A 72,089-nucleotide genomic window follows, 5' to 3' on the forward strand; every position below is an offset into this window, starting at 1 on the left:
GAGTGAATTCAATGTTTTTATTACAATTGAAATAATTAATTACTTCATGTCTTTGTCAAATCACAAAACAAGTGCAGAAATTTCTACATGGACTCCTACTTTGATATTTCTTTTCAATAACATGTTACAACGTGGCACGATTTGATTAATTTGCTAAGACACACTTATATAAAATATAGCTTTGTCATTTCATAGTTAACTTGGGGTGATTAATTTTTTTGCAAAAATGTTGACATTTTGTGAACATAATGATGCTATAAGTTCCCTGGGGATGGCAGTGAACTGGACCGGGAGCGGGGGTGGAGACACCGCCCGGTTTCAAAATCCTGCCCTTCATCCCTGCACGGGTTTAGATTTTAACATCCATCCCCGCCTCATGTCCTCCATTCCCAGTCCAAACGAAGTGAAGTGGGGTGGTGCCCCGTTTCCCCTCGGCTCACTGCCATCCTTAAAGAAGGATCGGGGCGGGGAGTGAAGACGGAGATGGGGCGGGGAAAAACATAAGTCCATCTCCTCATGAGTTTTGATTTTAACTTCCACCCCCCTTTCATGTCCTCAATTCCCGGTCCAAACAGGGCAAGGCGGGGCAGGACAGGACGGGGCGGGGCTCCTTTTCCCCAGTCCAAGGACTGAGGTCTTTGATTTTGGGACGTGTAAATATAAAAAAAAAAAAATTATTGGAGGTTATTTAAGCATGATGAAGACAAGTAATGATTATATATATATATATATATATATATATATATATATAATAGAGAATTCGTAGCTGCTTGATCGATAGTTGCTTAACCCATGTTTAATCATGCATCGCATGCGCGTGATTCAGTCAATATACAAAAACCGCAAAAAAATGCAAAGAGCGTGAAAAAATGCATAAAAGCTTTGAAAAAGGGGCTTTTAGCGGCACATTTGAAGCGCATATGCGCTCAACATTTTACAAAAGGTCTTTTGGCGTCGTTTTGAAACGCCGCTAAATGTCACAGTGAAACTAAGACCTAAAGCGCATCTAAATCCCCCCCAAATGCATTTTTAGTATTTTTTTGCCTAAAAAAAGCACTGAGCGGCCATCGCATCAAGTTTCTCTCAAGCAGTCAATATACAAAAACGGCAAAAAAATGCATAAAAGCGTCAAAAAAGGGGCTTTTAGCAGCACATTTGATGCACCGCTAAAGGCTCTAAGAGGTTCGGGATATTTTACAAAAGGTTTTTAGCGGCGTTTTGAAGCGCTGCTAAATGTCACAGTGAAACTAAGGACTTAAAGTGCGGCTAAATCCCCAAAAAATGCATTTTCAGTATTTTTTCTTAAAAAAAAAAACACTGAGCGTCCATCTCGTCATGTTTCTCTCAAGTTTGTATGGATCGAGCAACTATCACTCACTCATAATATACATTAGAAATGAGAATATGTTAAATGGGCACGGTGCCATCCGATGTTATTTTTTTTTTTAATTTCAACCCTGAAGATGTGTTCAGCATATCAATACTTAGATCATGCATTTTGAATGAAAAAAATGATATTTAGAGTCTCAAAATTTATGAAAAGGGTAGGCCTTTGATTTTTAAAACCTTATAAAAACCTATTAATGCATAAAAATCAAATGCTCCAATTAGTGATTCTTATAAAAATAATTATATATATCACACATGTACGATCAATTTTTTTTATCGAACTGACATGGGTCCATTAACCACGACCCTTGAATTCTATCCAAGTTGGTCTAGGGAGGCAAATGGATCAGAGTAACAGCCCAGGTTTGGGTGGTTATCGGGCCAGCCCAAGCCTGTTTAGAGCTTGACCTGCTGGGCTTTAAGTGCGGTCCGACAATGAGATGACTCAACCCGTTTTACTAACGAACCAGGTTTTGGCCTGATTCTTAATGGGTTTAAGTTTAAAGAGCAGCTCATGACCCGGCTCATTGGCTCAATGGACCAATGTGAAGGGGGCCAGGTCGGGTCATTTATAGGTTATTTTTAATAAAATTAATAAATTAGCTTTTAGAATACCAAAAATTAAATTAAATAAAAAATATAAAATTCAAAATTCTACATATAATAATGTTAAAAGTATCTAAACGAAAAGTTCGTCCATGGCATATCATTTAGACTAATAAATCAACATCAATTTTCTAAAATAACATAAAACACAATCTTGAATTCTAGTTCTCATATTATCTTTCTAGTTTCTATAAAACTAATGCAACTAATTAGGTAAATAATAATAGTTACCAAGTTATTATGTGATTAATTATTATTTTTTATTTTTTTATATTATTAAAAAAAATAATAAATAGCTGAGGCCCATCAAGCCCGTCGAGCTGTTTTAATTTTATTTTAATAAAAAGATATTTTAATATTAAAATATAAAAATTAAAATTTTATTGATTAAAAATTAAAATTTCTGTCTTTGTATCCCATTTTTTATAAATTTTTTGATCCCTTGTCCTCGAGTCACCGACTCATGGTGACATAGATTGACACAGTAGACAGTACTATAGAAGCTTGGATCCTAACCAGATCGAAGAACTCTCTTATGAGATCCGAATCAAATTGAATCCAGATCCATGTTTTGAAACCATATACGCAATACGATCCGTCTTCTTCCCAACTGGCAAGTAAGCACAATAAGACCGAAACCGGGTCAATGCAAATCCATAAATCCATGAAAGAGTAGACCCAGGAGTCAGAGATCCATCATTCACGGTCGGGTCAGAGATCGGGGACACGCATCAGGCGGCCCTCCCGAGCACGTGCAGGTGGCACGTGCGGACTTCATCGTCTCGGTATAAATACAGAACCATGGTGATTCTCAGAAATGCAACCACCAAAATTTTCCTTTATACCGGAGATCCTAAAAAACCGTAAATTTCGAGTTCTTGCCTTCCAAAATCCCGATTATCAGTGATATCTCGCCGAGAGTTCCCGCGAAATTCATGAAAACCAGGTGATTTCCGTGTCCGTGATGTCTTTTTAGTTTATTCCGTTAACTTCGCTTTTCCTATTCTTTTGTTATTTCCCTGAGCTCATTTCTAGGTCAGATTTCGATCTCGATTTCTTGATAATTGCAATAGTTCGATCTCGTTTTTCTTTAAGAGTGTTTTTCTTTGTTCCTCTTTTCCCTTTTGTTTCTTGTTCGGCGTTTGGTTATTGTTGAGGAGAAAACTGCATACGAGATTTGATGGTTCACATTCATGAGATAATAGGGATTTCGCGCTTGTTCTTTTATATGATTTCTTTCGTGTTCTGGTTTTAGTGAGTTATAATTTGTAGTTGTTGGGGATTTAATCTTATTGTTTTTTCTTTTCCCGGAGATATTTGAATTGATTGAGCAATTGACGTATTTCGTTGGTTGTTATTGAGTTTCTCGATCAGATTCGAAGAAAGACAGTTGGCATGTGAAATGATTGAGAGCGATGATCTTTCGAGTGGCCGATGCACTGGAGTTCTGTTGTTGATTGACATGATAAATTTGGTGTGAGTCGTTTGGATTCACCCCGAATTGGTAGAGCCTGTTATAAGCTCATCACTCGGTCCGTGACCTGGGTTCACTGGGGGTCTCTGGTCGGACTTCAGCCAAGCTGGATGGTGTGCCCTAACCTCTTCAAATAATGGGTTGCAAAGTGACCGGCTTGGGCTGAGTTACTAGCTGAAGCTATATTGTGATGTACTTTCGCCGAGTCATCAATGGACTCGAGTGGATTCTCTGACAAGCCCGTAATGACGTAGTTCAGAAGTTAGCTTCAGATTGAGTTGGCTTGAATTGCGTGTGCTGCATATGCAGTTTTCATGTTCTTGCTCTTAATCTATTTCCCTCAAGATATGTTCTTTACTGCAAATCTAAGCGTTTTGAATGATTTGGTGACTTTTGAATAGAATTTTGTTATGCACAACATCTAGGTATTCTGCTAAAGCTTTCTGATTAGCCTAGTTGAGAAAAAAGAAAAAAAACTGCACTTTCCCTGGCTAAATATTTTTCTCTTTTTCCCCTTGCAGGATCTTTATTTTCATTTAAATGGTCATCTGTATTGACCTTTTTGGTAATGTCTGGTGCAGTAGATTATTGATCGAGAAAGCTTTTCAATGCAGTTGACATCAAATGATGATCATGAAGACTTTTCAAACATGGCCTCACTGTTGCACAGGCCTAACTCTATGTGCACCTCCATTGAACCTCTCTCCTGTAGTGAAATTAGACCTACAGAGACTGTCATTCTTGTGGGAGATGATGATGATGGAGAAACTTTTGACGAACACAGCAATCTGATTGATGCAGACCAACCACAATGTCGGATTTGTCTTGATACTGGAGGTTCGTACTAACTTTTTTTACTTCTACTGTAAATTTTATTCCTGTTACCCAGTGGAAGTCCTTTTAGCCATAAACAATGTGTTCTGAATATTAATCCCTTCCACAACATGTGTTCTTTGTTAAAAAGATATTGATTCTATTTGTAGGTGAAGATCTGATTGCCCCCTGCCATTGCAGAGGTACGCAAAAGTATGTCCACAGATGCTGTCTTGATTATTGGAGAAAAACCAAGGTATTTGAGTTTAATCTTTCCTTAAAACAAGTGTGGTTTTTTTTTTTTTCTGTTGATCCAGGCTGCTATTTAAAATTTAAGGGAAATAGATACTGTCGTTTGCCAAATGGTTTAAATGTTATTGGACTGCTTACAGATAGCTTGAGGAATAAGAAATTTAGCTATGAACTATCCATTTAGTATTTAGAACTCCTTACCAGATAACTCCATTTGGATTGATGATCACTTGCTATTTTGTGGACTTACTCTCTCTTTGTTGGATTATTTCCAGGAGGGGTTTGCTTTTGCACATTGCACAGAATGTAAGGCAGCTTTTCATTTACGTGCAAATGTGCCTTCACGACGCTGGTGGTTGAGGTTGAAGTTTCAGTTCCTTATTGCCAGAGATCACGTTTTGATTTTTATCATTGTTCAGTTGGTAAGTCTATTGCATTCATCTGAAATCAAAAGAATGATTCAATAAATCATACTTCATGTTCATATATTAACAATAATGCACACACACATTAGTGCTTACATGCCATTAAATAGTTGTCTTTCAAGTTTGATGGAATAGAAAAAGAAATCTGTGGCATTGACTGCACCTCAATTTAATTCTACAATAATATTTACATGGTAAGAAATGAAGATCTTGTGTCAATGGTCTAGGAAAACTATAATGATACACTTAGTGTCTGGTAAAGGAAAAAGACATAAGAGTAATGCTGAGCAAAAAGTGAAAAAGAAATGTGTAAATTAGGGGTTATCTTAGGGCATTGGGATAGGGTATGGCCAGAGACAGAAGGACAAGATGAAGGTTCAGGCAAACTGAGCTACAGTCATTCTTGGCCTTGTGAACTAATACCATTGGTATCAAAGTTGTGTAAACAAGATGGGAGACTCAATAGCCACAAAGTAAGCTTGACACATAAAACTCTAAATCAAGATTCTGAACTTGATTGTGTGAATCCTTGAGTTTAGTTGTTAAGGCAGCTTTTCTTCAGACATGGTAAATATCTGTCAAGACTTCTGTTATTGGACAGGGGCTTAGGTGGAAGCTTCCATATAGCAACTATCTAGAAGATACATGAATGACTATTCACAAATTAATTAGGGTGATGTAGAGGTTAAGTCAATCTTGCAACTTGGTTTGAAGATATTCTTTGTATCAGTATCCAAAATGCTGCTAAACATCCTCATATGTGAAGCATGGACTTCATTCACAGGGAACATTGCTGTGACATGTTAATGATATCATCTTTACGTGTAGATGTGTGCAACTTGTAGCACAAATAGAAATTAATTGTTAGGGTTATGTGCTTGAAGTTGTTTTATAGAAATGACCCACCGGTTAACTGTTCTGACCTTTCCAGGTGTTAGATTGGCTGGTGCTTTCTGCAGTATGCGATTAACCATGGGTATTTGATATTTATGGGAATATTGCAGTGCTACAGAAAGCAGATGACCTGATTGCAGTGCTACAGAAAGCAGATGACCTGCTTAAGATTTGGTTTAGATGCTGTCATGCTGAATCTGGAAGCACAGCTGCGGCCATTGTTGAAATGTCATGGATAACCACACTTGCATTATTTGTTAAAAGCAGTAGTGGTGGTGGAGTTCTACTGTAAGTTAACAGTCGTTCATATGTCCAGGCTCTAGAAATTGAATCTGTTAGTAAAAGAATTAACTTTAGAATATTTATTGACAAAAAATCAAAAGATGAAGTAAATTTATAGATGAAACATGTTGACAAAATAGGCATCTAAATTCCAACATACAAGCTCATGAAATAAATAATTGAGGGATAGAGAGTAAACCTTTGATCTCCAACTCTTAAGCAACTTCTTGCAAGCTACAAACAACACTCAAAGCACTTCACTAAAATGCTAGTACTTTAAAATAAAGCTAAGTAAATATCCCATTAAATGCAATAAACCTTGTGTCACACGGGTGCTTCCCTTAGCATGTGTGTCTTGTGTCAACACAACATGATACCGGACATGACACTAGACACACCAAAACACTTTCTAGACATGGTCAACACTCTGTCCATCTTTTCTTTTTATGATTTTGATTGCTTATTTTTATTATTAGTGTGCTTTTTCTTGTAAAATTTGTTGCTTGGATTTATTATTTAATGTCTTAATTATAATGATTTAGAATTGTGTTCAAGATTTGCACTTAAGATGATATTTATGCTCTTGATCGATAATAAGAATGTGTGTAGTACATATTTACATACATATTTAAAATATCGGCTTTATAAAATTTAAAAAAAATGATTTAAAAGGTAAAATATCGTGATATTTTCAAAAAGTGTGATATTATTTCTTTTATTTTTTATATTTCAAAATTTTTATGCCTTACATTTCTACAAAAAATTTATTATCTAAACATATTGTTTTCTTATTTATGCTGTTTTTATATAATTTTAAAATTTTTAGGTGCCAAGATTTATAAAAATATATATTGTCACAACATTTTGCTTCCCAAGATATAGCTGAGATCGATATTTGTGCCTATGATATGCACATGGTCGTGTCACCATGTTTTAGTTTTACAAAACTCTGCTGTTCAGCACTTGTGTCCATGTCTATCAGTCTATATGTCATAGAATAAACTAAAAGAACACAGGGGGGTGGGTGCATGGAAAATGTTGGCTTTAAGGGGCAATAACTAAAATTTGGTTGTTGTTTGAAAGTTTACTTGAGAGAAGTTCATATAGGGGTGCACCTCTTAAGGGGCATAAGCAACATTTTTGTATGGTGAAAAAAATATAATGATTCAAAGAAAATACTTTGTGAAATATATAATTAAATTAACTAGATAGTAATTGAGTAAAATTTTAACATGCAGTAGGTTTACAAAATCTATGTCATACCATTTGGATAGGGGTATGGTTAGTCACTGTTTTTTGACAAGGGGTGCATGAGTAAAATTTTTGCACATAATGAAGGGTAAGATGAATTTAAAATTCTTTGTGATGTCCTTTGGAGCATCATGTCATTTTGAAAAAACGTTGAAGGGATTAATTCCTTGGAAACATTATTTATGGTGCCTTATTGGAAGTGGTGCAGATAGAGGTTTATCACTGTAATAGCTTGGAGAAGCATGTTTTGGACCAAAAGCAATTGGTAAATTAACACATGGATGTCCTTACCACGAAAAGACTTAATAATTGAAAAACAACCATTTCAGCTTGTGAACCTGTCTACTTTTTGAAGGGAGCAATGAATCTCATAATTTCTTACTTCTATTTGAATTACATAAAATGGGATCTGCTTCTGTGTCTAGCACATGAACTTATGAAAACATCAGGGAGATGTGTAATGTTATTGTTGATTCTGCCAAGCAAGAGCGACATTACTTGTTGGCACCTCTTTGTTTTGAATGGTGAAAATATGTTTTTTTTCTTCTTCTGGCTATTCTACTGACAACCCAAGAAAGCATTGCTTAATCGAAAGAAATTTCATTACCTGCAGCAGTTATTTTCACTTCATTTATTCTACTTGAATTGCATGAATTCAGCGCTTAAAATTTTACATATTCAGCCAACATGTATGCTGTCATGGAACTCAGAAAAATAACTATGTTTTCTTAACACAATGAACTCATAATAATTTGACTATGAAAACTGAAATATGATATGATCTCAAGGACAATATTCATGTTAGGATCGATTTAATTAACTGGTATAATTATGGAACTTGGGTTTCCCAGTCAGACAAAATTGTTTTCTTTTAAAGAGCTAGTCGCTTTCACTTTAGGACCAACTCAATTAGGGAACATCTCTGGTGAAGTTGCTGGACGTTGCGTACACCTGGATCTGGGATCATTAAAGCTCCAAGTCTCCAATCAGATCAATTATTTGGAGGTTATAAATAAAGGTCAAAGAGAGCTTTCGGTTGGTGGTCTTTTCCTTTTTGTTTTTCTGTTTCTTTCTTTCTCCTTTACCTCAGCGAGATTAGCTAGATAAGCAAGGCAAATTGCCAGATACATTTGGATCATGAGGTTGGGTACAGCCTGCTGTTTGAACTGACTCAGTCTTTCCGCTTTTAACAAAGAAAAGGAAAATAATTGAGAATAAAAAATATGTTTCAAAACTAGGGGATCTGAGCTTTTCACCATGTGCGGATAATTACACCATGCAAAAGTTCCATCATGTAGCAGTCTGAATACTTCACATGGGCAAACGTCGTTATGGCCGTTATGGGAAATCATGATCTACTTATGCTGAACATAACTTGTAGGAAAGAATCAGATCCGTTGAAATGCTGCTTTCTTCTACAAAGTTACTTGTGGATAGCGCATTTATACAAATGCTAGTAGATGTGAGGATACCATGACAAAACACTATTTTCATTTTATATTGCTTCATTTTGAGTAGCAGGCTTCTTGCTAGCTAGTCTACAAATCTTGTTCAATTCTCTTACTCGATTTTTCCTTATGCTAATTCTTTTGTTGATAAGATCAAAAGGATATGTTATGAAATGCTTGGCTATGTAAATGTGCAAACATAATATGTTATGATTGCCTTTTCAGAATTTTTTTGACATGTATGGCCTTTTCCCTTTTATTGTGCATGTATGTGTGTATTCAATTCTTTACCATTGCTTATGTGGCTGAATCAATGTTATGGCTATAGGTTGTGGTTTTCTTTAGCATGCTGGTGTACAGGTTCTGTGGCGAAAAACTACGTGAAATATTTGGTTATGAAGAGAACCATGTTGCCTTCTATATCCTGGCAGGTATGCTTAATGCAGCACTATCCAGCTGCTTCAAGAAATGCATGTGCACACTCACAGACTTGCATGAATGCGACCTGGCTGCAATTACTGGAAAACTTCAATATGCTCATGCCCATGTGCGTGGTCTTTATATTTATGCATAAATACGTGTATAGATGAAAATTAAAGTGCATTGTGACTTTTGTGGCACGAAAGTGGACACAGTGCTTTCTCCTTGGCACATGCAGCCACAATTCATAATGAGATTGTGCTTGATTTTGTACTGTTAATGTCCAAGAATTTATGTTTATTCTTTAAATGGATAGAGGGAACAATGAGTGATGAAGATAAATACCATTTCATAGGGATACTCCAACTTACCCATGTCATGTCCCCTTGTATACTATTATTAATGGCAATTTACATAAAGCTGGTGTAACGGATGTCCTTTTAGTTGTCCCTGTGAAAATTTTGAAGCAAATCAACTGGTGGACTGTCAAAAGTTTGGGTACCAGATGCTGAATCTAGGGACGTTCATATTTTTCAGGCACAAAATTATTGAATTATAGACTTTTTCTGTAGTGGATGGAACCTCAGATGCTGTTATTAAAAATTACGTGCATCTTGAAATGATGGCAATTTTTTATTCAAAGTAATTCTGATTAGTGAAGACTGCTATTATAGACAAATCAAGATGCCATTCTATTTACTTATTGTAATCTAGCCTTTCATAATTTAATCTTCTTACATATTATGTCTATCTACATCAATATGTGCAAGCACAAATCCTTACCCTGTTCACATGTCCGAGTTTTAGCATCCAATTTCTTCACGTCTTTATCTGATGTGAAACCCTTGATTTATCCATGTTCTTTTTCAAGTTATTATTCTTTCCAATCTCATTTTCCCTTCAAACATGTAGTTTTCCATTTGTTATTTCATGTTTCCCCTCCTATATGCCCAAGCTTTTATAAATGGCATTTACCTATACTTCCTTTAAAGTGCAGACTCTTGTTTCCATACATTTGCCTATATGTGCATCTTAGCATATGCATTTAACACTTCTTTTAACCTTTTGCTTATTCTTGGTTAGGTCAAATGCTATGTCACACAGATACTCCATTTAGACTGCTGTTCCGTATCCCTTGCATATAAGTTACATGGAAAACTTCATAAAATGGCTGTGTCCCCGTATCTTCAGCCATATCCATGTGACATAGGTCAAATGTCTTGCTTATGCACAAACTACTTTTCTCTTTAACCAACCTGCATCAGTCCTGCAGACAAAGCCCTTGAGAACCCTCTGTTTTATGATGCAAATGAATCTGCACAGGACATCCCTGACATTATTTTTTGGACCATTCTATCAGATTTAATCTAATGGTCTAAATTTAATTAAATTACAAATCTGCATGGAATTCAGTAATAATCCTTATTTAGGGTTTACTCCGATACATGGCAACCCACTGCAACCATCATTTTTCAGATTATAATTTTTAGTTAAATATAAAGTTAACCAAATATAAACCTTTAAATTGAATCTAATTGAATGGTTTAGATGGCATCGTAGATGTTTTATGTACAGATGGTTGCATCTTTTCCCTTTGTCTCTCTGCCCCCATATATATATATATATATATATATATATATATAAACATTTACAACCAGTCCAAATGCAGCCTTAGGCATGCTCTATTTGTAAATAGCATACTATCAGTTGTCATTTGTCTTAATGAGGTAAATTGCATGAACTGGCTTCAAAATGTTTAAAAAGTGATAAAATGACAGCTCTGTGCCTTGAGAAAAAAGTGGCTTGCTCGATGCTAGTTTTTTGGGTTTAATGTCATTGGGTTAATTGCTTTTCTTAATTACAGAAATCTAGAGAGTGCATGTCTAGGATTTTTTTTCTGTTGACAGTGTTGATGTCCAGAAAGTCTTATTATGACGAAGCAATCCTACATATGCACACACACACACATACACATACATGCATGCATATCGGAGCTGTTTTTGTTTTACTTATTTGCATTATCATTCTGTCTTTACTATTTTCTCTTTATTTGATTTGTTTAGCTTTGTCTATCATCATGGTGGGGTTGATTTACGGTTTCTTCATAGCTATGATATGTGGACATAAGATCGCTGAACGCCATTATCACGTTCTTGCTAAACAGGAACTAACAAAGGTTATGCCCAATTTTCCCGATTTGCAGATGACGTGTTGTCAAAAGCATACTATTGTGACATATTGCTTGTGTTTATTCATTTGTGACTCCTTGTTTTCAAGATGAACTCTGACACTACAATTGAAACATCAGGAATATGTGGTTGAAAACCGGGAAGACAATAAAGATCCTCCTGAGCTTGACCCTGATCAAGTGGCAGAGCTAAGGATGTTGGGCCTTTACTAAATGGTGTTGGAGCCTTGTCTGGGAAAATCTGGTAAGCGAGAATGTTTTAACTGACTCTGTCTCTCTCTTATCATGGTTGAAGCATTTGTGAGAAAGTTATATGTGTAAGATTTAGAATGGCTTTGGTAAATCTGAAGTATCTCAGATCTGTTCTTTTGGAAAATAGAAAAAATTAGTGGAAGGCTAGTTGAAAAAACAGAGGATTTTGTAGACTGGATTCTTTTTCTTAAAGGTTTGAAATTGATCGCTATAAATCTTTCAGATGTATACTCCTCCAATGTTGCTCAGATATTTTTGCACTTGTCTACAAAAAGTTATTCGTTGCACCAAGACGAGAACCACAGAATCAAGCTCTCTTTTGTTATATTTAAAGTTGTTGAAGGCCCGTAAAGACATCAAGACATGTACAGCTTCTGTGCAAATCCTGGTTGAGAGTTTGGTAAAGTTTACTGTTGCATTCTTTTATCTATGCATTAACAGATATGATGTGTAAATACCTATGTAAGCAAAGGGAAACATTACTTCGTTGATAGTCAATATATCCATGGTGCAATTTGTTCCTCTATACGATTGCAAACGTGTCTATATTCGGTTTCTCCTCCAATAAGCTTGCTTGAGTGCAGTAAAACTTTGTAAATTTTGCTCATTTCAATTACATTATTGCAAAAGGGTACATTCCTCTATCAAATACCCTGGACAGGACCAAATCCAATCGACTTTACCCCATGTGCAGCTTAATCCAACTCTGAGCTCCAGCCAGGTTAGCTGCACTGACGAAGAGGTACATGGTGATGTCACTAGAACAGGATTTTCGCAACACAGATCAACATTTTAGTTTTTCAAAGGACAGGTTTTCAAGTCAATTGACCCATCAGCCTTATGCCTGGTCCAACTCAAGACTTGGGAGGCCAACACATTTGGGTCATATGGACTCTACCTGCATGACTGATAGCCTGGTAAGGTTTGAGTCTGGCGCTACATGACTTGGGGATCATCAACGTGATCAACACTGGTGTGTGTGTGTGTGGTGATGCCAGGGGTGGTGGTCTCTCATAGTTTACCAAAAGCGCCTCCCTAAAGGGCTGGGAAGCATGGGGAAACTTCCTTCCCTATTGAGGTGAGTGTGCTTCCTATATTATAATTTCACTTTTAACTCGCTTCTCACATTATTTCCCTCACTTCTTTCTTCCTTTTCACTTCCCACTCGTTTTCCCCTCATTTCCTGTGCATTTGCTTTTTTTGCTTCTGGACACTTCCTCAATTGCCTCCAAAAATAAATTCTGCTTCATGCTTCAAGCTACTTTTTTATACTTTCTTACCTGCTTCTGCTTCATGCATAACTTTCCTGTATCTATTTTGTATCTTGGTAACTATGGTGTATATATATATATATATATATATATATATATATATATATATATATATATATATATATATATATATATATATATATATATATATATATATATATATATGAGAGAGAGAGAGAGCCGAAAGAGGATCAACATTATCACACATGAAGATCAACAAAATGTTGAACCCAACAAAATAGAAAACAAAACTAAAATATAGAAAAACAAAAGCAAAAGGAAAAGAAACTACAGCCAGCTAGCAACAAACAACAAAGCCAAGCTCAACCAGGATCCTCTGGAAAAGAAGGAACCACCGATGAGTGAACGTTGTTCAGACGGAAGGAGAGGTCTCTAAGATGCATACGTAGAATCGCGTATACATCAACCAAGATTTTATGGACAAGATTGTTAAGGATGACCGGAATTTGACGGAAAGTAGCATCATTGCGTGCCATCCAAACAAACCACCAAGTAGTAAGCAACCATGTCTTCCAGATCAGTCTCCACCGCTTGCAACGCTTAATTTCAATAGGGCCTAGGAGCAGATCAAGCGCAAAAGACTCCTCTTTAACAATTACGTTCGGAGATCTCCACGTGCTATTAAATAGGGCCACAAAGATTGGGCAGGACCAGAATAAATGAAAAGTAGTTTCTTCAGCAGCTTGACACATCACACACCAACTTGGGAACTGAAAGCCCAACTTCTTTAAATAACTGTGAGTCTGAACCCTATCATGCAAAATTAACCAAGCCAAGACCTGAGATCTTGGGGTAGGGCCCTTACCCCATAACGCACACTCAGGGAACCAATCTGCCCCTGGGGGGAGCAACGATCTATACACTTTATGGGTGTGGAACGCACCATTTGGTGCAATAGCCCAATGCAACCACTGATCATAATTACCTGTATCCCCAATTTGATCTCTGAAGGACGATAAGACTCTCAGCCACATGCTTTGCAAGTGTGAGATCGCCAGCCCCCGGGTTCCATGACGAAAGTTAGATAAATCAGGAGCACCATATTTAGCATGAAGCAAACGAGCACAAGGAGAACCTGGTTGATGGGCCATCCAACATTGCTTGGCCACAAGAGCAATACTCCTCTGTCTTGGAGCAAAAACACCTAAGCCAGCCATACGCTTAGGTAACACCAACGTTCGCCAACCAACCAAATGGTGCTTACTCTTAAGCTGACACCCAGACCAAAGAAAATCCGTCATTAAACGACAAATCTGCTTCTCCACGCCCACCGGCATCACAAACATTGACATGAAGAATTCAGGGATAGAAGAAAGAACATGTCTGATTAAAGTCAGACGACCAGCAATGGAGAGATAAGACGCCTGCCACGAAAAAAGCTTGTTTTTCACTTTTTGAATAGTTGGAGCCCAAGCAACGGAAGATAGGCGCTTCACTTGTAACGGCAGGCTCAAATACGTCATCGGCAACTCAGAGATTGCACAATTGAAAATCCGTTGACCCGCTGCAAGCATAGGATACTGAACATTGAACATAGTAATAGAGCATTTGCTATCATTTAGGGAAAGCCCAGAAAGAGAAAGAAAAAACTGGAGAATAAGCTTGAATCTAAGCATTTGTTGCACGTTTGCTCGCCCAAAAATAATCATATCATCAACATAAATAAGAATATGGTCTGAAAAATCCGGAAGATCTAGAGGATCTATCAGGCGCTTCTCCGCAGCACGCTTGAGCAACACCACGAGACCCTCAACAATGACATTGAACAACAAAGGCGATAGATGGCAGCCTTGCCTTAGTCCACGCCCCAATTTGATCTGACCACCTCTAGTGTCGTTAATCTTAATCATGGCCTGAGCATTAGAGACCAATTCCCTCACCCACCCAGAAAAACGACGACCAATGCCAAAATTGGATAACATTTGAAATAAGAAGGGCCAATGCACAAAATCAAAGGCTTTATGAAAATCTAATTTAAGAGAAAAATAGGCCTGACCACTAAGATGTAAGGAGTGAATGACTTTAGAGGCCAAGATGAATGAATGTTGAATCCTCTTATTGTGGATAAAGGCAAACTGAGAGTTAGAAAAAATTTGGTGAGCCACGACCTTCAACCTATTAGCCAACACCTTGGCAATCATCCGATAAAGGGCACTCATAACAGAAATCGGACGAAACCTAGAGATATCAGTAGCAACATCATCTTTCGGAATTAAAGAAATAATTGCCAAGTGGGTTTGAATAGGCAATCTGGAGTTGCGATAGAACTCATCAAACATGTTAATAACATCAGGCTTCACACAAGGCCAAAAAATTCTGAAGAAATCCACATGAAACCCATCATAACCTGGAGCTTTCCACCCTGACAAACCTTTGATTGCCCTAAAAATCTCATCTTCAGAGAACTTCATTTGCATAATTCTAGCTTGATCTTGCTGAATCGAACCAACAGAAACAGGACCAATGACACCATTCACAGTAAGTGAAACAGAATATAAATCTTTGAAATACTGAGTAACAACTGAAATAACGTGCTGATTAAGGAACAAAACATTCCCAATGGTGATTGATGGGATGACATTCCTCCTATGACGATGAGAAACATATGAGTGAAAAAATTTAGTATTACCGTCTCCGGCCGCAAGCCATTTCACCCTTGCCCGTTGCTTCCATCTAATTTCCTCTTTGACCCTCCAGTTCTTCAAAAGCGTTGATAACTCAATAGATCTGGCCTGCAAACTTTGCAAGTGTGAATCAGATAGAGACTCCGGGGAAGACATAGTTTGATACAATGCTGAAATCTCTTGCTCCCAAGCAGTCATTTGCTGAAATTTAACCACGTCTCGATTATGGAGCCAAGCTTTGATATCCTTAGCGAGACGAGACAACTTCTCATGACACCGGATAGCTGCCCACTGCTCATTGGAGGGCTTGTTCCAAGAGTCTGAAATAATAGTATGAAAATCTGGCTCCTGGAGCCACCATTGTTCAAACACAAAACTCCTGGCGGAATTAAAACCACCCCCCCAAGTAGTGATTAACTGACCATGGTCCGAGATAGAAGGAGCCAGCAAGACACATTTGACATCTGGAATGAGATCCAACAAATTTGGAGTGACAAAAACCCTGTCAAGAACTCTGCAGCATGGGCGAATTCGCCTATTCGACCAAGAGTAACGCTCCCCACTAAAAGGGATTGGGTAAAGGTGATGCCGATGAACAAAATCTTGAAAACCTCGCATAGATGGATTTAGAAGAACGAGGTTATTAGAATCCTGAATAGACAAAAGGCAATTAAAGTCTCCCATAAGAAAATGGTACTCCCCGTTTGAGACGACGATCCTATTTAAGTCGTTCCAGAAAGCAGGCCTCATGACAGCGTGATTAGGGCCATATACAACAGTGACCACAACCCTCCTGCCACTGTCCTGCAAAGTGAAGGCAACAGACAAAGAAAACAGACCCATGTCCAGTTGAGAAATATTTAAAGATTGCTTCCCCAAAATAAGGATGCCACCAGCATGGTTGACCGCAGGCTTAAAAAAAATAGTCAGCACCCCTCCATATACTAGAGGCAACAGAGCGAGAAACTTCATCCATCTTAGTTTCACAAATAGCAATCAGGTCAGGCTTCTCCTGACTAACCCAATTCGCCAGAAACCTACGCTTAGTGGGGCAATTCAAGCCCCTGATATTCCAGTAAAGAGACTTCATGACACACAATCTGGAAAAATCCGGGGTGTGTGTGACCTCGCTGACCTTCGTGGAGACCTGCCATCGAAAGTCGTAACATTGAGTGGGTTGCTCCTCTTGCTTCTACTACCACTGCTAACTTGTCGGTGCCGAACAACCCCCATACGCTGAGTAGCCCTCGAAGGACCGGGAGAATCACCCCTTAGATCAGAGACAACATCAAGTGAAGGACCTAATGAGCCACCTAGGATAGTAGAGACTACCGAAATGGTAGATACCATATCGACAGTTATATGATGCAGCTGAGCTGAGGAGAGAGAGATATCAAGCATCCGGGCTGCCTCTTCAACCTCAACACCCAAGGGCGACAGAGGGGGGGACTGTCGAGGAACAGGTGGAGAGGAAGGGAGAGCCACACTTGGGAGAGCCTCACACCTCCAAGAACTACACACAGAATCAGTGACGGTAGATGCAATAATAGTGGCCTCAGTAACGACCGGCGATAAAGAAAAAGGAACCGATAAACCAATAATCATGCATCTGTGAGCCTCAGTCGAACGAGCATTAAACGCCATAATGTGAACCGCCATATAATCAAAGCGCCTCAATGGAAAAATAATGAAAGACGATGACAAAATTGACCTTTTTTCACCTTTAGCATGACTGTCTAACCGAGTTGCCAATCCACCTCGAGAAGGGGCGCTAGTCGTCTAAGGCACAGAGTCACTAACAGATAAACCATGATGGGCATGAGCATGTGGAATAATGATAGACTTATCACCAGTAGGATAATATTCAGAACTAGTTGCGACAGATATCTTAGGGCTCCCCAGCAGCACGTTCGACGGCCGTTGAAAGCGAGAAGCGAGAAGTCGAGCAGACGTGTTGGGTTTGGCAACGAACGTCGAAGATATAGATGATAAAGCCGGAACCGTATTAGAACAAGATTTCCTGGTAAGCTGCCTTGGCAGAGCATGTGATAACTGGACCGGGACCCAGATAGTCCCAATCTTAATGGCATGAAAAGAAGTCTGCGGCTCCTGAAGATCTCCAATCTGCACCCATGGCGAAAAAGAAGTACGTCGCGAAGGTCGCTTAGAACTCTGACAGGCAAAGTGGGTCCCCAACACAGAAGGTTCGTTGGAGTCAAGAGGCTTCCCGGTTGAATGTTGGTGAGGAGCATTTATTCGCTTTCGCTTCCAAACAGGATGACGACGAGCAAGGAAAGATGAACCACACCTATGGCAGTCAAAGCGTTTCTGAAAATTCAAAGACAAACATGATGCGCACCACCAGTCTCCCGGTCTAGCGCGTCGCAACTGAGATCTTGTGCGAAGGGCACAAAAAGAGCGTTGCCATGAAGATTGAACCTGCTGCCAACCCCGATCAGCGACCCAATGCGGAAGCTCCCGAAAAAAGAAAGGCGGGTCAAGCAGCGCCATGACAGAACAGGCTTCGAGAGGCTCTCTCCTAATGGCACGGATAAATTTTCTGACGTTCGAGATATGAAGAGAGCCCGCATCCAAGCATGAACCAAGAACATCCGAGAGATTGAAAAATAATTGATGCTTGAGTCTAAAAGGCAGGTCAACATCGAAACCCCACCGTCGAAGAGCGAATGCTGCGCCCCAGTCATTAAGCATCCTGAATGAAATGGAGGGCCCTCTGATTTGCTCCCAAGGAACGATCATAAGCAAGACCCCCAAAAACACGCGGCAAGCGACTCATGAGGAAGAAAGGAGAGATAGCACCTGGATGCCGGAGGGACGTTGGACGGTTGCAGAGGGGGGTCGAGGTGATTGCAGCTGGTTATGTCTCTGATGCGGTGAGGGAAGACGCTGCAGAGGTCCAACGATGGTGGCTCCGATGCAGTGAGGGAGGACGCTGCAGAGGTCCGGCGATGGTGACCCTAAGGTCGGGGCGTAGCTGTAGAGGAGGTCGAGTGATGGTGGCTCTGGCACAGCGAGGGGCGTCGTGCAGGGGAGGTCTGCCGACGGTGGCTCCTTAGCGGCGATGAGCGTCGCTGCAGAGCCCGCACGGAGAAGGTCGTCACCACCCACGATCGTTCCTCCCTTCCCACTGTTTGGGCATCTCCCACACGCAGCAGCGAAGGGAGAAGAGGGGCGGCTTCCTGCGGCTGTCCACTACGGCGGCAATATGAGAAGGAGAGGAGGGCAACACTAGAGGTGGAAGTGCACGCAGGTGATGGTGGCTCCGATGCAGAGAGGGAAGAAGCTGCAGAGGTTCGACGATGGTGGCTCCGAAGCAGTGAGGGACGACGCTGCAGAGGGTGACCCTAAGGTCGGGCGATGGCGGGGCGTAGCTGTAGAGGAGGTCGATGGATGGAGGCTCTGCTTTGGCGAGGGGATGAGGGAGACGATGATCGGGTGAGCTGGAGAGGTTTAGGGAAAGAGTCAGGGAGAGAGAAACGGGGCATCAGGGGGTTCAAAGGGAAACAATGAGGTAGGAGTCGTCAGGGGAAAGCTAGGAGGTAAGGGGGCTCCGGCGTGCCTCGGCGAGGGAGGGTTGGGGCTCAGGTGAGCGTGCCGGGGCCGGTGTGTTTCAGGGAGACACGGGGGCTCAGGGTCGGGGTCATCCTAACAGAGAGAGAGAGAGAGCAGAGCAAGGTAAGGGGGCTCCGGCGTGCCTCAGGCGAGGGAGGATCGGGGCTCAGGTGAGCGTGCCGGAGCCGGTGAGGATCAGGGAGACACTGGGGCTCAGAGCAAGGTAAGGGTGCTCCGGCGTGCCTCAGGCGAGGGAGGGTCGGGGCTCAGGTTAGCGTGCCGGGGCCGGTGAGGTTCAGGGAGACACGGGGGCTCAGGGACGGGGTCATCCTAGCAGAGCAAGGTAAGGGGGCTCCGGCGTGCCTCAGGCGAGGGAGGATCGGGGCTCAGGTGAGCGTGCCGGAGCCGGTGAGGATCAGGGAGACACTGGGGCTCAGAGCAAGGTAAGGGTGCTCCGGCGTGCCTCAGGCGAGGGAGGGTCGGGGCTCAGGTTAGCGTGCCGGGGCCGGTGAGGTTCAGGGAGACATGGGGGCTCAGGGACGGGGTCATCCTAGCAGAGCAAGGTAAGGGGGCTCCGGCGTGCCTCAGGCGAGGGAGGGTCGGGGCTCAGGAGAGCGTGCCGGGGCCCTACCCCGGGGCCGGTGAGGTTCACGGGGGCTCAGGTGAGAGGGAGTCGCGGGGGCTCAGGTGAGAGAGAGCAAGCAGAGAGAGAGAGAGAGAGAGAGAGAGAGAGAGAGAGAGAGAGAGAGAGAGAGAGACCATACTCATGCTTATCACAAATTAAATAGAACCACCATAGAGACGAGCTACATAATTAGCTGCATATTTTTTTTGTGTAAGCTTGTTCCAAACTAACATAAATTGCATTAGCACCTGCAACAATGAAACGTTTCCTTAATCATGCACACCACGATATAATTGTCAATTGAGAAATCACAACGTATGCCAAAATAAAGTAGCTCAACGACTGGTCTTATTTAACTCTAGATGGCCCAGCTGCCCCCGGAAAAATCATACTGCACTTGGAAGAAAGGATAGCCGTTGGATGCAGTTGGTGGTGCATTCCGATCTTTTTGATTAATGCACAACAATGCTTGCCCAATGGATTCAATTGTGGTAAATTCTAGAAGCACCATTCTTGGATTTTCCCCTGGATTTCCTTTCGCTTCCCACCATGCCTCAGTCGTTTCTTGTCCAATTTACTCTCAAGAGGCTACAACTCTGCAACTGCAGCCTCTCTTTTTCATCTTTCTTTGTATGACATGGTATAAAGTAAAAGTATTTTATGTATAATTTACATTTTTACATCAGTAGGTTGTTATTAATGTTAATGACCATAATATATATTACTACCTGGGACTCGCAGTCATTCCCCATCGCATGGATGATTCACTATGTGCCATGCTACCAACAAGCATTAGCCGATATAGGAAAATCTTCATTTAGGGAAATGAGCCTCATTTTTTTGAAATTCGTAATATGAACCATAGTTTTCATGAAAATTGCTAAATAAGGACCTCAGGTCAACATCTATCATCTTGAAAAATGTAATTCTTTTTTACATCAGATCAAGTGGTCTGCTAAGTCACTTTTAGAAAAGTGATTTGGCATCCTCGTCTACAATGTACACAAGGACCATGAGATCCTTGTGTGTCGGGGGTGAAGATGTCAAATCAGTTAAAGTGATTTGACAGATCACCTTATCTGCTCTCATTTTTTTGTGGCTCGGTGTATTATCTTCTAAAATTAAACAATACCAAAGATTTGAACCGCTACTGATTACAAAGGTTATTATTGTAATTTAACTTATGATTATCATAATAAAGGTATGCCGTTGTTCGGCAGTTTTAAGAAGCCTATATAACTAGGGATGGCAGTGGACCGGAACGGGGGTGGGGAACAAGGTATCCACCCCGCCCCATCTCAAAATCTGGATCTCCATCCTCACACCGGTTTGGATTTTAACTTCTACTCCCGCCTCTATCCCCGTCTCATGTCCTCCATCTCCGGTCCAAATGGGAGCTAGGTGGGGCGGGCTTCGTTTCCCCTCTATCCATTGCCATCCCTTAGAAGGATTGGGGATGGGATGGGGCAGGGCGGAGCAAGGTGGGGATTGGGATGGGAATGGGACGTTGCGGGGGAAAGCTTAAGCCCATCCTCACACGAGTTTTAATTTTGAGCTTCATCCCCACCTCTATCCCTGTTTCATGTCCTTTATCCCTGGTCCAAATAGGGCGAGGCGGGGCGGGGCCCCATTTTTCCCCTGTCCACTGCCATCAGTACCTACAGCAAGAAATTCAAGAATGTGAGCCTGACTTTTAGAATTAAGAGTCAAAAGCAGGATCCTAAATGAAATTTTCCCTATAATATAACACTATATTTCCCTATAATATAACATCATTCAGGCATTTCCTTGCATGCTAAACCCTATTCCCCACATAGGAAAAAAAAAAGGTGAGGTCTTATAAGTATCTGGGTGGGGCTCCAATATGGCCCTCTGTGGGAGGCTCTCATCCATTAATTTCTGGTCCAACTTATAACATGTGATATGTTGTAACGTGAAGACAAATCAGGTGGGGGCAATCACATGTGCAAAAAGTAGCAGCTGAAGTAACTGTTCATGTCCGATTCTGAAACGGTTTTTTTTTTAATACAACCAAATCGGTGGTAAATCTGTATTTTCTTCAATATATTGAGCAAAAAACAAAATTTGATGGATTACCATTACGCTCAATCAGTGAGCATAATCTAATCAAAGAGTTTTCCATTATTGAAGATCATAGAAAAAGTTTAATGCCTACATCTAAAGTTAATTGGCTAATGGAGACGATGAGAATCACTTGTCTGGACTCTAGACCAATGTTATTGGCATAGTTGCTAATCGGCCTGGATCGGCTGATTCGTATCGTATCGTATCGACAGAAAACCAATAGGAATCAGATCTGTGTCAGCTAATTTTTGAATAAATCTTGAAAATAGTTAAAAATAGTTTTTAATATTTTTTTCACACCCATCTTTCCGTGGTTAAAGCTTACTAAGTTGACAGATTCAAAATGGTTGAAGCGTGAATTGGAATCACCCATTGCCTGGGTCCGAGTGGATACTGACAACATGTCTTAATTAATTAAGTCGCTAGCTGATTATATATTGATCTTCATGTGGTACCTCTAGTCTAGCCCCAAGGAGCGTTGGTGCAGTGGGGTGGGGGCCTTGGCCACTTGACGGGTGGTCAAGGTTCCATTTCCATGGGTGTCTTCTCTCTTTGCAAGTCCATGTTCACTATAGGCCCCCGCCGCAGGGGTCTTAGATTCAGAGTTTTATGATCGTACCGGGTGCGGTTTCTTCGGGTTATAAATCGGAAAATATGGTACTTCTAATCTACACATTTTTGGTCGCATCCAGATGAATGATTGGGCGTAAGATGTAGATAGGTTACAAAGGTAAAATTTGAGCAAAATTTATATAATTCACCAAAATCCTGAACATCTTTGATACTGGACATGTTGGCTTGTTGGTTAGGGAATGAATTTCTCCGGGAACAATTGCATCCTCCTCCCTCTCCCTCTAAATAAACGTAGAGACTTATGTTAGTGACACGCCATTTAGAGTATCGGTGACACGAGCTGGAGACAGTAAGAGCACTATCTTAATATTTTTAGTAGTATTTTAATACAAATAAACTTATATACATAAAAAGATATGAGCCATCATGTCCTAATTTTCAAAGGTTGCTTCGTAAATTTTCACTGTGGGACCTTTGAAAGGCAGCAGTCCATAAGAAAATGCTGTCTTATTTCAGAAGAGGATAATTTCAAAGAAAGGTATTATTCATCCATCTGAGATTGAAAAAAAAAAAAAGAATGCTGCTTATGCATATCATACACAAGTGGCAGGTTGCAATAAATAAGTTGAATGGGCCATCAACATTCGATGCATGCTAACCACTTTTTATATGTCAACATCGGGAAAATTAAGTGAAAAGATGGGCAAAAATAAAGAGAAAAATAGATAAATAAATATGAAAAATGAGTATATCTAAGCATGAAACAGTATAATCGAATATGTTAGCCAAGCTCATTTGGATTATTTTTTTTCTTTCTTTTTTTGGATGGTCAAGCTGGGAGGCAACCTCCCATGAAGTTCGAACCTGAAACCGGTCAGATATGAAAGTGCAACCTAACAATCCAGCTAACTCATACGGGGTTCCAGTCCGTGGGGTGATTTTTTCATTCTTTTTTAATCCCCTGGGCCAGCTTTGACAAAGATTTTGCTACAAAATTAGAGTTTATGCGAGGTAGTCGAGCTTGTATTCTATCTGACAAAAGTTAAAAATGGTAAAAATATTGGCAGTTTAAAAACTCAGTAGATTTTGAAAATTTTCATAAATCTCGCATTTTTTCTTGCAAAATTTTGGCAATAAAAAATAAATTTTAAAATATAAAAATTATTTTTATAAGAAAATATAAATAAAATACATTTAAAAATAAAAATCTAAGGGGTTTCATGATAATAAATAACTGTTAAAAATGTAAATCTCGGGATATTTGTCACACTTTGAAAATCTGGCAAGAAATTGCCGTTTTAAACTTTCAAGCAATTTCTTTTGCGATATTATCACAAGATTTTTTTATAAATCTCGCGATATTTGTCACAAAGATTCTATCTACACTATAAAAAAATTCCTTACTTGGCCTGGGATCTCAAGACCATGATGCCGACCTTCAATGAACTGCTTTAGTTTAGAAACTAGGTCCAGTCAACCTGATTCAAGCACTATGCTGGAAGGCGTTTCAATTTTACCCAACACTGGTGACCAGCCCTTCCATGGCTCTTCAATTGTTCCTTGCACAGTGTAACATCCTGCAGCTATGTACTGACCCAAATTCGATGGAATAGTGTATCCATACCTCCACGCTGAGTGGTATCTCTCAACTATTGAGACTAGGAGCCAGCCCCCGATTCTAGGGGAAGCCAACTTTCTGTTGAAATAATCGGCGACCAAAAACAGGATTTAGGAAAATCAAGATCCCAAGCCTAGAGGCACTTTCTTAAGATCTCTATCTTTAGAACTTCAATCACCCCACTTCAAAAATTCCGAAGATGTGAAAAGGGTTTATTACGACTTAGTTCTGAGGATACAACTAGGCTTGAACCTCAAGAGAGTCATTGCTTCGCAAGATCAGATGATCTCTCCCTTGAACTTGGCAAGCCAAATCGAGAACTAAAGAATAGAAAGAGAAAGCTTGAGAATCAGAAATTCTGATGATCAAAAGACAAAAAAAATGAAGAAATTTATATATTTTAGAAAGGTCAAAACATTTTGTGAAAAATGAGATTAAAGGCCATAAATCCAATGGCTTGAAAATTAAACAAAAATGACCCTGAACAGTTACCCACCTTTGACTAACGATTAAGGACCTCCAAAACCGTCCATCTGCCACAATGCCCCATAAACGCTATATAAATACATTTTTAAAGTCTTTCAAATGGCTAGACCTTTCGAAAAATAAAAAGTAAAAAAAAATAGTTTGGTCAAAGCGGACCTCAACACCTCATATGCACCTCACACTACTGCGAGCATGCGAAATGTAAAGTGTGCCTGAATGATGCATTCATTTCTACGCAAAGCGCAACAATGTTCACAAGTCACCCTAACACACAAGGTTTACCAAAGTAAAGAATAGAAAACAAACAATCTTAGATATGGGACTAAACATTTTCAAAGCACTTTTGGTGGAAAACAATAAATCACCAATACTTTACAAATATTCTATATTTTTAAACTTTTTCTAACACTTTCTAGTGTTCTCCGTCACATTGCAGTTGATGAATTTGAGTTCCTTAGGATTGTCATGGCTTGTTCATAAATTTGTAATGTACCTTCTCGCTTGATCTGATCTTCAGATTTCCGCTGACTAGAAAATGTTTGGTGATTCCTTTAATTCCAAATCACCCAAGATATAAAACTGGAACAACAGTTCCCAAATCCATCTCAAAATTTCATCTTGGAATGGGATTGCAAACTAGGATTGGACATCATTATGGATTCTTCCGGTTGGTGCCCATTTCCTAGCAAACATTTGAGTTGCAAATGTTCAGAAGAAATTAGCAACAGGGCAGTTAAAAAATAAATGAGGAATATCTTCACATGATGTTAGACACAGTTCGCATCTGCTTGGAAATCGGAGACCCCACCGATATAATCCATTAAGAGTCAATAGTCGGTCTTCAAGATCCCATTTTAAGGTGAGTGCAGCACACAGAAAGGTCTTTTTGACACAGACGTGCTTAAGCAAAGGATTAGCTAATCTTCGTTCCCTGGTACATTCCCATACTGCTTTGATAGAAAATGATGTTCCATACCAGTTTATCCCTCTCACCTGGCTGCCAACGCTGATTTTCTACCTTGTGCTTTGTCTTCCTTGGCACGCTTAGAACACTTTCCATGTATTTGCATTGTGGGACAATGGAGGTGTCGATTTGGTCACATACTTTTGATACTTTTTAGACTGTGGTACAAGACTGATTTGGTGTTCGAAGGGAGGTGGTTGATGAGAAGGCCGAGGGCCATCTGAACACCACGGGTCCTTCCAAAAGGATACCTCATTTCATGTTTCTATTGTCAGCAAAAACGAGCATGGAGAACAAAAACATGCCGGAAGCCATCATAGTTGATCTGTACGAAGCTTGCAGAGACGCGAGTGCTAGACACTCTCCTCAACTTATCGACGCCCACAATGAGCTCATGCCGTCAGATCGAAAGGTGAGCATAACTCTTGAACCCAAATAAAAGAGAGAGTTTGTTGCACTCATCAAGCAACCATACCTCTCTTTATATAAGGGAGAAATAGTGGGGGTTTAATGCATGACATTCATGCAATAAAACCCTTCACATGCCCATATTGAATGTTAACTATTCACATTCATGTAACCCCTCCCCACTTATGCTTATCATTTAGTGTGCCTTGTTTCAAACTGAGTCACCTTTGGTTGGACCCGATCCTAAATATTCAACATTCTCTTACTTGACCCATTGACACAGAAAAACACATAATCACGGTTCTTTATCGATATCTCGATTCAATTTTCATGTGGGTTCACATGCTATCCTGTATCACAAAAATGAATCATGAGTCTTGGATATGAACACCTCTATACAAGATGTCATATTTTTATGCACTACAATATTATTTATTTTCAGTGTTTTAGTATATTGAGATTATCTTTATGAATAGGTTGGTCTTTAACCCATTCTATTAGTCTTTTAATATTGTTATTATGTTATTCTCTCTACCCAAATGAGAGATACTTTTATACAGAATCAACAATGCACAAAACCATAAAGAATCAATTTAGTTTCATAAATGTGACCATATATAACTACAATATATTTTCATATATTATAAAGAATCAAACAGACTCATCCCCATTACATATTGAGAATATAATCCCGATGCTAGCTCTGTATTTAAGGGATTTGCAGTCATTTCGTTTGTACTGATTGTATCAATACACACTAAATGATTCACAGTCATTTCTTTAACAACAAAGTATTTTAACTCCATGTATCAACATGAGGTAGAGCTTTTGTTGTTATTCGAGAATGATACAATAACTTTATTATCACAAAAGATCTTCAATAGTCTCTCAATAGAGTCCACAATCACAAGACCTGTAATAAAGTTTCTTATCCAAATTGCCTGAGATAAAGTCTTGTATAAAACAATAAATTTTGCCTCCATGATATGAGCTACAGTTGTATACTGCTTTCCGTTTCTCTATGAGACGACACACCTACTAGTTGGAAGGTGTATCTAATAATAGACTTTTTACTGTTGAGACATCCTCCTAAGTCCGCATTAGAGTATCCAATGACCTCTAGATGGTTAACATTTTTATAGGTCAACATATAGTCCTTCGTTCTTTGTAAATAGTGCATGACATTCTTCGTTGCATTTCAGTATGTAATGCCTGGACTGATATCTACCAAGCATTCTCACAATAAATGTGATATCTGGTCGTGTGCAGGTCTACGCGTATTGCAAACTCTCAACTACCGCAACATACATACATTTTCCATTTGAGCATTTTGATTATCATCCTCAAGACAGTCCTTTATGCTCAATTTATCTCTTTTCACTATAAGTGCTGATACAAGAGAATAATTCTCCAATTCACATATTTTAAGAACCTTAAGGATATAGGATTTCTGAGAGAAGCTAATGACACATTTAGTTCTATTACGACGTATCTCAATTCCAAAGACATATGCGGCCTCACTCATGTCCTTCATGTCAAAATGAGAGAAAAAAATCTTTTGTGTCATGTAACATACTCAAATCATTAATTGCAAGAAGATCATTAACATATAAAACCAAAATTATGAACTTACTCCCACTAACCTTAAGGTATATGCATCGATCAAAAATATATGATTGAACTTTTTCTAACACTGAAAAGATGCTTGTTTAAGTCCATAGATTGATTTCTTTAATTTATAAACTAAATTATTTGAGTCATTTACACTGAAACCATGAGGTTATTGTATATATACCGCCTCTTCCATATCCCCATTCAGGAAAGTCATTTTCATATCCGTTTGATGCAGCTCAAAATCAAAATGAGCTATGAGGGCCATGATTATTCTCAATGATTCTTTAGTTGGGTCAGGAGAAACATTCATATTATAACCAATTCTCTTCATATGTGTGAAACTCTTTGCAATGAGCCTAGCCTTGTAACTCTCCACTCGTCCTTTGGAGTTTGTTTTGGTCTTAAAGCCCACTTATAACTAATAGGACTTACTCCATCAAGTCGAGGTACAAGATCCCACACTTTGTTCTTTGTTATAAAGTTAAGCTCTTCTTTCATGACATTGATCAAATGCGTCAATCTTTCACTTTTAATGACTTCTACAAAGGTTAAGAGATTGTCATCAATGTATATGAAATTATTAGACTCTTGTAAATACACCACATAATTTGGATGAATAACAAATTTTTTGGTCTTTGTAGACCTTCATAGATGTGCTACATGTGGTTCAAAATAAAGTTTTATATCATGTTGTTGCATGTCCTCATCAACAACTTAATCTACTTGGAATTGATGTTTATTGATCAATTTTTTTCTAACACCATTCAAAGGGGCAATGATCGAAAAAGCTGACATTTATCTTTCGCAAGTATAAAATCTGAATCTTGTAATTCCTTAAATTCAAAACTTTGAGATGTATCTATCTCAATAGAACTATTTTAAAGAAATATTGCTTTATCTGTTTCCACTATCTGTAGTGTATGAGATGGATAATAAAGCCTAAAGTCCTTTGATCTTTTTGAATAACTAATGAAAAATTCATTTGTCATCCTAGGATCAAAAACTTTTATATATGAGTTATACAACTTAGCTTCAGCTAAACATCCTCATATGCACATATATGACAATAAATATTTTCTACCAACCCATAGCTCATAAAGAGTCTTTTGGACAGCTTTCGTACGAACCTTATTCAATATGTACACTGCTTTCCTAAGAGCTTTATCCCACAAGGTCAAGGAAATGTTTGAGTGATTCAACATCGCTCGAACCATTTTCTTAAGGGTATTGGTTCTAGCCTTATTAGAACTGAAAAACTGAGTGTCAATGGCTTCATGGAATTCTTTCACTGTCCTGCAGAGAGAGATGACACCTCAAATATTTTTAGTCACTATTGATTATAAAAGCAACAAACTAAGTCTATTTGAGGTAGCCTTCTGATTGACTCTACTCTACTCTGGACGAGCAAAAGCTTCATCAATTCTAAGAGCCAAATCTAGGTTTATGTGACCCAGAATGAATCACTATGCAGAATTCTTCTGATGCTTTATACAGCCCTTCGGACTGTCAAAAAGCAGAAGTTCTAAACCAGAAGATGGTGGAGGGAAGGATACTTTTTTGTGGATATTCCTTTAATTTTGTGATGGGTAGCTCATGCATCAGGAAAGTCTCAGAAACAACAAAAAGTCTTGGTGCAATTGGCTTTGTCCTTGTAGTTGAAAGTGTTTCTCCAGAAGCAAAGTTTGATCCTGTATCAGTTGGCATTCCCGGAATAGTCATCAGAGATGTCATCAAATCAATGGTACTCACTGAAATAGGGATATGTATTTACTTTTCCACGATGTTATGCTGGGTTTATCAAGATAGATATATATTTCATTTTCATTGTCTGGGATAAGATTGAATATAGTCCTTTTTGCATATAAATGTATGTGATACTAATATCACTGCCAGCATTTCCCTCTTTGTGGAAAATGATAAAATATGATTGTTTCTTTATTGATCCAATCACACTGGTTTTCATATTTCAGCACCAAATTTCTCAGTATCTGAATCTTTTAAAAATAAAGGTTAAAAATTGCTCAGGCACTGCTGAAACACTACCAACCTTGTTGTAGATCAACTTCATGTCCAATTTCTAAGTTTCTTATCATGCAAGTCTTCACTTCCTTTTCTGGAAATAAATTTGAACAAAGTATCTCAAGCTGTCACATAGGTGCGGGTGTGGGTGCGGATGCGGCACTTTAAAAAAGCTTGGGTGCGGGAAGGATATATATATAATTTTTAACAGTTTTAAGTTAATACTATGTGTATTTGTGTGCATTTATGTATATATATATACATATATATATATATATATGGATTTGATTAGGGGTTAATTGAATCTACTTTTGGATAGAAATGGACCTCAGTGTGGTTGACTTCACCTAACATAAAGGAAGCTGTGTCCAAGTGTCGCACCCGCCTGAGTGCGGGTGCGACGCGGGTGCGGTGCCCTGTTAGAAGAGTCCGTGTGACATAGATCTCAAGAGATAAGCATTTAGGATGAAATAAGCTCGTATTCAACATGATATGAACTCATTGTGTTTAAGGAGTTAAGCTTGAATAATCCCATCAAGACAGAATATATGTATATTTTTATAGGATATGTGTCATATATCCTGACATAAATAAATTAATGTCTAGGTATGACTTAGATGCATGAACTACAAAATCTCTTATTCTGTTCATGGTTCATAAGAAAATGGGCTTGTCTAGCCTGCTTCATGGTAAATGCTGTCAGGGGGGCGGGGGGTGGCTCAAAAATCTCTTACACCTTTTTCTATATTGAAACGTGTATTCTCAAAATGCTAAATTTAACCATACCGTTTTCTTTATGATTTCTCTTGCAGGATCTCATACAGTATTACAATAGCTCAACATTAAGAGATCAATCTGGGCGTGTCACAAGTTTTCAAGCAACAGCTAGCATTGCAGATGGCTTGATGCCTAGCTTCCACAGATCGGCACCACAGGTTGCTCTGTTCTCCTCACGAGGGCCTGACATAAAGAATTTTAGTTTTCAAGATGCAGATGTCCTTAAACCAGATATTCTTGCCCCTGGTTCTCTTATCTGGGCAGCATGGACACCTAGTGGGACTGATGAAATCAACTACATAGGTATTTCAGACATTGTGTCTCATATTAATTTATTTGTTATTTTATTTGGCTTTTCATTTGATCTCAATCTCAGAAGGCATGTTCCAGTTATCGTGTGATAGGCACTTTGAACTTGCACACTCAGCATGACTTATGATGCTGAGAGTACTTGTTCATTGATTATCAATTCTATTTTTTTAATTCAACTCATATCTAGATATTCAAGAAACAATCTTTCGTCTTCAAAAAAAATCCTATTAAGAAATGATGGTTTATTTTGCAATATAATGTTTATTAAGCTTGAAACATGAACATAGTTTTTGTCAGTTGTTAAGACAGTCTGTACCATGAAAGAAATGTAAACTATCAAGCTTCTGAGAGTACTAATCAATTTTATTGATTTGAACATCAAATGACATCTTTGGGAAGGTCATGTTTACGTGTTTTGGCGTACCTGGCACTTATTTTAGTAATGTTTTCTTGCCAAGCAGGAGAAGGTTTTGCTATGATTTCTGGAACCAGCATGGCGGCTCCTCATATTGCTGGGATTGCAGCACTTATAAAGCAGAAACATCATGACTGGAGCCCTGCTGCCATCAAGTTAGCCTTGATGACTACAGCTGTTACCGTGGATAGGGCTGGCCAGCCCCTGCAAGCCCAGCAATATTCTGGATTGGAAACTATTGTTTTGGCACCAGCTACTCCATTTGACTGTGGAAGTGGGGCAGTTCATCCAAGGGCTGCTCTTGACCCTGGACTCATCTTTGATACAGGTATTTTATGTATGATGAACTATGAAAATGTCTTTTTATCAAAGAGATGAAAACGCTTCTCACAAGGAACCAGACAAAACTATCAGATAGCACAATCAATAAGCATTAATACAATAAAAATCTTCAGCTTAGGTTGACACATGCAAGGTATGTATCTGGATAGCAATATATGAAGGAGCAGGTGAGCTTTTCATAAACGCAAAAACAGGTAAATAATTGAGTTACTGGGGAAGAAGAGGTATATGTTTGTAAATCGCTTTTATGAATGTTGCATTATTTATCAAAAGGGCCTAGCCCTTTAGATATTCAACTTGACTAGAAAAATGGCAAATGGGATGTCAGAAATACTCTGAAATTGTACAGCATAATTGTACTTCCGTTAACAATTACGATGGCAGTTACAAATGCTCAAGATGTTTTTCATGTTTGGGTACAGAAGGCATCTTTTATTCGGCATTGATCATCAATATGTTACAAACTTAGGTAATAGATGCACTTTTTTCGTACTTCATCTCCAGAACATGGTTGTCGAACACATGCTTTTTGCTGTAGACACTAGACTCACCATGTTGAGGAAAACCATTTGTGGAAAGCTAAAACATTGATCTTGACTCATCTCTGCAAATATGCATCAGTTTAAAAACCGTCAAGAATTGGAGTTAAAACACCTCAAATACCCTTGACAGCCCACAGTTTGCAGGACATTTTTTTTATAATCGTCCACTGATTTTTTTTCTTGTTAGAAATCTTGAACATAACTATAAGGAGGTTGCTGATGCATGTGGTCAGATAAGCAACATCTCCATACAGCAGAAAATAGTCTTAACAGTGGGCAATCAACTCCTCCTTTCTATCTGCATTTGCATTTGGACCAATTCAAGTTTTAGTTTTTCTCCTTTTTTCTAATAAATACATGCATGTCTGCGTGCACGTCTTTGCATGTTGCTGAGGTCCCTATTTTGATCACTGATTCTTTGCATGAAGCAATTCTCATTTTATATTATGCTCTGATTTGTAATCTTCCACAGGTTATGATGACTATATCAAGTTTCTATGCTCTGTCCCGGGCATTGATCCGCAACAAATCCACAATATCACAGCGAGGACCTGTATGTCCAGCTTCAGCCATCCAGCTGATCTGAACATCCCTTCGATCACAATTTCTAATCTCAAAGGTACCCAGACTATAGTGAGAAGCGTCAAGAACGTTGCAGGGTTGGAAACATACACAATGACCAGCAGAATGTCGCCAGAAATCGCCGTGGAAGTCAGCCCACCTGCCATGACTTTGGAGTCTGGTGCAAATATAACTTTTTCAGTTACACTGACTGTTAGATCAGTCACTGGTGCAAATATAACTTTTTGGGGAGATTTTAATGAAAGGAGACAGGGGTCATAAGGTGAGGATCCCTGTGGCGGTCATGGGCGTTGGTAACTAGCTGCTGCTTCAACTGCTTAGGAATATCTTGTTCTATCCCAGTTGCTGTATATTCTTTGTAGTTTTGTGTAATAAAGAGAAAGGTATATTCAAAAGGATGTGTGCAATCAATCCAGGAAGAGCTAAATTTTACAAATACTAGGTTAGTTATGTACACAGGCTTTAGGGCATGTTTGTTTGAGAGATTGGGAAGGAAAGCTGCTTTGCATGACAATCAAGTCTTTCAGGCACAAGTACTTCCCCAGGAGGGAGGGTATGGCTACTTTTTCCTGCAAAATGCATTGCTGCATAGGAAAATCTGCGTGTCCTGCATGGGGCCACATTATGGCAGCTTGTTTCAGTCAAGATGGAAAAAATGCTCATTTTCATATGAAAAAGGGTCATGTTTTCTTTCTTTTTTTTTCCTAGCTTACCTTTCCTGGGTTTGCATTGCTTTTTCTATTGATGTAATAATCTGATATATATTCGGCATGTTTTTATCATGTGTGTGTGTGTGTTGGGGGAGGGTTTTCTTGTGATAATTCAAGATTTTTTTTCTAAGCCGGAAGCTGCCAGAAAAATATTGGCATAAACGAAAATCAAAGAACATGACAACAAAAAAACATATAAAACTATAAAAATGCAAGAACAATATAAAATTTGTTTAGAACACGCTAATGTTGTGATAAGCATGTGATATTTGCACAACAGGTATATTTTGAAATTGTCGCAATCTCTAGAGACAATATTGGTCTTTGAAAGTATCTTGTCGATTCCCATGTGGTCAGCGGGGTCTTGTATCAAGCTGAAGGCGCAGGATAGAATCCTGCTGGAGCATGGATGCTGCTGTTGCTTTATCATGGTTGGGGCACCTAAGGCTGAGTGGTGGTTAACTCAACCCGGAGTTTTATCACTCAGGGAGGCAGGCTCATTAAGTGACCCGGTTTTTGGTTAGGGTTTTCCTTCATCATCAAAAAAGAAAAAAAAGTATCTTGTCGATTGAAGTCACAGCACTTCAAAAAATTACTGATATTTGTTACGTAGGCAAGAAGCTAGCGTCTGCAAGTTAGTGCATAAATCTACTCACAATTTACAACTTAAATTAACATAATTTCTTCGTCTCCCATGCGAGAGAATTTTTTGCATTGATGTCTCATTTCAGTTATATGCTTTACAGAAAATTTTAACTTATTTTTTAGTTTTTAATCCATATGCAATATATATATATATATATAGGGAAAGTGGTAGCTGCTTACCACTTTTCTGGCCTACTGCCAGCTTACAACGAGCCAATGGACGTTTTCAGGTTGTTTTTTCACAAATCTGATCCTGCAGATGTGCTTCGAATGATCGATTTGCTAGAAAATGACACTTGGAACTTGTTTTTTCCATAAAAAACATGATTTTTGAAGCCATGAAAATTTATGAAAACTTTAGCCCATCAATTTTGTTTTATGACGAGGAACCCTTGCCGAAGCAAGAAAAACTCCAGGTGGGGCCCCATGATCATCCTGCCTTACGTGAGCCACCTCTTAAAGCTACATACACACCTGTGCACTAGTGGGGTTTGATACAGTGCCTTCATCTCAACACCCTCACAACCACCCTGCTGGCCACACGGGTGACCCCAACAATGGTAGACCATCGAGTTTTAAATCTCATAAAAACCTTCAGAATTGGATGATCCAAGAGTTGATTCCTATAAAATGAAGCATGCAGAATACATTATATGGTCAGATTTAAAGAAAACATGAACAAACCCTTCAAATGACGAGGAAGAGAAAAGTGATAGCTACCACCTACTGTATGTATGTATGTGTTATATAGACCCTACATCTTATCACAATTTCTTGACTAGAAGTTAAACTTTTTTCTTTCTTTAAATGACGACTCTAGCTGAGAAGAGAACTGGGTCACTTAATGGGCCTGTCCCTAGCTAGGTAGACCCCGGATGCGGTTACTGACACCTAAGCCCTTAAGGAGCCCACCAGTTAAAGGCACCTGCATACTCAGTGGGAGACGAACCTACATGTGAACAAGCCTATACAACAAGGCAGGATTTCTCAAATGGTTCCATCCAGGGCTGGAAAACAAACAGAGCAGCTCGCAACTCGGCTCGTCTCGAACTCGTTCATGATCGGTTCGTATAGCTGGCGATTCCGAGCCAACAGCAACTCGTTTAGCTTAAAATGAGTCGAGCCTGAACACATGGTGCTCAGCTCAGCTCCGGTGAGCTTATATATATATAATATATAAAAAGAAGAATGCATAAAATATGTGCAAAAAGAGATGAATGAAAAATACATACATAAAATCTAACCTAAGTAATATAAAAAACATTTATCATCCTTTATTCTTTATTATCAGACTGTTACAAAAAAAGTGAAAGATTCAAAAGTATCCAACAATGCACAAGAAAACAAAAAGGCTTTTAGAAAGAAAATTATAGTACAGAAGAGAAATGGGCATACATTTCTGCTACAGATATTCATTTGATCCTCTCAAAGACGAACAAGGAGCCTCTAGATCCTTTCCCCAGCCTAACCTTCTCATCTATATAAGTGATTTGCAGCTTGACCTCACTCTCACCCCCATATTGGAACTCCAGTGGGCCCACCTTTAGTTTGGGAGCTTCAAAAATAACTTGAATCCATCTTTCATCCAGTACAATCAACTTACCTGAATCACAAGTCACAATTCAAGACAATGTACAATTATAACCCAATATAAAGCAATCCTTACCTATTGTCATTAGGGGTGTCAGCGGGTCGGGTCGGGTCAGGTTTGGATCGGACCCAGGTGGAACCAGTCTTGGACCAGCTTTTCGGGGATGGTATTGGGTCCAGACACAGATCTAATCGGGTCCACTATAAGAAAAACCATACTCAAACCCGATAAGAACTACATGAACTAAACCCGGACCATACCCGGTAAAACCATATTTTTTTATCATTTTTACATTGAAAACTTGTGTGTCTTAATCGGAACTTGGGTTGGGTCCGGGTCTGGTATAAAATTTCACAAACTATACCCTGGTGCATGTATTAATTGGACCTTCGGGTCCGGACCTGGGCCTTCTTATTTATCATCATACCCGGACCCTATAGGGTTTGGTTCGGGTCGGGTCCGGGTAAACCAGGCCCGTTGACACCCCTAATTGTCATGCCTGGGTCACTGTTGCAAAAGATTAAACTCAATTCTATGGACTTCCAATAAGCTTAGCAGCTCAAGCTGCTTGTTGGTGACTCATCAGCTCATGTCAAGTTGTTCATGACTATGGACATAAAAGTCTGCAGCACAACGAGTTGGGTGTTTTACATGCCCTACTTGGGTGGAAATTGAACTCTATAGGGATTGAGCAAAGCTCCAATCCAGATTTTTGGGGACAACTGAACCCTCGGTTGGGATAAGTTGCAATAAGCACCTACACTTGTCACCAACTTCTTGACTTGATCTCCATCTAATTCTTTCATAGAGTTCTTGGGATGAAAATTAGTTAAATAATGACCTTGCATCATGCCAAGTTGGACGAATCTCCTATTCTTGAATGGCCTGGGGTTATGTCACATGGATACCGGCTAGGGCTAAGATTGATCACTGAGTTAGCTGACTAGAGTAACTCTGTAAGATACGAGGTACAGTTTTAGCCTCAAAACATCCAATACAGTTACCCTTATTGGTTTAAGAAAAACAAAACAGAAAAAACTTGGATCTACAAATGGCAATCCTCCAAACATATAGCATGCTATGACCAGAGAAGAACATTTTCTACTGGTTGCACATTAATAATTGAATTCACAAGCGTGATTTCTGTAATGGAAGAGAAAAGTAAAACAAATACAAATTAGAAATTGAAGCCAAAAAATGCATCTTTGTGCAATTACCTTTCAAGGAGACAACACCATCAATAAAACCAAATGCAGAAAATGCCACTCTGTTTCGGACAATATCAGGAGCTTCAACAGTCTGTACCATTTCATTTGCCTTGAACACAAGGCGTCCTAGCGAGCTCCGGTAACCACCTCCAGGTGATGTTGGGTTTGAACAGTACACAACATCCCATTCTGAGGAATTGAAGAATACAAAGATTTTAGTCATACATACACGGTAAAGATGCAAAAGCAGACTAAGATGCCTGCGTGATTTAGGAACCGAACAGAAAATTACATGCTAAAGTTTTTTCTTTTGGACAACCGGGGAAAAACCACATTCACTCGCGGGCTCATTGGTGTAAAAACAGCAGGTCCCCCTTGCCCACCGGGGAGCACACCCAGATCTAACTTCATGGAATGAGCAGAGCCCTTGTGGGCTACTTGCTCAAGTTATAACATACTAAAATACATAGTTCATGGAGAACCTGGGCCCAGTCCAGAATCCCCACTTTGACGATGCTTGGGATTCATAGGCTTGAACTTTGATGCAGACTTGCTTGACTTGTGCCCAACTTGACCGCAAACTTGGTAAAACAGTCAGGTCCAACATGAGCTAATTAAACCTATCAAGTTCAGTTAACCTTCCAAATTATTCAAGAGTTGGTTGAATTGTCACCCCATTGTATACAAAGATTCGACCAAGACAACCAAATCATCCAAGTGTTAATAACTTTATTGGCAAGCAATAGGTTTGAACACAAGATCTCCAAAGAAACTTTAATCATTCCATCATCAACACCTAGAAATAACAAAAAAAAATGACAGTTGTAGATGTGTATTATGACAAAATTTAGTGAAAATGTGATTATCCCCCATTTATTATTTGCAAAGGTGAATATGACAAAAAAAGGGTGCCAGTTTTCCTCTTGGTGATTAGTTTCTCCAGAGAATCCAGGTAAAGGTCAACTCTCTCTCTCTCTCCCATATGTCTAAGAAAATCTTATGCAGTACTATATCCTTGAAGCTTCATCTTATAAATAAACACAAATAGGCATACATGATATACGAAATAAAATACTAATGCAGCATAAAAAGACGAAACAAAAAGGCAGCATCAAGTTTAAGGGAAAAAAAGAGAAGCTAAAAGATTTCCAAAATAACTGGTTGGCTTGGTCCAACCAAAAAAGGCATTTTTAAAATGAAATGCTGAATAAAATGAAGTGAAATGTCAAATATCAGAAAAAAGAAGGCCAGAATAAAGCCATAGGATTGACCTCCAAAAATAAGTGGAGACTTGACAGGCTCAGCAACACAGAAATTCCCCAATTCTTGAGCCACTTCAGCCACCTCTCTATGCTCTTCTTTGCTCAATAAAACACCTCTATCAGTTTTCATCACCTAAATTATGAAATTAAGAACCACAAGAATGTACATGAATGAGAGAGAGAGAGAGAGAGAGAGAGAGAGAGAGAGAGAGAGCACTTTAAAACAAATTTAGGTCAAATATCCCTTCCATGGATCTGTATTTATTACTAAACATATTCTCTTATTTCTGTTTGCTTGTTATTATCGTGCTGGTAAGCAACCTGGACTATTGACATCTGATATCTACCAGAAGTAATATAGGACTAGGAGAACATGTATATGCAATTATGCTTGGATCTAATATGTCATTTTCATTAGTTATTAAAATATCAATTACAATGCAACAGAAACACTTTCACATCATTGAAAGCAAAGAGATGTGAAGGCCAACTAGTCTATAACAAGAGATGAGATCTGGCATTAACTAAGGCTGGGCTGCCCACAGGACACTTGTAGCCTGGTTCACTTAGGCTGGTATTTTGGTCTCGGCTAGGCCTGGCCAGGCATTTTTACAAAAGGTGGGCAGAATTAGGGCAAGGGTTTTGAGCTTCAGTGTTGCAGCCCTTTGATGGGCTATCTTGGATGAGCTGCAGTACACTGATGGGTCAGGGACACCATTCATTTATGGGCCTGGCCTATGTCACACGGACACTTCATTTAGCATAAGTATCCCGTCTCAACACGACATGACATTCAGATACTTCATGGCCACAGTCAAACAAGTTTCACAAGAGTCAACATTGTCATATTACTTATTTTATATTCACCTGAGTTCTTTTTCTTATAAAATTTGTCATCAATTACATCACATTCCAGTTTCAACCTAGTTTCATTGTTCAATGTTCCTAGTGTTAAATAATGTAACATAATATGTAATCTCATAGTTTTTTAGTTTTTAGTTTAGTTATATAGTTTAGTTAAGATTAGGTTAGTCTCTTGAGGTTTTCTTTACTTTTTAGTTTGATTTTGGACATAATGGGACTTTATGCTTTTTTGACCAAAGTCAAAAAAGCATAAAGTGAGAGTCGCCGTTGGGAGCCCAACAACTCCCTCCTTTCTTCTCCCTCATGTATTATAAATATGGGGTATTACCCCCTTGTAATCTAAGCTTTTGAAGGGTGTTTTACCCATTCAATAAATACATATTTTTTTTTTCTCTCTCTCTTGTATACCCTTTTTTGGGTATTGGTGTATGAACCCTTGTGGTTCTTGTGTGTGATCCTTATTTCGGTATTTTGGTTGGAGCTATTTGAAGCTTCGTTTGGTGTTGATTCAAGAATTCATCTTCTTACACCTAGCTATAGTGACTTAAGATTGTTTTTTAAAACATACAGACATCTATGCATATGTACGGTCATGTCCCTGTACCCTAATTTTTGAAAATTAATGTATCGTACGAAGTGTATCTACATCATGTCATGTTCCCGCATCATTATCCAATTATCCATGTGACATAGGGCCTGGCCTGGCCAGGGGATTTTCCTTATAAAAAAGGGAGGCAGCATGCATGCATCAGGATACACCCCCCCCCCCCCCCACCGCGCCAAGGTTTGAGCTCCAGCCCAGCCCAGCCCTTTGACAGTCTTGGCCAAGCTGCAGTCTCTTGATGGGCTGGTTGGCCCATCCAATTAAGCACCGGGCTGAGCAGTTGCCCAACCCTAGCATTAACATGAATAGTTTTTCACCAGAGGACTTGGCCACGTTCAATGCTCTAAATGGAGCATGTTTAACATAATGCTATTTAGCTTTTCTAGCCATAAAAAATAACATCCATTAGCTCACCGAGGACATGGCATTGGATAGAAATGATTGGAAGAGAAGGATTCATGTGGAAGACCCAGAATGATTTTCTTTTTTGGGTCATATCGCCAACCCCAATTGTTTTGGGATGAAGGCGTAGTTGTTGTTGTTGTTGTTGTATTCTTTGATATTAATTTACAGGCATCTTCTGCATCATATATATTTGTGATCCACATACCACATGAAATGTTATGCTTTCCCCTCTACCATAGAGTGCCAAAATGTAGGGATAACAATAGCAGCAGACTCATAAGTTCTATTATCCTGTTTTTCTTAAATTACAAAATACAACCATCTGCAGCACCGGCATGTTTATGAGAAAACTCCATCAGTAACAAGAATTACTATCTAACTGTGATTCCTGGACGAGCAACAATATTCATGTCTGGAAAATCCATATCGAGAAATATGGAATCTGAGACCACACATTGCTTAAAAACGCAAAGGTGCAGGGTTGCTCTCCTACTTATGTGGCACAACCCAAAAATAGAGGCAGAGCTTCAAGTTTCTTGTAATTAAGGACCACACACTACATGCTACCGTGCAAGAAAATATAACTAGGAGCTTCTGGGTGTGAGGATGGTCGAAGGATTGGCTGACTGTGGACATGAGTAAGACATGTGGCATCAAACTTGGATAACAATCCTTGAAAGGTGAAAGCCCAAGGGGAATTCAAGTTAAAACCCAAAAGTCTCGGACTAAATTAAAAAATCCCATGTTCAATCTTTCACTCCATATGTGGAAGCACTCAAAGAGTGTGTACCAATTCAGTGCCTCTAGATCTAACTCGAAATGGTTTTAACAGTCACATCATCAAGAAGAGATTCCATGCAAATTATGATGTTCAAAGAGCCATTGTAGATTCTCATCATAACATGAGAGAATTCAGGATGACACTGTACATGCTCTGGAAAATAGTTGAACAGCACAAGGACCATTGGAATGAAAGATAAAGTGATAAACCATGAAAAGTAAATGGGTTCATCACAAACAGTTTAATCAAAAACTAAAATACTGGACATTCAGTAAACGAACGGGATAAGAAACGAACACCTTCCAAATTAAAATTTGAACATGGTTCCTCAAAACCGTGTCGCCCCAGCCTCATCAGAGTCAGACATTTCAGCAGCCCACATTCTTTGGTTATCAAAACCGAATTCTCATAATCTTTCAGCCACATTTCACTTAATTCCCCCTTCACACTTCCATAGAATCTCAAGAATCAGTTTATCTCAAGAAAACCAATGCAAAACAATGACTATCAGTTAACTAATTAATCACAGATGGTACAAGCCATATATAAAGAAACAACACATTGCCCACATCCCCCTAATCAGAAGCTGCATCAGAATAGAAAAATCACATAGTTCGAAGATGAACAGAACAGTGGTGGCTCATACAATTGGTGATTCTGCTTCAAAGAAACACAAGTTTTCAATCTTCCATTGCATTTTATGTGATCAAGCTCCCAATTTCAATTTTTATGATGAATATCACACTCGTTAACAAAAGTGGGGAGGTGAAAATTAAGTCAAGTTTTGCAATTCAGTAAGGAAAATTGCTTCTTTTCTTCTCCTTTTTCTTTTGTTCTATTTCTTACCCTCGAGAGAATTTTGGAGATGAGTTCGTCGGGTGCTGGACGTGTCTCTGGTGGTGATGCTGCCGGGATTGCAGACGTTGCCATAATTTTCCGGCCAATCCTTCGCTGGTGGAAGTTAGGAGGGAGGTAGCAGATTGATGATGACGGCGGTGCCATAGATGGACGGTGGAGATGATTCGGGGTTTGGGGTTTCAGCATTTTTAAACCACTAAGCGTGGAGAAGATGGAGATGGAAGCCATGGAAGTTTCTCTCACACACACTCTCTCTCTCAAGTGAGGTGCAACACTCGCACGTGCCGTCACTCGTGTGAGGGATATAGGGCAAGGAAAAAAATTGCAGTCTTTTCTGAGGTGGCTCTTGGTTCATCTCCGACACATTGCAGAAACCCTAGTATTAGCCATCCATCTTGAGATGGACGGGTCTCACCAATCTTTGATCACTCGATCATGTCGGGTTGTGGACCTCGCGGTGCACATAATGTAGGTATGTGGATCCGGATCCTAATTTGAATTTTTAGTCCTCTCGTGGTGCTCATGATTCGGCACAACGAATGATCCAGGTTGAATGTTACAAGCAGACTTTTTTTCAGGAATGTCAACGGATCGGATTTGATCCGGTATCTGATCAAATCAAACACTGTTTATTCGGATTTGGTAAGCTAAAACCATATCCAATTATATGCGGATGTGGATGTGGATATGGTTTTGGTTTTGATTTTTACAAACAAAGTTGGGTATTCGGATCCTAATACATGTAAAAAATCGAATTTGATATCAGATTTTCACCATCCAAATCCAAATTTAAATATAAATCCATTTAGCCAACATCCAATTAGCCAGATCTAATATTAACCCTTCACATCCCTACACTTTTTAATTTAAAAATACAACTATGGATCATAGGTAAAGCTTCATTCACAACTTAACAGAATTAGATCCCGATTGGCTTCACACATGATCTAGTCAAAGTCAAGTAAAATGTAATCACTTGACTTTAAGTTAGATGCATAATATCTAGACAAAAATGCAACTCCTGAAGTATACAGGACCCAATACTGGTTTGACAGAAGGCATATCAGTTACTGGAATGACTGTTCAAAGTTAAAAGATAGGAAAATGAAAACCTACAAAATGGACACGGTACTAAATTAAACATGTTAATGGATTTTCATATTTTTTTCTCGAAATTCTAACCCCATAGATGTTTTCAGCAGGATTGACTTACTAGAAATCAATACTTGGATCATGCATTTTGGATGAAAAAATAGTATTTAGAGCATTAGAAATTTATAAAAATTGTAAGCCATTGATTTTTGAAACATTATAAAAACCTATCCGTGGGGATCAAATGACCCAAGAAGCAGTTCCTATAAAAGCAAGCATATAGATCACATTTGTACGGTCAGAATTTTGAAAAAACACTGAAAATCTAATAACATGTTTCATTTAGCATTGTGTTGATTTTGTAGGTTTGATTATATATATATATATATATATATATATATATATATATATATATATATATATATATATATATATATATATATATATATATATATATATATATATATATATATATATATATATATAGAGAGAGAGAGAGAGAGAGAGAGAGAGAGAGAGTCCAATCAACAGAAGATTCAAAATCTACAACCAACGAGACGACTCTCCTCCTTGAGCATCTCATCCATCAGACCTCATATATTTTGTTCTTTATAACTTATTTAGTAAGAAATATGCTTTACACAGACTTTATGACATAGGCATGCTTTCCTAAACATGAAGAATAAACTGCTCACAATGCATTCAAAATTTTATAATGCAAAATATTGTGGGGCATTGATTTTTATTGAACGGTCCTCTTTTCCTATATATATATATATTGTTGGCATTAAAATCTTGTTTATTTGCCTAGCCTTTTGATTGCCGATACATTACCTTACCGATGTGGGGACGGTCCTGCTGTAAGCAGTCCTCTTTTAGAATTCAGGATGGTAGAGCTACGTATGACCTCCAATGAGATACCCTGCCTATTGGCCTATTGGTAACAAAGGAGATTGTTTTAGTTGTTAAACGAGGTTATGTGAAGGCTTTAGCATTTACAAGAAATTGGTAGTAGTTTTTTTTTTTGAAAGCAAGAAATTGGTAGCAGTTAATACTGAGAACTAGAACAAGCAGCCTTGTCTAAACAAAGCATTTCTACTTTTTGGCATTTGGATTTAGTGATAAATAAAGTATTTTGTGTCTTTTCTTGTTTTTAAATTTGTTGGCATAAAACATACAATTAAGCTTTTGTGTTAATGAGCTCAAAATGAAAGGGTTCTGTGTTTTATGCACAAGCCACACTAGTGGCATTAATCTGCAAAAGCAATTAGTGCAGGGAAGCTAGCTAACAGTTTTTTTTATCTTTTCTTTTTGTTTTTTATCTTTCCTTTCAATCATAGTGAAATTACAATAGGTGCAGCAGGAACCAAGGTTTGCTTTGGTGAGCATTCCCACTCATTGTCCTTTGTCCTCACTACATTGAAGTACTTGGGTGACCATGAGATCCCTTTAGACGTTCTTTCTCTGTGCAACTTTCTCTCCCTTTCCTCAATCCTCTTCTTAGCTTCTTTAGCCCTGTCCCAATCGTTGTTCAATATTCCTTGGGTCACTTCAGCCCAGACCAAGGATGACTCGCTTGGCAACAACCCCTGCATGCTCATCAATGATTCAGGTATCAGAGAGAGAGAGAGAGATGTGGCACCAAAAACTTGTTTGGATCAAAGTAAGGCCTACTGAAACTGACTATGAATTTATAAGAGTCAAGAAGAGACTTGGATATCCCCAAGGCGTTCGGTGTAGTGGCAGGGGGCCTTGGCTACTAGGGTTCCATTCCCATGGGCATCAGCCCTTTAAATATAAGAAGGGGCAAGGGCATTATGTCCCTTGTGCCGAAGCAAGGTGACTCCCGAGGACAAGGGATGTGCCATGGGTTTACACCAGCAGAAAAGCGACTACGTACAGCAGGCATAGCCAGCGCGACTACCCGTTCTTCATGAAAAAAAAATGCTTGAATGAGTTGACCTCTACATCTCCATGAACGTCAAATGATCTCATGCCTTGCAGCATGGCTCTATCGGATCCTGTCTCGATGGCTACTTAGACACAATCTGGTTCACCAGTTCTGACTCACTTAGGGAAGCAAACAGGTTGGATGTGGTTGGATCACCAAAATGGGATTTGATAGTAGCTTCTATGAAACGGGTCAAATCTTTTGTTTTCTGTGGGAAAAGACCACGTGTTGGTTTACACCTTATTTTGATTATTCTGACCCTGATCTGATTTCATGGCATATCTGAACCTGGATTCAGATATGGGAAACCACACACATTTCAGATCCAAAGTTAAATTTAGATATAGTTTACCAGTATTGAACAATATTTATTGGATCTGGGTTGGAGCTCATGCTGACCTTTGAAGCTAACTTTTGTGCTCCACTTGAGACTAATTAGTCCTGGCATATGTATGGTCCCCAAGTATTATTTAGCATGGTTTTAAAATTTAATTAGTACCTTTGTGTCCTTGACCACGGGAGTTTTCAATGCGGCTAAAGCTTTCTTTGCTTCGTACAGAGTAGAGACTTTGCCAGTCTTTACTTCCTTCTTGATTACCACCCTGCAAGTTACGATAGAATGAAAGCATTCAGTCCCTTCATTGTGTTATGCAAACCATGAACAAACATGAAGCAAACCACAAGATAGGGAAGAAGAAAACAAGTGAATATACGAGACTTTACATAGTTAGGCACTCAGACTTACATCCACAGGAGAAGGATTAACAAAGAGGAAATACAATGGCGAGATATAAAGCTCTCAAACCCTAATCCCCAAACACAACTGAACCCAACTCCAAAAAAAGGTGGTAATATATACGACCAAGAATACAAAACCCTAACCGACAGAAAAGAGGAAATTACAAAACTAAAAAGGTATTTGAATCAGGTAATGGATCGAAGCGGGTTCAAAATTAAAGACACCCATGTAACACGTTAAAATGTACATAATGACATGCGTTTGTTTAATATTCTAGTGTGGCAAAAGGTGAAGATGCAGGATATGGCAAATACTATAAGCTGGGATGGGAAGTGGCATTTCAGGAGGTGGTAGCTGTCAATTCCATGCTTTAGTGTAAATACAATGCCACTTAACATCCCAAATCCATTAACTCCCATCCCAGCTACCAGTTTTCAAACAGCCACAAGGTGGTAGTTTGACCAACTTTTTGCAAAACGCATTAACTCCTATCCCAGTTCCTAGATTCCAAACATGCCCTGACTTTTGCCACCGTAAAGCTAATGGGGACCCTAGAATGAGACTCAGTGTGATCTGGACGTTAAATTCTGTACTTTTTGAGAATTATGTTTGAGATAAATAGTTCATTGCCGAATTTGTATCCTTCAATGAAATCATCTCTCATATTAAGCATGCAGTTGTAATCTATTTGTCCGTGCCTAATGTAATGTTTGTTTGCATGGTTTAAGATGTAACTTACTTGTCCCAGTGACCATCGAGCTCGTAGATCAACCTCTTTGTCAATAAATCAACAATCTGTCCTTTTATACCTCTGTTTCCTCCAAAGCCCAAGATAGACTGTCCCTTGAAGACTAGAGTGGCCTCCAAACCAGAGTCCAGGCACCGAACCATTACATTCCCGACCCATTCGACTACCGGAATTGGCAGAAATCTGATCACGAGTTTGGGACAGCTCATCTCATAAGTCTCATCATAATTCAAAAGCTTTAGTTGCCTTTTACCCTGAATTGCACCTTCAACTGCTGCACCTGTAAAACAGGACAAAAAAAAAAGCCCAAAGAGAGTTTTTAGCACCTTCATCCATTGTGCACGTGTCAAAAGTCTCTTCTCTGGTTAGAAGCATGCATTGGAGTGATTTAAGCAACATTCAGGTTGGCAATTTTAGAAAAGTTTGGATACCAAATTTCTAAAAACTTTCACACATTAAAATGCTTTGAATACGCTCAACTGCGGGTTCCCATATATATATATATATATATATATATATATATATATATATATATATATATAGAGAGAGAGAGAGAGAGAGAGAGAGAGAGAGATGAGTAGGGGAAAAATTGATACGTGCTAAACGGGTTTTCTGGTGTTTTTTTTGCAGTTTCAACCACATAAATGTGTTACATGGTCGATTTACGAGGAATCCACACCTGAATCATGTATTTTTGATGAAAAACATGATATTTGGAGCCTCAAAAATTTACAAAGATTTTGGTCCGTTGATTTTTTGAACCTCATAAAAACCCACCCACATTTCAAGAGCTTATTCCTGTAAAATCAAGAAGATATATCACATTTGTACGGTCAGAATTTAAAAATAAAATAAAAAAACCTTGAAAAACTCATTTAGCACCTGCCCAAACTCTCTCTCTCTCTCTCTCTCTCTCTCTCTCTATATATATATATATATATATATAACCTGTAAGGTCGAACGGGTTTTCCTTGAACGAGCATCGATGCTCGTTCATCGATGTATTAAATAAAAAAAAAAAGAATGACCACCGCTAATTTATCGGCGAAAAAAAGGCTTTCAGCTGACCGCCACTAAGGGTCATTTTCCCGTGAATGCAGGTCTTTGCCTGAACTGCGTAGATCGGTGTTTTTGTCTTCTCCTGCCGAAGTTCTGGTTTTATTTTTATTCAGTCCATTATTTGTTTTTCACAGGGATACAGTTATGCAACCTAGAGAACATAACCTGATCAAGTATAAGTCATCTGTGGTGCATTATTTTTAGTGCGCAGCCTATTGTCTTAAATAAAAGAGACAGAAAGATGGCCAAAGAGACGTTATTTCAGCCGATACCAGGCATTCTGTTTCAAAGTTGGCAAATTCATACCGGTGAATCTTGGGACAGGAGTATGGCACCAAATCAATTCAATGCCCCTCTTATCATCTGTTGCATGAAGGGCTGACACCGGTGGATGATGTGAGACCTGCCATCAATAACCAAACAAAAGGGCTTTATCAAAAGGAAAGACTAATAGGTATCAAAACTTTCATCTTCAGGGTGATCTTCTCCTTCATCTTTCTTCTTCTGTTTTCTTTGTTCTTTAACTTCAGTCAAATTTAGAGCATGGAATACCAAGCCAATTCCCTGATAGTCTTTGAAGTTTGAACACGATATTGGATTTCTAAGAGATAATAGTGATCATCTCACTCACTTTCCAGTTGGGTTCCCACTCATGCCCTATGTCATCCTCCATCTTGGTACCTCTCTTGAATCTTGTGATGCAAGTTGCTTTTATAAAATCTATCCTTGCAGATGGATTCTGGTGGATTCAGATCATATTTTTTGATGAAAATTTTGATTTTTTTTAAATCAAAATTTTGTGCTTTGTCAACCATTGATTTTTGAATTGCCAAAAAAACCGGCACACAATTCAGATTTCACTGATTTAAATGATGATCTTTACCAAATGAATGAAGTGCATCACATCTATGGAGTCAGATTTGATCGAAACAACTTACATCAATGAAATCCCAAAGAGGGGTACGAAGATAGGGATGATTGAAACGGATTTGCTCACTTCCCCTTGGCACATTTTTTTGATAGGCAATCTGGGGTTAGGCTGACCCCACCAGTTACAGTTGGGTTTTGAACTTGCAACATTCCAACACAAGGTGACGTGCACTAACTGCCCCTACCAGATGAGTGGTGCACCCATTGGTTTCTCCTTCTCACATTTGGGTTTCACTTTTATTGCAGCTTATTAGTAGCACTACATGATTTATAGCATTCAATGTCTCTCAGTTTTGACAGCAAAAGTAGAATTGTGTTAGATAGCGGAAGGGTAAAATCATTAGAAATACTTTCAAATTCAATAAAAATTGGGTGAGCCAGTATGTGAGGAGCATTGCCATATCTTCTGATATTCTATGAAATACCATTATTCTCCCGAGTAGAACAACTATTTTTAAATTGAAAAATCTTCTTGTTTATGAGAAACAAAAACTAACTATTTGGGTCATTAAGAAAACATCCGAACACGTACTTATCAGTTGCTTTTCTCTTGATATTGCCTAAAACCTTAGGTGAGAGAGAGAGAGAGAGAGAGAGAGAGAGAGAGAGAGAGAGAACAATTGCTTCAGTATTGCCTAAAACTTTGTTTTCTCTCATGAGTTTTAATTAGGTTCTTTTAATCAAGCAGAAGGTGGGTTGCACAGCTGGGCCGCGCTCTTGTCAAAGAATAAGAGACTTGTTTATTCTAGAAAATATCACGAGTTAACGGTTATATTGTATATGACCTTATTCCATCGCCACCACACATCTCATTTAATGGAGGGCCCCACTTTCAATATATTCCACGGTTGCTGAGTTACGTGGTGGAGAGATGATCGGTTGCATACAATGACTGTAACTGCCCTTGCATAAAATCAACTTAAATTTGGTAATGTGAGGAAAACCAAAAATGTAGTTTTCTTGCTCTAAAAAATTTTTTTTAAATATTTCACAAGTAATAAACAGTCCGGCAGGCAGAGCCAGCGCCGTTAGGTCTCTGATCTTGGAGGTGATTTCTCCATGTAAATAAAAAAAACTATACACAGTATATTATATATATATATATATATAGAGAGAGAGAGAGAGAGATAGATAGATAGAGAGAGAGAGAGAGAGAGAAGCTATTGAAAAATTGATGGAGACCCAAGCCCAAGAAGAAAATAAAAATTATTCCAATCCAGCCAATTTAGCATTTAATTTCTACACAAACGTGTTTTTGCTAATAATTCTAACTTGGTGCATTTGTTGAAAACCTGCATGGAGATCTACTGGTCAAAAGGACGAGCCCCACCGCGCAGGGCTCCTCCCCCTTATTTTCTTTTTTCCGTTGTTTTCAGCAAATCGGATTCCTTTTCTTTTGGCTAAACAAACATGAGAAAAGAAAACACACGAGATTCTAAATCATGTGATTTTGCATCTGATGAGGGCATGCTTGCAATGCCTTATGGTTCTTGAATTTTCTCAAGATCTTGTGATTGTAAATCATGATAACAAAACTTTGTCAAGGTTAATGAAACATTGAGAAAAGTGTAATTGCCTTCTGAATTGAATGTTGTGAAAGTTGGTCACAAAATTGACCTTGTGACCAACAATCACAACTTCTACTTTCTCAGCAGTGACTGTTCATCTCCACTTATGACCAAAGCAAACATCCCCCTAAGATTCCAATTCTCATGTGATTTCTTTTCGTTTTTGACAAGAGCAGTCGAACTACCCTAAAAATCCCCTCAAATACGCAAAAAATACGTACACAACGGAAACTGATGAGTCAAAAATTGGCACTCACCTGCTCCAGCAAGACATTGAGGTTTCCCCTGGTGACATGATGAGTTTCTCCAAGGATTGGGTTGTAAGGAGCCATGCCAAACGCAACCGGCCTAGTGGTAGAGATGCACCAAGCAACAACCCCAAAGAATCTCTCTAAGCTGCTCTTTCCTTCAACACACCTGCCCAGAAGGTCTTCACCAATGCAGTACACGCATTCTCCATATGACTGGAGGTGAGACTTTGGCATGTTGAATGTTGGAGGAAGCTGCAGTTTTGTTAAAAGTCCAAAACAATCATGAATTGGAAATACATAAAGGGTACTTAGGATTGGTTTCAAGTAGACACAACCAAAGGACTTAAGCATCATATGCCTATAAATTAATTTGCAATTTACATCATTCTTTCAAAAAGAAAAAACTACAATTAATCTGCATTATGTGAAACAACAGAATTATTCAATTTTAGCAAATTGGTGGCAATAAAAATGTTCAAACACCTTTGGCATGTGAAGGATCCATCCAATTGGCATTATTGACATAAACTTGGTGAAACCATTAATACACATTCATGTGGATGATGGCGAGACCAAGATAGCCATTGTTTGGTGCTTATTGTAAAAACAGTTTTGTTTCTAAATTTGCCTAGTTGATAAATAGAAGGTTACCAGAAACTCCACTTCCATGTGAGAAACTTATTTGTTGGGAAAACGTTTTCAAAACCAGAAACTCCTAAAAATGCATGAAAAACTTGTTTCACATCAAGTGAAAAACTTGTTTCACATCACATGGGAAACCTACTTACTTTATATGGGAAACTCATTTCCCTGGTTTGAAAAACATGTTTTCTTATATTTTTTTTTAAGTTTTACTTAAATAACATTTCTTTTCACTGAAAAGTTGAGATATATATATATGTGTTGTCCAAAATTTTAATTACTTTCATTATAATCAATACAATCATATACTTTGTAACAAAAGTACTAATTCTTACTATTTATCATAATATTAATATAAAAGTAATGTATATGTATGTATATATACATGTTTTCCGTTTCACATGAACTTAGAAAGTCTCGTTTCCCCTTTCCGTTTCCCAACACGTTTCTCGTTTCCTTTCCTGGCAACCTTGACTAGGCCTGAACTAGAATTCTCACTAATAGGGGGTATCAATGGGTTGGTTTGACCGATACCTGACCTGTAACAAACCTTATAGGATCAGGGTTTGGTGATAAAGAAGGAACTCAGATTAAAAAATGAGCCAGATCAAAGGGTGCAATTAGCACATGGAGCCAGGTAATTTGTGAACTTTCATACCAGACCCGGGACCCGAGTTTTGATTAAGACCTGTGACTTTTCAATATAAAAAAGGCATTTCATTTTACAGGGTATAGATCGGGTCTGGTTCATGTAATTGTTATAGGAGCCTTTTTTTTTGAAGGACCCGATCAGACCCGAGTCTGAATCCAATACCTGCACATCAAAGTCAGATCCAGATATGGACTTAAGTCCAAACCAGATCCGACCCGTTGATACCCCCCTACTAACGAACCTTTCAAGACAAGGGCCTTGTGATTCTCTAAGCTACACAGGTTTGGTCTTGTCTGTGACACGGTTTCACAATGCACATCACGGCCAAAACATATTATCCGATAAGGATTTTTGGGGTTTGGTTGTCACTGTGTTTCTGCAGAGTATTGGGACTTGAGTCACATGTCCTTTTGTACAATCAAACAGAGATGGTGATAAAGTTTGCAGTTTTATCATGTCCTTATGACAGACTGTGGGACCCACACCAACCTAGACAGGATAATAGATGGGCCCACCACTAGGAAAATATATGGTCAAGTTTGGCTCTCACTGCTAACTGTCATTTCATTTCTCTAGACAAAGAGGGGAAGCAAATTGGAACAACCCAATTGCTTTCTGCTCCATTCAAATCCAGTTATGAATGGGAAGCCACAGGGCATTCGTAGTGATGGGTTGGAAATGGGAGAAAATCTTGATGGTGCATCCACATGAGAAACTATTGAAAGGAAAATGTGAGAAAATAATAGAAGTTGAATTGGAATATATTGGGAACCCTAAAGTCTAACAGTTCCAAAACCATTCCTGAGAGATATGAAAAGCAACCCACAGACTGAAGAGAGAGAGAGAGTCACAACTTTTTTAAAGGCAACCTGGGATTAGGCAGACCCAAAGTACCACTGGGTTTTGAACCTGCAACGTCCCACCACAAGGAAACGTGCATTGACAGCTCCTACTTTTTGTTGCGGGGCGGGGCGGGGCGGGGCGGGGTGGGGGAACGGGGAACGGGCAAACTGAGACTTACGCTAATCACTGAGCATTGACTCAAGTTAAATCTCAGTCAAATTAAGTAAAATGATAATAATAAGTGACGCAAATGTGTACGCTTCTCTTTTGGGAGGGTACTGTTCATCCACAGGATGAACAACCCAAGCACACTGACTGTGTTCTTTCTATCTTAGATGGGTCTCACAAATTTTCAGAGCCATTGATGCTCGAGACGAAAGTTATCCAGAGCATACAAAATGGATGGAAAGAAATAAACCCAAAACCTTGTGTTTGGGAGGCCGTTAATCTTGTAGATGAATGGTATCAACCACGGTGCTATCGAATTACCTTCAGAAGTGCCTCTGACCTGGTCCACACTCCAAAAGACAATGCAAGAAACTAAGAAAAAACTCATGTTTCTCGAGATACTGGATGTACTCCTTGGTATGCAGTGAAAATCTCAAGGGTTTTACCAACTGGACTGGTAATGTAAGGTAAGTGACGGAAGGCTTTTACCTTGGCCCAACAAAACACACACACACAAATCTCTCTCTCTCTCTCTCTCTCTCTCTCTCTCTCTCTCTCTCTATATATATATATATATATATATATATATATATATATATATATATATATATATATATATATATATATATATATATAGTCAGTAGAATATGAGAACTGGAAATGCACGATTTTCATCGATTTTTTGTTCTTTTCTCTTGAATCTAACCATATGGATGTGATCTGCATGCTTGGTTTTATAAAAATCTGCTCTTGAATCATCCGATTTTGATGCATAAACGAGACTTTTTTGAGACTTTAAAATCAATGGCTAATCTTCATAAATATTCAAGTATTTAAAAATCACATTTTTCATAAAAAAATACAAGATCCAATGTTGATTCCTAGCAAATTCACCATGCCAAGGACATCCATATGATTGGATTCACAAAAAAAAAGTATTGAAAATGCTCATATTCCAGTGACTATAAGGGTAGTAGAGCCAAGAATCTAAACCGTGGTGGGCACAAATGATAAACTATATTAACAATATATTTTTAAAAAATAAATAGTTATTTTAAAGCTTACCTTCATAAAATCAAATGTCTACATTGCAAAAATAATTGGATGATCAAGCCACCTCCATAAAAGTATAGCTATACAAAGACTAAAACAAATTACACAAAAAAAACACCTAAAAGCCTAGTAGAAATCAAGCATAAAATGATAATAATTGTTAATTAAAAAAACAGATAACCCTTAATTAAACCCTAATTAAACATTCATGTCAATTGAATAACATAAATCAAAAACCTAAATCCTAGCAAAATTCGTATTGATAAAAAATTTGCTAATATTCTAGCAAAAATCAAGCATTCATTATTGATGGATTGATACCTAATGGTAATTGAAAAAAAACACACACAAAACCCCTAAAATCATAACTAAACATTTATGCTATTTTAAAATAACAAAATCAAAATCATAAATCCTAACAAACATAGTTATGTTAATTAAAAAAAACCTAAATTTCTAATTAAAATAAACATGTGTTCATAAAACCATGTTTAATGTTGATTGAAAACAAAATCTAAAAAATACCTAGAAATTCTAATTAAATAATCATGGAATTTGAAAAACCAAAATAAAAAACTTAAATCCTAACAAAAGTAAAAAAAAAGGGTTTTATAACCAAAATAAAGCATTCATTAATGAAATCATCCTTAATGATAATTGAAAAGAAAAAGAGCACAAAAAAACCTTCGGACCCTAATTACATATTCATGTCATTTAAAAAATCCAAATAAATACACTAAATCTTAAAAAAACATGGATTTATGCTATGTGAGAAAAAACTCCTAATATTCTAACCAAACTCATGCATTTATTATTCATGAGTCATCCTTAATGCTAATTGACAAAAAACACTCAAACCCTAATTAAACATTCATGTTATTTAGAAAAAAATAAATCAAAATCTAGCCTTGGCCAAGGTGGCCACTATATCCAATTAAACATTAATGTATTAACACATGGGTTGGGACCCATTGCACATCCCTGGCTCGAATCCGCTTTTGGGGATTCTCGAGTCAGGGTGGGCACGTGCCCACCCTAGATCCTACATGTTTTCACCCTTGTAATATATATAGGTGCTTGAACATTAAGTGCTGGTGATACATGTTTGATGTGTTTTTCTGCTCTTTAAATGTTTTTTTGCAGTTTTGACCCTATAAGTGTGTTGGGCATGGTCGATTTATGAGGAATCCACACCTGTATCATGTGTTTTTGATAAAAAAAAATGATATTTGGAACCTCAAATTTTTACAAATATTTTGGACAGTGTGTTAGAATTGAACACTTCAAGAGCTAATCCCTATAAAATCAAGTACATAGATCACATCTGTAAGGTCAGAATTTAAAAATAAAATGAAAAGACCCGAAAACCCATAAGCACATATCATAAGCACCTACACTCTACTCTATAGAGAGAGAGAGAGAGAGAGAGAGAGATGGGTAGGTGCTAAAAGATACGTGCTAAATGAGTTTTTCTGCTCTTCTAGTATTTTTTTTTGCAGTTTTGACCCCATAAATGTGTTGGGCATGGTCGACTTGTGAGGGATCCACACCTGGGTCATGTGTTTTCGATGAAAAAAATGATATTTGGAGCCTCAAAATTTTACAAATATTTTGGACCATTGATTTTTTGAACCTTGTAAAAACCCACATGTGTCAGAATCAAACACTTCAAGAGCTAATCCTTATAAAATCAAGTATATAGATCACATCTGTACGGTCAAAATTAAAAAATAAAATAAAACAACTTGAAAAAACCATCAAGCATGTATCATAAGCACCTACACTCTACTCTCTCTCTCTCTCTTTCTATCTATCTATCTATCTATATATATATATATAGAGAGAGAGAGAGAGAGAGAGAGATGGGTAGGTGCTAAATGATACATGCTAAATGGGTTTTTCTGCTCTTTCGGTATTTTTTTTTTGCAGTTTTGACCCCATAAATGTGTTGGACATGGTCGATTTACAAGGAATCTATACCTAGGTAATGTGCTTTCGATGAAAAAAATGAAATTTGGAGCCTAAAAAATTTATAAAGAACCTTATAAAACCCACCCATGTGTTAGAATCAAACACTTCAAGAGTTGATCCATATAAAATCAAATACATGGATCACATCTAAAAGGTTAGAATTTGAAAATAAAATGAAAAAACCTGAAAAACTCATTTAGCACCCACACATAAGTCTCTCTCTATATAGTAGGCAGTAGTTGTTTACTCTGTTTCGTACCTACTGCCAGCCTATCAGGCATTGAAAGAGTTTTTCTATTTTTTTTTAAATCAAATCATACAAATGAGATCTACATGCTTGATTTTGTAGGAATCGACTCTTAGATCGTCCAATTCAGTCATGCAGGTAGGTTTTTATAAGATTTAAAAATCAACGGTCTATAATTTAAAAAATATCCAATGATTAAAAAGTCATATTTTTTTAATGATCCAAATGTCATTCCTACTAAATCAATGATGCCGAACACACCTGCAAGGTTAGATTTGCGAAAAACAACCTGAAAATACCTATTTACTGTTGGTAGGCTCAAAAAGTGCTAGGCAGCTACCATATATATATATATATATATATATATATATATATATATATATATATATATATAGAGAGAGAGAGAGAGAGAGAGAGAGAGAGAGGGGTGTCTAACGCTTTTTTGTGCCTACTGCATGCCTATCGAGCTTTAGAAAGATTGTTTATATATTTTCTAAAATCTGACCATACAGATGCGATCTACATGCTTGATTTTGTAGGAATCGACTTTTGGATCGTCCGATTTCAACACCAAGTTAGGTTTTTATAAGATTAAAAAATCAATGGTCTATAATTTTAAGATATAATCAATGCTTAAAAAAATATTTTTTCTCAAAAAAACATGTTTCAAGTGTGATTTCCTAGTAAATCGATCATGCAGAACACATATGTAGGGTCAGATTTTTTTAAAAACAACCTGAAAACCCTATCCAAGCTCGATAAACACAAAAGGGTCGAAAACCTCTCTCTCTCTCTCTCTCTCTCTCTCTATATATATATATATATATATATATATATATATATATATATATATATGGTTGGTAATGATAAGATGCTCCCGATAGAAACTTTAGATTTTCAAATTTACTAAACCATTTTTTTGTTGATCAGACCCTGTAGATATGATCTATAAGCATTGTTTAGTAGAAAACAAGTTTTTGATCATGTGATTATAGCATATAAGTATATTTTTTAGGACCTTTAAAAATCAATGGCTCATAATATATCAAAATTTCATGACTTAATCAATCTTATTTTTATGTCCAAAAAACATGATCCAAAGCATGATTCCTATCAAATAAAATATGTTCAGTACATCCACAAGGTTTAGTTGAAAAGGTACAACATACAATGATTTCTGGCATGTGGGAGTATGTATTCTTGGAGCACCCTAGCATTACTCATATATATATATATATATATATATATATATATATATATATATATATATATATATATATATATATATATATATATATATATATATTTGCTACTAATAAAGGTAAGAAACTAATGAGTTAGAAATCACAGGTGCAAGCTGCATGACTCAATCTAACCACACACGTGTTTAACATGGCTTGTTTGCTAACAACAATCAGGCCTTGGATCATGCTTTTTTGATGAAAAAATGTGATCTTTTGAGTTATGAAATTTTGATACATCATGGGCCGTTGATTTTTGAACCCCCTTCAAAAACCTAGTTACTTGTCATATTGGCATGGCTCAAAAAAAGTTTCCTACTAAACAAACCATACAGATCACATCTGTAACATTGATCTACAAAAAAAATGAAAAGTTTTGAAGAAAAAAGTGATTTCTACTCGTTAGTTCCTTACTTTCATTAGTAGCCAATATATATATCATGTGAACTGAGCATTTTGAATACATTTTTTTTGCAAATCCAGCAATATAGTTGTGTTTCACAAGGTGAATTGGCTAGGAATCAACTGTTGGATTGTGTATTTTCTATAAAAAAAGAATCTTGAACACTTAAATGTTTATGAAGATTATGAGCAGTTGATTTTAAAGCCTTAAAAAATCTGGTTGATGCATCATAATAAGATGCTTCAAGAGCTCCTTCTTATAAAACCAAGCTGTTATATAAGTTTGCTTTTTAAGTGAATGTTATTAATGCAGTTAACTACAAAAACATTTTTTCATGAACTTGGTCATCAATGAACCCTTAAAATCAACTATCAAACTAAGAATGTGGTCATGCAACTCTTCCTTGAGTCCCCAAACAGCAAACCAGGCCTATAAACCAGTTTGTGAACTATGTGTACAGAATCAAATTTTAGAATTTGAACTCCACATCATGGCACTGATGTAGAGTGGGACCAGAGGCTGACCAAGGAGTGAAATTGCCACAAACCCCATTCATCATGTCGAAGTCATCTATCCAATTCGTGTTTGGAATATCTGGACTTTGGACTCGAGAATTGGAATTCCCAGTAGAGTTCAAATTCCAGGTCTTAGATTCGAAAATCTCAGGTTCATTGTAAGATGATGACCTTACACATTGTTTTGCCTGATATCCAAGTTTATGGCATGAGAATCCTGAGTCCAAGAACCCAAACAGCACCATTAAACAATTAAAATCTTGAAGGAAGTTCATCGGACGAGGGAGGATCAGGAGGGATGTGATTGCACAACACTTTTAGTGTGCTACTGTACCTGATCACTCAAAGATGGTGGGTGATGAGTTGCAGCAACACACTAAAAGTATGCAATGGCATTGCACCTGATCACAATTCCCATATGACTGAGACGCCATTCAATTCCCGAGCTTACAAGCAGTGGAAAATGAGGCATTTGGAGGGAAAGGGAATTGAATTCCACCTACGTACCCAAACATGAATATTCACAATGGGACAGAGTGTCAATTTTTCAAAAAGCATGGAGGCATTAGGGTAAAATCGAGAGACGTGCCTGGAACTTGGTCAGGTCGGACCCTGGGCGTACGGACTTGAAGAGGCTGAGGACCCGGGGGACCATGCCCGGTGCCTTGTGGTCGCCGGTTGAGTCGGACTCGAGAGTGGCGGGCGCGGTCAACACGGGCTCGGTGGTCGTCGCGTCGCCCTCCCCCTGGAACACCTGCTAACCAAACATGGAAAAACGCTTTCCAAGTCAAGCATAGCTTGTCTTTTTTTTTTTTTTTGCCAAAAACGAAAATACGATCATGTCCCTTCATTTTCAGATGACCAAAATGCCCTCCTACTGAATACCTTCCCTCCTCCAACCCCTCCATCTCTTTTGGTTTGCTAAAAGTCATTAAATTAGAAGGAATAGAGAAAGTTGGTGCATGTGTGGGAAGCAACTAATGCCGGCAATGGGATTGCAGGAATGCATATATATGGCTACTTGCTGGTTCAGGACCTCTCTCTCTCTCTCTCTCTCTCTCTCTCTCTCTCTCTCTCTCTCTCTCTCTCTCTCTCTAGATCTTTTTTTTTTCTCTCATGGCCTCTGAAATCTAAATCTGAGGAAACCACTTGTGACAAAGCTAAACCATCTATCTCTCTACACACCCATTGGAGGGTTCTCTGACATTTAGCCATCATCAATGATGCCACCATGTTCAGGCAAGGACAAACCAAACTAGAAACCAGGATCTCATGCAAGGAAAGAGTGGTACAATGAAGATGAATGCATATATGGGAAAAACAAACCAACTAATTAATATCTCTGCAGAAAAAATGATTCCCTGTTTGTTGGTTTCTTTTCCCTTTATAGTGCCGGAACTCATGGTTGGTACGATCACACAAATTGAAAATGAACGTTTGATTCGTTCAAACTTCAAATCAACAAAAAAATAAAAGAAAGAAAAACTTGTTTTGGGAAAGAAAAGAACTCGATTTATGTGGGAATAGAAGGGAAGAATACCATTTCCGCGAGAGAGGAGGGACGACGGCTTCTGCAAGAGAGCGGTTTTTGGAGAGTCCCGTTGGTTTTCGAGAGGTAAGGAGTCGACTATATATAACGGAGAAAAATCGACCCGTGATTTTGTATTTTAAATAAAAAAAGTTTAAAGATCGTTTATACCCTTCACCTAATCTTGATATGACTTCCACGCTCCGCTGAATGGGCTAGGTTTAAATTCTGTACCTTCACCAGCCACGCGGCACACCGCAACTAGTTCATCAATTTGATTAGTTGGAGAGGGCAGACCAGGTCATATTTTGTATACAACGGAACAATTGAATATAGTTCAATCCCCACCATCCATGGAACTCTGAAAGTGGGACCCACCATACATCTTCATCAAGCTAGATGTGCGGTGAGCATTGATTATATAACTACAGAATTAATTATATAGATCCCATGTTGGTGTTTAAGAAGATATTGGGTAGGGATGGCAGTGGACCGGGGGGAAAGCGGGGCCCCGCCCCGCCTCGCCCCGTTTGGATCGGGGATGAAGGGTATGAAACGGGGATGGAGGCGAGGATGAAGGTTAAAATCCATCCCCGTTCAAAGATGGAGGCGGTGATGGACATACCCTTTTCCCCGCCCCGTCCCTGCCACTTTTCCCTGCCTCATCCCCGTCTGAACCGGGGATGAAGCACATGAAACGGGGATGAAGGCGGGGGTGGAGGTTAAACGGGGATGGAGGTTCTAATCTTGAGGCGGGGCGGGGGTAGAGACCTTGTCCCCCGCCCCGCCCCACTGCCATCCCTAATATTGGGTAGGTGGCAGGGTAAGCCCTCTGAGTTTTAGGCTGACATGGACAGATCAACCAGGGCGACTAGGTCTCTGTGCCTGGAGCAGTTTTTTTGAGTAAAAAAAAAAGAGATTGGGTAGGTTGTGGTGGTGTTTTTTTTTTTCAAACCATCCCCAGAATAAGAAACTGAACTATGCCTGCCACATCTACAGTCCACTTCTTCAACCGAATAAAACCATGGTGCACCACTTTCCCTCAGAAAGCACCATGGTTTTATTCGGTTGCATGAGGGAGTGGTGCTAGTGGGATTTGAACTTATACCACCCATCTAGCAGCCTAGGCCCATCCCACTGTCAAACTCCTTGAAGCTGGGCAGGTGTTGGTTACACTTAATTGACTTGGTTGTGTTTATTACCTCCCCTTGTCTGGAGTCATGCACTTCACCGTACAACTTAAATGACATGGTTGATATATAATATTACCACACCCAGTCATTCCCTTTGATTAATGTAACAATTCACAATCTTCAAATGAGAGAAAAAAAAGGATGAAAATAAAATTTGATTGGGCCAATATTTGATGAGTTGGGTCAATTGGCTTATAATATTGAAAAATTATTTAGGGCATAATTACCTAACATTTTATTTCTTTAGGTCCAAAAGTACATAGAGCACTATGGTCAACAAAAAGCTAGCAACAATGGGGTTGGCAAAAATGAAAAAGGAATATAAATTAGGAAAACAATGATATAAAACAATTTCAGAACAGGAAGTTCAAGACGTGTAAGAAAACACTATAAAAATGAAAAGCAACCAACTAGAAGCAATTTGAAATGTGTTATGTTTCCATTCAATCAATTTCAGGATGTCAAGGGTCTAGTGACCATGCCCTATCTCGCATTACAAAAACGTATATAAATTGGTGAAGGTAAGATACTTGCAGGGCACCAACCGGAGCTCCGCTTGTGTGGCAGGAGCAGTTAGTGCACGTCACCTTGTGTTGGGGGCGTTGCAAGTTCGAATCCCTATACTATATATAGTTGTATAACCAGGGTCTGCCTAACCCCAACTTTCTCTGTAAAAAAAAAAAAGATATTAGATGGGTTTCGCTTGTTTGGTAGGAGCTGTTAGTGCACGTCGTCAAGTATTGGAACATTGCCAGTTCAAAACCCAATGGTATGTTGTTTAACTGGTGGCCGTCTGCCTAACCCCAGCTTGCCTATAAAAAAAAAAGATGATGGTGTGGTAGTTAAAGGTCACATTGCAACATGAAGATTTGTTTTTGATGATTTTCTTTTTGATGAGAAGAAACTCAGCTACTATTTGCTAGGATAATTGGAATTCAAAATGCTAGAAGTTGGAACGTGTCTTTTGCGAACCACATGGACGAATATGGATTAATGGTTTGAGATTTTATAATTTTGATAGGAAAATTGAACATAGCCAAAGACATTAATTACCCAATGTAACTGACCCACATTGAACCTTGCTCGTGGAAGAATATATTATCATGCACCTAGCATTTTTTTTTTCTCCAAAAGCATGGTTTAAAATAAGAAAAGGAGACGAAAGAGGTAGTCAAAATTCTATAGATGCTCTTGACGACAAGAAAAATAACCATAAAATTTGTTTTTTTGAAAACCATAGAATATGAAATTATCCAGAAGAGTGTAGGTGCAACACTGACATCATAGTCGTACACGCACCTGTCACTTGAGTAATGAGTGCTAGTAATTTTCTATACTTATCTCAATCTCAGTGATATTGACCACAACTGAAATATCTGATATATAGCTTTCTCGACATGTGTAAAGACGATGGTTATAATTAATGGTGTGAAATGTACTTACTTCAAAATATATCATGACTTACGTCGATATTATCCACTTTCACCCATCTTTTATATTTTATTGGTGAGGCTCTTAATGCTCTTTTCAGGTAACCAACGCAGTTTAATTTTCTTGATAACGATAATTTTGTTTTTTCTCTATATTGCATTAATTTCAATATGGGTACATTATAAATAGAAAAAGAATACAATATCTTATAAGGGTCATGTAAGAAACAAATTTAATTGGTGGTTGTATCGTGTGGATGATAACTCTCCAGCATTTCCTGATAATATATAGCGATAATGGATAAAAATTCTTCTTCGCTATCTGATGATGTCGGTAACCATCGAACAATAAGTTGATTAATACGCTCCTTCAAGTTGAAGCATGCCCAACTTGATCTTCAAAAAGTGATAGATGTACACTACTCAAGGCTTTCGTAAAGATATCATCACAGTGAGAGTGGGTCAGAATAAGAGTGGGTCAGGATAAATTAATTGAGTAGTATCGAGCTGATGTTGATTTTTTTTTCTACTAAGATAGTAGTCGATTTCAATGTGCTTGGTGCGCTCATGGCACACGGGGCTAAGCAATATGTAGCGCGGCTTAATTATCACAAAAGAGGGTCATGAATTGAGCATGAGAGATGCTAAAGTCAACAAGAAGAGACTTGACCCATATGAGCTCACAAGTGGCGAGAGCCATGGAGCGATACTCAGCCTCAGCAGAAGAACAAGAGACTGTGGACTATTTCTTAGACCTTTAGGAAATCAGGCTCGAGCTGAGCAGGATGCAATAGCCAAAAGTAGACAGACAATAATGGGGCAAGAGTCCCAATCAGAATCGGAATAGCCAATAACGGTTATCAGACCGAAGTTGTTCATTAAGATGTCGTGGCCCAGGGTGCCTTTGAGGTAGCGCAAGATCCGGAGAGCGACATCCATGTGAGGAGTACGAGATTGACTTAATAGGTGCACAACAATATTGGTGATGTCAGGGCGAGTGATGGTGAGATAGATCAATCTACCAATCAACCGGTGAAACAGACCAGGGTCTTCCAAAGCCGAGCCATCAGTGTTGTTGAACTTTAAATGTTGCTCCATGGAAAAAGAGCACGACTTAGAACCAAGATAGCCCATGTCATCCAAAATATCAAGTGCATACTAGCATTGGGAGAGAAAAATGTCAGATTTGGAGTGAGCGACTTCGATGCCCAAGAAATATTTGAGAGCATCAAGGTCTTTAAGGCAAAAATGCTGATGGATATTCTTCTTAAGTGCACAAATCTCAGGGAGGGTGTCACCTGCAATGATAATGTCATCTACACAGACCAAGAGAAAGATGTGAGAATCAGCTCGATCTTAGAAAATAAAGAATAGTCAGCTATCGATTGGACAAAACCAATCTCTTGTAAATAAGAGGATAGCTTGGCAAACTAGTTTCATGAGGACTGTTTGAGACCGTAAGTGGACTTGTGAAGTCGACAAACTAAAGGCACCCCCTGACGAGAAAAATCGGGAAGGAGCCACATGTAAACACTACAAGAAAAATCCGTAATGGTGACAGATACTATTCATCGCTAATCCGTTGTTGTACATATTTACGACCAATTTTGCGATGGACTAGCGACAAATATCATCCGTCGCATAACCCTAGTCGCTAAATTGCGACAAAATTTATCTGTCCTCAATCTGTCGCTATGTTACGACGGCTTAGCGATGGATCATGTACATCACGAATTCATCGTTAAACGAAGATCGATATGGTTAAGCGGCATAATTTAATTTATCGCTATTTCTGTCGCTACCATTTATCGATAGATGAATATCCGTCGCTAATTAGCGATGGAGTATCAATGGCTTAAATTCCGCCGCAAACCGATGACTACCTCAAATTGGCGACGGATATTATCCGTCGCTAATTTGTTATAAAAAATTTAAATATTTTTTTTAAAATATTTTGAAAATTGAGAAAAATTTCTCATACAATTCATATATCTTGCTTACAAAAAAATAGTACAAATAAAAATGCATATAAATTAAACAGAAATGCTAAGTTAAGCAAACTTTAACTACCAAGTACAGTCCTTGCGAAGTTATAAGTTTGTCAAACAAATTAAACAAAAAATCTAATCCTCGCCAAGATTTTGGGCATCATCCTCTTCATTTTCTCGATCTGCTCCTTCCTCCATGCCTCCATCAGTTTTTCTATGTTGATCATCTCCATCATCCTACAAAAGAAAACCGAAATGTTAGTATTTATAAACAAAACATAATGAAATAAATTATATGCAATCCATCTAATCTAATGCAACAAAGTAAATGGCTGAATGACAAATAGACTAGTAATAAAATAAAGGACATTAACAAAATTATAAGAAAAAATTTATAGCAACTCAATCATGCATACCTGACGGGTACCTGAGCTCATGTTGAATGCAGATGAAGTTCTACTTTCCTGAAAAATGTTGCAAAACTCATTACAGATAAGGTTAGGAATGACTTTATTTAAAAAGTATTGCATTTTATCCTCAAGACGCTGATAAACACCATCCCAAGACACAACAGGGTCAATAGGACGTTGGGAGTTGATGCTGGCGGGAGAACTCTGTGCACCCGGGCTGCAGGAGGCAACGACTAGTGTGGTGTTCATGTTACTCCCAAACCCGAACACAGGACCTTTTTTGGGTTCACCTGTAGCAGTCACCCATGCTGCAGGATCAAAAGACGGATGCTGAGTGGAGTCATCGCCATATCATTGTATCATTTGTTGCTCGTATGACTCTTATAAAATAATAATTAGAATATAAATTAATAATTAATAATTACAATGTTTATGATAACATAATTCAAAGTAACTTGTATATTACAATGTTTATTAGTACAATAAATACATACCATTGTCGCTCTCGCTTTCTCTGATACAAAATCTTTCGTGCTCTTACGTTTATGTGTTTCAACAAACACATCCTTGTAAGGTACAATGCTTTCTTTTTCTGCTTTCTGCAATGTGACATGATATAAAAAAATGATTAATAAGTACGCAAAAATACTCATAAATTTGATAATATATATATATATATATATATATATATATATATATATATATATATATATATATTGATGACTTACCATTTTCTTTTGGTGGCTTTCAAAAGTCCTAGATCCACCTATGTGTAGATGCACATCAGGCATCGTTGATCAGTTTTGTGTAGCCTTTGCTGAGCAATTTCAAAAATCATTGCTCGCCCACTTGTCGCACATGCCCTTCCAATAATTTCTCCTGACAGTAGCCGACCCATGGCCCTTCAACTGTAGTGGATCATCTATCCCATCAACTATTTTTTTGCTGCAGTCTTCATATTGTGCAGCATGTTGGCAAATCAATTGGCAACCACCTTCTACCACACTACCCTTGCGTCCTTCTCTTCGTTTGCACTCGCAAAGCGATGGGAGACCTATAAATACTTTCAAAACATTAACACATATTTCAATAATACACTGCTTGTTATGATAAATGATTGCATATAATGAATGAGAAATTTAAGTTGTCCAACCCCTCTCTCGGGTACTCTTTCCATTGCGCTACCGGTCCTGAAAGATGATGCAATAATGACTTTGTAATTCTTTGTATTACTTCTTGCTGCTCAAACCTCACACTGCACATGAAAAGATACACATTAACAATCGACCGTCCATATATATTTTTTATAAGTTAAATATTAAACAAGTGACAATGAAATACTTACGATCGACCATCGATATACACTATTTGAATTACTTGTCGTGGGTCACACAGAGAAGGCCTTGCATCCGGCGTATGTGGGTCATGTGTAGGCGAAACAACACCTATAGAACAATGAGTTAGAAATTCATATAATGTAAATTTCAACTAATCAAATAAATAATTGTTTAAATGATATACCTATCGAAGGAGCCCATGAAGATGAAGGCTCAGACTGGCTACCACTGGGTGCTCGACGACTGTGTCCTCCACGAACCATATTCTAACAAATTAAAATGTACTAGCAATACATTCAAACATTGCATTATATTTCAATATATTCAAATCATTCTAATCATTCAGATCAAATTGAAAAAACTTTCATACAAGACATTCAATAATTGCAATACATTTCAATACATTCAAATCATTCATATGAAATTGAAAAAAACTTCATGCAAGACATTCAAACATTGCAACACATTTCAATATATTCAAATCAACACAATACATTTCAATACATTCAAATCATTCAAATCATTCATATGAAACTGAAAAAACTTCATGCAAGATATTCAAACATTGCAACACATTTCAATATATTCAAATGAATACAATACATTTCAATACATTCATATCATTCTAATCATTTAGATCAAATTGAGAAAACCTTCATGCAAGACATTCAAACATTGTAATACATTTCAATATATTCAAATCATTTTAAGCATTCTAATCATTCAGATCATTCATATCAAATTAAAAAAAACTTCATGCAAAACATTCAAACATTGCAATACATTTCAATATATTCAAATTATTCTAATCATTCAGATCATTCAGGTCATTCATATTAAATTCAAAAAAACTTCATGCAAGGCATTCAAACATTGCAACACATTTCAATATATTTAAATCAATACAATACATTTCAATACATTCAAATCATTCATGTGAAATTGAAAAAAAATTCATGCAAGACATTCAAACATTGCAACAGATTTCAATATATTCAAATCAATATAATACATTTTCATACATTCAAATCATTTTAATCATTCATATCATTTATATGAAATTGAAAAAAACTTCATGCAAGACATTCAAACATTGTAACACATTTCAATATATTCAAATGAATACAATATATTTCAATACATTCATATCATTCTAATCATTTAGATCAAATTGAAAAAACCTTCATGCAAGACATTCAAACATTGCAATACATTTCAATATATTCAAATCATTTATATCAAATTAAAAAAAACTTCATGCAAGACATTCAAACATTGTAATACATTTCAATATATTCAAATCATTTATATTAAATTGAAAAAAACTTCATGCAAGACATTCAAACATTGCAACACATTTCAGTATATTCAAATCAATACAATACATTTCAATACATTCAAATCATTCATATGAAATTGAAAAAAACTTCATGCAAGACATTCAAACATTGCAACATATTTCAATATATTCAAATCAATACAATACATTTTCATACATTCAAATCGTTTAGATCATTCAGATCAAATTGTATTACAAGTTGTATTTCACTAGCTCGTGAATGACTCATCATCACTTGTCTGACTTTCATAGTCTTCTTCCTCTTCCTCCTCCTCCTCCTATTCGTCATCATCTTCTTATTCTTTATTTAGCGTCCATCCACTCTGTATATCATTTGGATCACATTATTCTGTGCATGTGCCATCAACCAATGGAGATATGACATGTATACCATGTACAACATCGTGACCATAAAAGAAGTTATACATATCATCTGATTGATAGTATTCATCCTCTTTATCAATCTTGTCTCATGTAACTGATCATACTCGGGGTATAGTTTAGACTTCACCTTACAAACTGCCCACCATTCATTTTTATCTGACTTCCTTGTATTTGGATATGATGTATAGTACACTTGTTGAGCTTGTGAGGCTAATATGAATGATTTATATGTTCCAAACCTTGACTTACCATTCACCTTCACAATACCTGAGACTTTGTCGACTCTAGTTGCTGTAGGATCAAACCATTGACACTTGAATAAAGTTAACCTGTTATTTGTGCCTTTGATTTCAGTACTTTGCCATTGTACTCTTTGAGTTCCAATTCTGATCTTTTACATACCACTTTTAAATCCATACGTGCCTTTGGATTATCCTTCGCTTTTCCTTTCACGTTCATTACTGTATTGAATACATTATCGAACACATTTTTCTTCACATGCAAGACATCTAAATTATGTTGTATCAATAAGGTTGACCAATATGGTAGTTCCCCAAATATAGATTTTTTTGTTCAATTGTGATCCTTCCCAAATCCAATAAAGGGTGTTGCCTTACTGGCATCTGTCAGTCCACATGGAAAGTATCACAATCTTCTTAAAATCTCTATGTCAGACAACCTTGTTGGTGGACCTTCCATTTCAGTTGTGCCTGCTCGAAACACATTCTTTTGTTGTCGGAACGGATGATCACTGGGTAGAAATCAATGGTGACAATCAAACCAGCACGACTTCCTCCCATGCATCAATCTAAACGATTTTGTATCCTCCATGCAGTACGGACATGCTAACCTCCCATGTGCGCTCCAACTAGATAATATATCATATGCAGGGAAGTCACTGATTGTCTATAGAACAACAACCTTTATATTGAAGTTTTATTTTTTATGGGCATCATACGTCAGAACACCGTCATTCTACAGTATTTTCAGTTCATCAATCAATGACCTCAAATATACATCAAGATTTTGGCTGGAAGACGTCAGATCAGAGATCAATAGAGACAAGAAAAGATTTTGACGCTTTATACACAAGCTCAGAGAAAGGTTCTATGGGGTGACAAATACTGGTCAACACGAGTATGAGGTTGATCTACCCCCAAATGGATTAAATTCATCTATACATAAACCTAACCTAACATTTCTCACTTTCAAAGCGAAGTTCTGATTAGTACGATCAAAGTGCCTCCAAGCTTTTGTGTCAACATGATGTGTGATCTTGTCTTCATCATATCGAACTTTATTTGTATGCCATATCATTTGTTTAGTTGTCCTCAAGGTGAGAGGAAAGTAGCAGAGTGACTTATACGACACTTCTTTTGACCTTGTGTTATCATTTTCCTTTGTCTTTGGCTTGAACCGAGGATGTCCACATGATGGACATGATCTGTTTTTTTCTTCATCTTTAAAATACAACATGCAGTGATTGAGACACATATCTATCTTTTGATACCATATACCTAGAGCAATGACGATAACCTTCGCACGATAGAGATTTTGTGGTAATTTTTCATCTTTGGGCAACATACTCTTCACAATAAAGCATAGACGGTCAAAACATGATTGACTCAAATTAAATTCGTACTTCAAATTCAATAGTTGAAGAACCGCAGATAGGATAGTGTAACTCTTGCAACCATTCCACAGTGGTTCATCAACATCTCTAAGTAAGTCATAGAATGTACTGGCTGCATCGTTTGTTGCTTCTTCCTCAACCCCAGTTGGTGCATCACTATGTCCTACAACAGAACTCATTTCCGGTCCTACAACATCAAATATCAGGTCCACATATGGATTATCGTGGACCGCATCCATCCTTGCGTCATAATTATTCCAAAATTCTTCACCACGAAGTATCCAATTTTGATAATCACTAACAAAACCCTTCCTGTATAGGTGATGTCTAATGCCATGAGATTCTACAAATCGATTGTTCTTACACATCATGCAGAGGCATCTGATCAGACCGGTAGGATCCACTATACTGACACTTGCCGTTGCGAATTCAATAAAACTGTCAACGCCATCCATATATTCATGCAATACCTCATTATCAACTATTCTACGATACATCCATTCACGGTTTGCCGCTATTTTGTCATAAAATATTACAGATATTTTCATCACTAGTTAAAAGAAAATCTTAATAATGCCATGATGAAACAAATATATTCATTTGAACAAAAAATTTATGATACAATTTCAAATAGAAGGCATAATCAAATAAAAAATAACTTCATACAAGCATGGATACTCTAGACAATGTAGATGCTCTAGAAAAGTTCTACATTATATGGTCAACAAGCTCTTTCTTTTCACTATTATATGACATTGCCAAACAAAAATTCACTGCACCAACAACTTAGGGATATTATGGTCACAAATGACACACTTGAAACTTAAGCTGGATATATAGCACCAACAATTAGAGGTGTCAATGGGTCGGATTTGACCCAGACCCATCCCGTACCAAACCCTACCAGGTCAGGGTTTGGTGATAAATAAGAAGGCCCGATTAGAATCCGAGTCGGACCCTTCGAGTCCGATTAATATATGGTGCTAGGTATGATTTGTGAAATTTTATACCAGACCCATACCCGATTCGAGTTTCGATTAAGATCCATAATTTTTTAATGTAAAAAATGATAAAAATATATTATTTTACCAAGTATGGTCGGAGTCTGGTTCATGTAATTCTTATAGGATCCGGGTATGGTTTCTTTTATGGTGGGTCCGATTAGACCCCGAGTATGAACCTAATACCATCATCTCAAATTAGGTTTGGGTCTAGTTTCACCTGGGTCCGAACCAAATCCCCGTTGACACCCTTACCCACAGCACTTGTTCAAATGATGCGTAATTCAATATTTAATATGGCTTAAAAAAAATGACAGTGAATTAATGAATGGTATTCATTATTCCTAAAAAAAAGTTTGTCATTTAATGGCAAATTGGGTAATGTATGGCTTAAGGGTTTGTGGAATGGCAAATTGGGCAATGTATGGTAAGGGTTTGTGGGGGCTTGGGAGGACGCATCACTAGTGCACTTTCCCTTGTGTTGGGACGTTGCAAGTTCCAATCCTAATGGTATAGTTGGGTCTGCCTAACCCCACCTTTCTTTGTCCAAAAAAAAAACCCTTTCCCAAATCTAGGAAAAAGTGTTCCAAATGCCAACTTGCAGACCATGTGACCCTTTTTGTACGGTTGAAACTCACAGGGCCTATCCATGAAGAGATTTTGTAGGGTTGCCCTACACGTGGGGGTCTACGTCCGTTGGAGACCTGCCTTTTTGGCACGGATGGGGGCGTGTCATTCATGAGGACCATACATTGGCTTATGGTGCACAACACATTAGGGGTAGCCAACCGGTTCGGGTCTGGCACGGCCCAGAATTAACAATTGGAAACATGGGGTCTACTAGGATGTAATGGATTGCCCTCATAGTTGAGATGACCAGAAAAATAAATCAATAAGAAATAAGATGGATTTATCGATACCACCACGGCCGGGGTCACCCGCGGCCAGTGGGGTGGTTGTTAAGGCAGTGAGATATAAAGGCACCAGATCAAACCCTGCGGGTGAATGGTTGTGGGTCTCACCTGGTGTTTGCCTCGTTAGGGAGATGGGTCCATTAAGTGGTCTGGTTCTTGGCAAGGGTTCCTCATCAAAAAAAAAAGAAAAAGATGGACTTATCGATGCATTCACAGCTAAGTGGCACATGAGAAGTCCGGTGGTCCATATGGATCAACAACTTGTGCATATATAGACCTAAGAGAGAGGGACTTGTATGCATCCAAGTTGGTTTTTGATGGGGCAGTTGGGCTTGAGGATTTGAGATTGTGCATTCATTCCTTTGAAAAGGATGTCCTACCACCATCCCATAAACAAACAGTTGCACTCTTTTTGTGGTGCAGTACCATACTTCATGGCTGATGAGATTGGCTCTACGTGGGACTTGGTAATCCACACGTCCTTTACTACATTGGGAGATAGAGACAACATGTTGTATTCAGTGCATCCGGATCCAAATCCAACTTACCTGATGTATCAACTGAATTTGGACTTCAATCAAACTGCATCCAGGTACATTTATATATGTGGGTCCATATATATCATGACCATGCTACATATGATTTCCTAATAGCATGTCATTGTTGGTGGCATGCAGAAATTATCTTATGCCCTTCATGATGTAAAACCGGACCTATTGGTAGATCCCATTAGCTGATGATTCGGATCTTGCTCGCAAGTTGGATCCTTTGGATCTGCAAATGTACGAAGGCCATCCCGCACCAGGGTCCAATATTTGTTATAGTCATTTGGGCTTACTATCTAGGTAGTAGGAAATCATAGGTGCAAGCTTGATCTACTTGGACTGAAAATTAAACGTAGATATGTTCAGAATGGAACGTTTTGGTTCATAATTAGTAAATGCACTTTGGTTAATTATTTTTTAATGGGTCAATATTGGCTACTAATGAAGGTATGAAACTAATGAGTAAAAATCACTTTTTTTTTTGAAAAATTTTCAATTTTTTGTCGATCGAATGTTACTGATGTGATCTACATGGTTTGTTAAGTAAGAAACCTTTTTTGAATCATGTGATTATGATAAGTAATTAGGTTTTTAAAGGGGTCCAAAAATCAACGGCCCACAATGTGCCAAAATTTCATAACCCAAAAGATCACATTTTTACATCAGAAAGATACAATCTAAGGCTCGATCCTTAGCAAAGTATTGGCTACTAATTAAGGTAGTGACCTAATGAGTAGAAATCACTTTTTAATTCAAAAAATTTCTGATTTTTTGTATATCAAATGTTAGGGATGTGATCTACATGGTTTGTTTTGAATCATGTGATTATTAAAACTAATTA

The 72,089-nt window shown here is 38.1% G+C and overlaps 4 protein-coding genes across 5 annotated transcripts; 2 read left to right on the forward strand and 2 right to left on the reverse strand.

The window, feature by feature from the left end:
- Positions 1-2,826: 2,826 nt before the first annotated feature.
- LOC149833801 (uncharacterized) lies at positions 2,827-12,220 on the forward strand. 2 transcript variants are annotated; one of them, XM_090009858.1, is made up of 8 exons: positions 2,827-2,941; positions 4,051-4,306; positions 4,453-4,538; positions 4,810-4,956; positions 9,163-9,265; positions 11,318-11,430; positions 11,563-11,686; positions 11,918-12,220. In XM_090009858.1, exons 2-7 carry the CDS (start codon positions 4,078-4,080, stop codon positions 11,653-11,655), a joined length of 771 nt encoding a protein of 256 aa, XP_089865984.1. In that variant the 5' UTR covers positions 2,827-2,941; positions 4,051-4,077; the 3' UTR covers positions 11,656-11,686; positions 11,918-12,220. The 2 variants fall into 2 exon arrangements, with proteins under 2 accessions (XP_089865984.1, XP_089865985.1); XM_090009859.1 differs by having other exon boundaries at positions 2,833-2,941; positions 4,054-4,306.
- Positions 12,221-18,884: 6,664 nt separating this feature from the next.
- LOC149833802 (subtilisin-like protease SBT2.6) lies at positions 18,885-32,806 on the forward strand. Its single transcript, XM_090009220.1, has 7 exons — positions 18,885-19,066; positions 19,432-19,626; positions 25,724-25,946; positions 29,028-29,297; positions 30,388-30,655; positions 31,126-31,407; positions 32,436-32,806. Exons 1-7 carry the CDS (start codon positions 18,885-18,887, stop codon positions 32,804-32,806), a joined length of 1,791 nt encoding a protein of 596 aa, XP_089865346.1.
- A 2,348-nt stretch (positions 32,807-35,154) lies between these two features.
- Positions 35,155-41,774, reverse strand: LOC149833803 (Plastid-lipid associated protein PAP / fibrillin family protein). Its single transcript, XM_090011030.1, has 4 exons — positions 41,462-41,774; positions 37,971-38,094; positions 36,709-36,888; positions 35,155-35,503 (listed from the first exon to the last, which is right to left on the reverse strand). Exons 1-4 carry the CDS (start codon positions 41,699-41,701, stop codon positions 35,313-35,315), a joined length of 735 nt encoding a protein of 244 aa, XP_089867156.1. The 5' UTR covers positions 41,702-41,774; the 3' UTR covers positions 35,155-35,312.
- A 1,905-nt stretch (positions 41,775-43,679) lies between these two features.
- Positions 43,680-59,134, reverse strand: LOC149833804 (oxysterol-binding protein-related protein 4C-like). Its single transcript, XM_090009860.1, has 7 exons — positions 59,087-59,134; positions 58,136-58,300; positions 49,818-50,063; positions 47,369-47,465; positions 45,995-46,283; positions 45,016-45,118; positions 43,680-44,154 (listed from the first exon to the last, which is right to left on the reverse strand). Exons 1-7 carry the CDS (start codon positions 59,087-59,089, stop codon positions 43,900-43,902), a joined length of 1,158 nt encoding a protein of 385 aa, XP_089865986.1. The 5' UTR covers positions 59,090-59,134; the 3' UTR covers positions 43,680-43,899.
- Between the last annotated feature and the right edge of the window lie 12,955 nt (positions 59,135-72,089).

Source organism: Nuphar pumila, chromosome 6 (genome assembly GCF_984573655.1).
Source record: "Nuphar pumila chromosome 6, dmNupPumi1.hap1.1, whole genome shotgun sequence".
Taxonomy (NCBI): Eukaryota; Viridiplantae; Streptophyta; class Magnoliopsida; order Nymphaeales; family Nymphaeaceae; genus Nuphar; species Nuphar pumila.

What these genes read in the sequence shown, in the direction of transcription:
- LOC149833802 (XM_090009220.1), top strand. Translation starts at nt 18,885, where the DNA reads ATGGTGGCTCCGATGCAGAGAGGGAAGAAGCTGCAGAGGTTCGACGAT. An exon ending in TGATGAAATCAACTACATAG is followed by an intron (nt 30,656 to 31,125) that starts GTATTTCAGACA and finishes CTTGCCAAGCAG; the next exon opens with GAGAAGGTTTTGCTATGATT. An exon ending in TGGACTCATCTTTGATACAG is followed by an intron (nt 31,408 to 32,435) that starts GTATTTTATGTA and finishes AATCTTCCACAG; the next exon opens with GTTATGATGACTATATCAAG.
- LOC149833803 (XM_090011030.1), bottom strand. Translation starts at nt 41,701, where the DNA reads ATGGCTTCCATCTCCATCTTCTCCACGCTTAGTGGTTTAAAAATGCTG. An exon ending in TCTCCAAAATTCTCTCGAGG is followed by an intron (nt 38,095 to 41,461) that starts GTAAGAAATAGA and finishes TTCATAATTTAG; the next exon opens with GTGATGAAAACTGATAGAGG. An exon ending in TGGTGTTGTCTCCTTGAAAG is followed by an intron (nt 35,504 to 36,708) that starts GTAATTGCACAA and finishes CTTGTGATTCAG; the next exon opens with GTAAGTTGATTGTACTGGAT.
- LOC149833801 (XM_090009858.1), top strand. Translation starts at nt 4,078, where the DNA reads ATGCAGTTGACATCAAATGATGATCATGAAGACTTTTCAAACATGGCC. An exon ending in ATTATTGGAGAAAAACCAAG is followed by an intron (nt 4,539 to 4,809) that starts GTATTTGAGTTT and finishes GATTATTTCCAG; the next exon opens with GAGGGGTTTGCTTTTGCACA. An exon ending in CTAAACAGGAACTAACAAAG is followed by an intron (nt 11,431 to 11,562) that starts GTTATGCCCAAT and finishes TTGAAACATCAG; the next exon opens with GAATATGTGGTTGAAAACCG.
- LOC149833804 (XM_090009860.1), bottom strand. An exon ending in CTCGATGGTCACTGGGACAA is followed by an intron (nt 45,119 to 45,994) that starts GTAAGTTACATC and finishes CGTAACTTGCAG; the next exon opens with GGTGGTAATCAAGAAGGAAG. An exon ending in CCGTGGTCAAGGACACAAAG is followed by an intron (nt 44,155 to 45,015) that starts GTACTAATTAAA and finishes ATGAGCATGCAG; the next exon opens with GGGTTGTTGCCAAGCGAGTC.